Source organism: Lotus japonicus, chromosome 3 (genome assembly GCF_012489685.1).
Source record: "Lotus japonicus ecotype B-129 chromosome 3, LjGifu_v1.2".
Classification (NCBI taxonomy): Eukaryota; Viridiplantae; Streptophyta; class Magnoliopsida; order Fabales; family Fabaceae; genus Lotus; species Lotus japonicus.
Window position 1 is genome coordinate 68,237,171 of NC_080043.1, and position 72,089 is coordinate 68,309,259.

Here is a 72,089-nt window from a genome sequence, read left to right on the forward strand (position 1 = left end):
ACTTGTGGTTAAGTTAGGTTTCTATCCTCTTCCCCTCTCACTATTACTTTTTTATGAAACAGGAACTGCTCATGGATCCAATCACTCTAATCAACAAGATCGTGAGTTCATCAAGTTTTCATCAAGGTCCAGATTTGATTAGTTCTCTTCCCGAAGGCATTTTGATCTCTATATTGTCTCGACTTCCAATTAAAGATGCAGTTCAAACTAGTTTGTTATCTACAAAATGGATTGATCTATGGACATCGGTCACAAGAGTGGATGTAGATGACTTTGAATTCTACAACAAAGCGAGAAAAAATAAGGAAAATATGGCCAAGTTTGTGAACTTTGTTAATGGAGTACTTATTCACCTAAAGAGTTCAACAATTGAGGAATTCTCTCTCAAGTTATCCAACCAATGACTTTGAATTCTACAACAAAGCGAGAAAAAATAAGGAAAATATGGCCAAGTTTGTGAACTTTGTTAATGGAGTACTTATTCACCTAAAGAGTTCAACAATTGAGGAATTCTCTCTCAAGTTATCCAACCAACACTATGATCCATATGTGACTACTGCATGGATATCATGTGTGTTGAAAAAGAAAGTCCGAAGTCTTCATATCCACAATATAGGTCATGCGTTCATCTCATCACGCTCTCTGTCCAATTGCAGCTCTCTTTTGGAATTGGTGCTCGACATGATCTGCACTATCAGAATCCCCTCCTTTTTCTGTCTTCAATATTTACAAGTGCTCAAGCTTCATAAGGTCAGAATGTTTAAGTCTTCTCCTAATGACTCCAATGAGATAGTTCTGAATTTCCCATCACTCAAAGTGTTTGAAGGGCGACATTGTGTATGGTCCAACATCATTCTACAAGCTCCGATATTGGAAAACTTTTCGTTTATGATATTGGACCGTTCACTATCTCCTAGTGAAATAACGGACATCCAAGGTTCTTTTTTTAAGATTTATGCTTCTCCTTTGACATTTTCTTATCATGGACATCTGTTGCATGATTTCATTCTATTAGACTCTCCATCTGCTTTCAAAGCTTCGGTCGTGGAGATCTCTATTTATGAATGTAATGAGGAGACGATTCAAAAAACAAGAATCGGGTTGCATATGCTTCTCAGACATTTTCATGAAGCTGAATCTATAAAACTAAATCTTAGCAAGTTAAGATTCCTTCTCCTTTAATTTCATAACTTCACAAATTTGGAGCTAAATTGTATGGAAATTGGTGATTAGTTCAAGTTTTAATTTTTTCTACATACATAATTTATTATGAGAGTCACAATGGCTTAATTACCATAAGTGGAAGTAGTTAATTCTTTAGACTAGCCGTTGTGATTCTCATAATTCATACCTTGCAAGTAAAGGACTTGTTCCATCAAATTTCTGCAATGCGAATTAAGTTTTATCTTCAATAGCTATAATTATGTGTAATAGTGGATGTTGTTTATTTAATTGATCTTCAATGATAGTTCAAGACTATAGCCCCAAGTTGAAATCAGTTTCTCCCACAACTTTTGTTTGAGACTTAATTAATAAAAACACATGCAAAAATAAACACAAAAACTAATTACATAATATAATGAAATGCGCTTCTCTCTCTATATATGATTTTTTCATGATATGTTATGCTTTCATCCAGTTTCTTCAACGGCCAAATGATCACTATTTCACAAACCTGCCTATATATGGAAGGTTAGTTCATTTAGAAGTGGAGAGAGTTGGAGCTGAAACATTATATTATATACTCAAGAATTCAAAACTCTCAAGACTTTAGTGATAAAAAATGTAAGTTAATTTGAACTTCAAGTTATGTCAAATTATTCTTATTCTTTGCTTTTAAATTAGCTATGTAATAACCTTTTTTTTTTCTTTTCTTTTTCAGTCAAATTCTTATTTGTATAAAAGTATCTTGATCTCTGTAGCAGCACCTGAATGTTTTCAGCATAGTCTCAAGTATGTACAATTCAAAGAATTTATAGGGATTTCTTCTGAACTTATGCTGGCAAAGTTTGTGTTGGAAAATGCAACAGTCTTGGAGAAGATGACTATTTTCCCACATTGGCTACTACAAGGCTCAGGTGTAGGAATGTTTGAAGCAGCTAAATGCGAGATACTGGCATATCCAAGGAAATCTAGCAGGGTTTCAATTGAATTTTCTTTTCAATCTTGAGAGTACAAGTAGTAACTTGATTATAATATCCTTTACGGAACTATAATAGTTTTATTTTTCTATGTTGTTTTTCTAGCTACTCTATCTACTTGCTGGTGAAAACTTTTTTATGAATATTTATTGCTAATTTATAAACGTTCAAAATTTATATTTGCTTTGATTCTCAAATAGATCTCCTGGTAATTACTATCCTATATTTCATCACAGTGAAAACAAATCATGAAAAATATGACTCGTAGATGTTATACAACGAGTCATTGGAATTTAAACGAAATTTCTAGTCACCCTTAATGATATGGAAGCTAGTCAATGTAATTTTTTTCAACTGATTTTTTTATCCTCAATAATCTTCAGAGTAGCCTACAGACTCATATTGGAACTTGTCTGTGCCTACCCGTCATACTCAATGCATTTGAGACATCAATGAACTCAATAACATGATATTCATGATTAATTTAGTTTCCGATGCATATAGAATCTTACATTTGTATTTTCTCTTATCTCGCACCTAGCGTAAGCTAAACTCAACTATAATAATGAGACATACCTAAAAATTCATTCATGGACTAATCAAACCTCTTCAATAACTTGTTTATATATGTACTCTTTACTGAGATCAAGTAATTCTCTTTATCTATCTCTGTAGATTTTGATAACTAATGCATAGGTTTTTCCACACACGTTCTTCGTAGAAAAACAATTTTCTAGCAAAGTTTTAATACATTGAAAGGTATGGATATTAGGGAATTGTTATTCAGACCCCCCACTCCTATTTAGACCGGAGGAAATTTTTGAAACCCGAAATTACCCCTTTCGAACGCACTTTTAACTTGCGTGATGGTCGTAGTTTGAACCTTATTTTCCGAGTGCGAAACAGACGCACACTGAGGGTGCGATTGTGACGCACTTTGAGAGTGCGTTTAAAACGCCCCGGCCATTGACCATGAGTCAACAACCGGTAAAACTCATTAAATGAGTCATTAAGTGCGTCGTTAAACCCTAGGTCATCGCAGCTCTATAAAAAGGGCTTCCCAATTCTTCATTTTTCACACAACACCTCTCTTCTTCCTCTCCTCCTCTTCTATGCTTTTCTTATGTCTTCTTTTTAATGTTATTCTTTTGGTTTAGGGGGTTTTGAGTGGTTGGGGTTATGTGGATGTTATCCCCAACATTAGCAACTTTGAGTACTTTGAAAGTGAAATTTCAAATTCAGAGTGCCAAAGTTGCTAATGTAGGGGTGACCATCCTTGCTCATGTGCTTGTTCAAAGTACTCAAAGTTGCTAAATAGAATAGGTCCACGCTCCCGTAGAAAAGGTCCTCCTCCGGTGTGGTATTGTGATGGAAACATCAAGGCTCACCCAGGCTCAGGTGGCTGCACTGGATCCATCCGGGATGCTGAGGAGGAGAAGACAAGGAAAAGGAGCTCAGAAGCCAAGGAAGAAGACCTGAAGAAGAGGAAGTCTCCCTCCTGATTGTATCTCATATGTGGGGGGGTCATTGTACTTGTATATGTCAAGTACTAGGGTTAGGACTTAGGGTCTAGGAGTCATTGTACTTGTATTTTCGAAAATTTTGTAATTTATCATCAAAAAATTATGAATAAAGTACTTATTTGTCTCACCATGTTTCTGTTTCTGTTTCATATCTGGTTCTGGTTTTGAGTTGCAAATCGCACTCTCAGGGTGCGTCTTCGACGCTGCTCCAAGGAGCGTCTGCGTCGCACCATGTAGAAGCGTCTAACACGCACCCTGGGAGTGCAATTAATTCAGAACTTGTGTCGTGTACAGGGACCCTGGCATGGAACATTGTTTGGGTGTTACATGTCGCACTCTCATGGTGCGTCTTAGACGCATCTTAAGGATGCGATTGAGACGCACCCTGAGTGTGGGATGAGAACAGTAAATGTTACATATTACCAAAACAGAACAATTGGAGACTAAATTAAGGGAAAATTAATCACATCAAAACATAACTTGTCTTTAAAACACAACCTACGTGAAAAGTAATTTGTCTTCAATACAGTCATCCTTTAATTAATCCTAAAACACTAGACCTAACTAGTCTTCGATGTAGATGCTTTTGTTTTTCCTTTCTTCTTTCTGTCAGGGCCACCACCACCATGAGGTGCAACTCCATTGCCACTGCCACTTCATCATCATCACCTCCATACTCCAAGTGCTGCATTATGATATCCCGCATACGTTGGTTTGCCTCGAGGATCCGTTGAGGGGTCTCACTGGGGTCAACTGTGATATCACTCAACTCCCGTAATTGTTCGAGAACATCCTACAAGCAACAATGAAACAGAATCATAAATTGTAATAGAAGGCTCTAGCAGCTTTCTTGGTCTTCCCTTCCTTAGCCATGTCCTCAGCCACCTTCAACAACCATGTATAACGAGCATAAGGTCCCAAGGACTTCCGGATCTCCTCTTCAGCATCTGTTTGTGTAACACCAAGTTGTTTACGCAATACAGTGGTTGCTTCCTCACGAGTCAGGGCTGGGAGAGTGAAAAATTTGCCCTTCACAGGAATGTGTAGCAAAGAACTAACATCATCCAGTGTGATGGTCATCTCCCCAAATGACATATGGAAATAGGATGCTTCCGGCTGCCATCTCTCCACAAACGTTGTTAGCATGGTCTTGTCAACAGAGGGAAGGTTGCATGTCAACAAAGGCAATAGACCAGCAGCCACAACCCTTCCCTTTACATAAGTCGAAAAGCATTTTAACACATCATTATGCTTCTTCTTATCATTCCCAAGCATAGCATTCTCATGGTGGTAGGTTTTCAAGACACCCCTATCAAGCACTTCAGCAGGTTTCTTATAATGCTTCCACGCCTCCAGTGATATATGTTGCTTGAAGCTCTTCAGCAAGGTATTGTCATAAGGCCCCCCAGGAAAGAATATATCATCATCATCATCTTCCTCACCTTGATATGCTTGTGTGTGCCCGCCATCCTCTTCATCCTCCTCTTCCTCCTCCTCCTCCTCAGTAGAACCCTCCTCCTCTTCTTCACCATAACTCTCCTCCTCTCCTTGACCAGAACCCTGTTCTGCATCAACCATATCATCATCTTCAGGTTCAGGCTCCTGTACTGCACTGGCAGCAGTCGTTGCACTACTTGCACGCCTTTTACGGGTTGCCTCGTCACGCCTTTTACGTGCTTCTTCTTTCTTTCGTAGGGCAGCGACTTCATGAGCCTTACGTACCGATGTCGTGGGGGGAATTCTCCCTTCGTTGGCCGCTGGCACACTCAGATTCTTTGTTCTTGTCATATCTGAACCAACATTGAAAACATAAGACTCAAAACAGAACAAAAACATAGCATTGAAGCTTTGACAGATAAGGGTCTATGAAACACTCTCAGGGTGCGTCTGTGAAGCGCACCCTTAAGGTGCGTGCATTCTGAACACGCACCTTCAAGATGCGACACAGACGCGTCTACAAGGTGCGATCAAAACCATAACATAATGGGTCGAGTCGCGTAACGAACCTGGGTTCCTGGAAGAATGTTGGGCTGTTGGCAGCAGAAGGTGGTGATGGGGGTGGCGGCGACTCCACACGGTTGCGGTGTAGCTGCCGATGGCGGCGGCCGGGGGTGTTAGTGGGGAAAGTGGGTTTGGGGGGGGGGGGGGGTTCAAAAGTTTGAAAAAGTGGAAGAAGTTGGGGGGGGGGGGGGGGTTAGTGGGGAAAGTGGGAAGTTTTTTTTTAACAGGTGCATTTTAGACAATTCGCCAATTTTGAGGGGTCTGAATAGGGATCGGGGGGTCTGAATAACAATTCTCGGGATATTATTCCAGATTAGTAGTGTTTCATCTACATATATACAAAATTAGGAAGAAATTACTACCCTCGTTATATTCTTCTGATGACACAATGTTCCTTTTTCCTTGATGAAATCAACCTTTCTATTGCATCACCAGATCCAGATTCCAACTTCAAGAAGCTTACATTGAATCAAAAATAGATATATTCAGCTTAAATTTTCAAAATTATATAGTGATAAAATTTCGAAGCAATGTTGTCCATATATGAAATTAGTTTTTGGCATCTATTTTTCAAATATTATAATCAAGCTATGTTTAAATTGTGAGTAAGATCCTAATCTATATAAGCGCGCATGATCAATACGAAAAGATTTCATCACAATCTAGACCATCAATATGTTAAAAAGCTTTTAACTACTACTCACCTCTACATTGATAATACTTATTTTTTCGAAAGTAGAATATAATAATAATAATAATAATAATAATAATAATAATAATAATAATAATAATAATAATAATAATGAGGAAAATGAGAAGATATACAACATCCTCAACAAGAAATCAAAAAACCCACACGATCAAGGTTGACCACCAAAAAAGAGCAAAAACCAACTCAAAACAACGATAAATAGAAACAACGACCTCAAAAACCAAAAGCCGCAAATACAACAGCCTCAAAATCCAAATTTCGCTTGCTTAAAGCACTATCCAAAAGCTCTCAAAGACCTAGAAAACCTGCCTACAACCCAGAGCTCACCCTCAGCGGCGTTGAGAAGCTTTGTGTGCCCTGATCTCATTTGCAATTTGAAAGAATAATACTTAATGAACTAGAGTATGGATTTTTGGCTTGGTTTTCTAATGTAGTCATTAGCAGGGGCGGAGCCAAGCTGGGGCATACAGAGGTTGTGGCACCGGTCACTTTTAAATTTTGGATAGTAATATTATTGTAAAAAATTCTACAGCTCCTGTACTTATTTTTTGTTTCATGCACATTACTTTAATTGATACTCTCATTTACTTTAATTGAAGCATGAAGGGTGAGGGTGGGATAAGTGATTTGGCCAAAGTCAGGTGGTAATCTATGGAACATTCTATTGTGAGAAGTTAGCTTTTAACAGTAATATTAATAGATATCTTCCAAGTATTTATCCCGTGCTATAATTTGATAAGTAGAATTTAGTTACATGTTAAATTTGTTGTATTTTGTGAAAAAATTAACTTTTTTTTTTCAAGTCATATGTTATTAGATTATGGCCCCTGTAGTGTAAAAATTCTGACTCCGCCCCTAGTCATTAAGTTGGCTCAAATTGACAGGAAACATAACATTGTAGGTTTATAGAAGGATTGTATAATTAATGAGGAGTTTGCTTAACTTTGTTACGATGTTTAGCATCACTTAGCTCAATGGTTACTCCTTTAGTTGGTGCACAAAGATACATATGAACTAAAAATTTAATTCTCATTAACACAAGAGGTCTTCATATATTTAGTGAATTTGGGCTATATCTTCTAAGGTTGAGATATACAGTAGTAGTAGTACTTAACTGCGAGACAGGAAAGACTGCACTATGTAGCAGTAGAGACTCTAGATAACAACTAGTATTCTCACACTTTGACTACTTTAATAGGTGCCGATGCACATACAAGTTATCCCAAAACACGAACCACCACTTCCACCCTCCTCATTCCTACACACATTTGCGCAGTCGCTGCTGGAGAAACAAGGTCCTAACCATCTTTCACTTCTCTTTGAACAAACTGCTCCCACAATGTGTATCTCTGCAAAAAAAAGGGAAACCTATAAGTTGTATTGTATGAAAAGTGTTTTCTGAAAATTTTGCACATGAATATTATTTGATAAATACCATTAAATAATGTTCATTTTCAGTTAATAGTTGGGTTTAGCTTTCCTCTTGTAACCAAAAAAAGTTAATAGTTGGGTTGATACTTTGAGGGACTGATTAATTACCGTTGTCGAAGAAAAGCAGAAAAGCAAGGCAGAAGAAAACTGTGAACGTGGACAATTTAGAAACACTAGTAGCCATGTTAATAAGAGAGGCACGTCAAGAAGAAGTATTGTGTGTTATAAAGCAAGGAGGAAAAACAAGCATAAGGGATCATCAGTGGTATATAATTTGGGTGATTAGTTTTTAATTGGAAAAAAATGAATTACCACTCTGTTAATTCTTTTCCCTCTGTTAATTTGGTAAAATACAGGTCAAATAGAGGATAGAAAATTTCTAGTTTTATCCACTGACGTCTTAAGATTACTAGGCACCAAGCAGAGATCTCAAGACCATTTCAAAATCCATGTGATCTGTATTAAGAGTTTTGAAATTCATACAACAACTATTCTTACAACATAACAACAAATAAATATAACCAGTTAGCATAACTAAGTTCAAATTCAGCTATATTGTTTACTTAGCAAATGAACGTATAAGGCAATTAACAATGACCTAATTCTGGCACATACATTACATATCATTTATCATTTACTTAGTATGGTGAGTGGACTGGGCGAGCCCCTAGAGGGGCAACGCCCAGTGTGTAGCCCGCCCCGAGGCGAGGGCTTGGCCTTAAGTTGGGCCTCAGCTTCGGAGGCCCAATCGGCCCAATAGGTAGTGCCCAAACTCTATAAATAGGAGGTAGTTACCAATTGTAGAGGACTTTTGCCCATTTGACAAAATAACACGTGAAATTCAACATTCTCTCTCTCATTCTCATTCTCTTTAGCACAATTTTCTACTCTCTAGGTACTATCCCTATCCTCAATGTTCATTCCCAGAACATTTGGCGCCGTCTGGGGGGACTATAAACTTTCTATTCCCATTCACGTGGATTGATTGTGCAAGAAGCTATCTCTGATTACGATTAGGCAATTCTCGAGTTTTCCGATTCTGATTCTGTGACCGGCGTTTGTTTTTCGATCGAGTTTGCGTCATTCCTGGTTTAGATGGAGACGCGACGCAGGAGGCAGCATCATTCACCAATGCGACAGCGAATTTCGCCGCCTCGGCGGCCTCATCGAGTTGTCCTGGATTCTCCGATACGAACAGCGGGAGTACAGCCGCCTTCTCCTCCTCCATCACCACCACCACCTCCTCCATCGCCTTCGCAGGTCGGATCTCTGGAGCGATCACCAGAGAATTCACCTACTCTGGAGCAACAACCGGCGGTGACACAGGAGCAATGGCGCCATATGATGCGCAACATTGGCAACATTCAGCAGCGGAATGAGCATCTACAAGCTCAGTTGGACTTCTACCGCCGCGAGCAACAAGATGATGGACGCAGAGAGGCGGATTCCGTAGCTGAGTTCCGTCAGTTCTCGGAAGACGTTGAGAGTGTGGCAATTCCAGATAATATGAAAACGTTAGTTCTGGATTCTTACAGCGGAGATTCTGATCCGAAGGATCATCTTCTGTATTTCAACACGAAGATGGTGATAATCGCGGCATCAAATGCGGTGAAGTGTAGGATGTTTCCATCGGCGTTCAAATCGACGGCGATGGCATGGTTCACGACTTTGTCGCGCGGATCGATTTCGAATTTCAGAGAATTCTCATCCAAGTTTCTAGTGCAATTCTCGGCGAATAAGAATCAGCCGGTGACGATCAATGACCTATACAACATTTGCCAACAAGAAGGAGAGTCACTGAAGGAATACATGGCAAGGTACAGCGCTGCATCGGTCAAGGTAGAGGACGAGGAACCTCGAGCCTGTGCTCTAGCATTCAAAAACAGTTTGTTACCGGGAGGGTTGAACAGCAAGTTGACACGCAAGCCAGCACGTTCGATGGAAGAGATGCGTGCTCGCGCCAGCACTTATATCCTTGACGAGGAGGGCGATGCTTTCAAAAGAAAGCGCGCGAAACTGGAAAAAGGCGACACGTCACCCAAGCGCGCGAAAAAAGATAAGAACGGCGAAGACAAGGGGGATGACAAGCAGCAAAGACAAGATAAAGGGAAGGCGGTATTGAGGCCGACCAAGGAGCAGTTGTATCCACGGCGTGATGATTATGAACAGCGCCGGCCATGGCAATCTAAGTCTCATCGCCAGCGGGAGGAAGCTGACATGGTGATGAACACAGATTTAACGGATATACTCCGCGAGGCGAGGGGCGCAAATCTAGTGGATGAGCCAGAGGCCCCGAAATATCAACCACGGGACGGCAATCCCAAGAAGTGGTGTGAATACCATCAGTCCACCGGGCACGACACGGATGACTGCTGGACTTTGCAGCGGGAAATTGATAAGTTGATTCGGGCGGGATATCAAGGAAATCGCCAAGGCCAGTGGCGCAACAACGGCGATCACAACAAAACGCATAAGCGAGAGGAGGAGCGAACGGACACTAAGGGCAAGAAAAAGCAAGAATCAGCGGCTATCGCCACCAAAGGGGCTGATGACACGTTCGCTCAACACTCAGGACCGCCCGTAGGGACCATAAACACCATCGCCGGAGGATTTGGCGGTGGTGGTGACACCCATGCGGCACGGAAACGCCATGTTCGTGCAGTTAATTCAGTTCATGAAGTGGCTTTCGGATTCGTACACCCTGACATAACAATCTCGATGGCAGATTTTGAGGGAATAAAGCCTCACAAGGATGACCCGATAGTAGTGCAATTAAGGTTGAATAGTTTCAATGTTAGAAGGGTACTCCTGGATCAGGGTAGTTCGGCTGATATTATCTATGGTGACGCATTTGACAAGTTGGGCCTGACTGACAATGATCTGACCCCATATGCGGGAACCTTGGTAGGTTTTGCGGGTGAGCAAGTAATGGTGCGAGGATTCATTGATCTAGACACAATATTCGGGGAAGATGAGTGTGCCAGGGTTTTGAAGGTAAGGTATCTGGTTCTCCAGGTGGTGGCATCTTACAATGTCATCATTGGGCGAAATACATTGAATCGCCTCTGTGCTGTGATTTCAACAGCCCACTTGGCGGTCAAGTACCCACTAAGCAATGGAAAGGTTGGCAAGCTGAAGGTGGACCAGAAATTGGCGAGGGAATGTTATAATAATTGCCTCAACCTGTATGGCAAGAAGAGTGCGTTGGTTGGGCACAGATGTTATGAAATTGAAACTTCGGATGAAAATCTTGACCTACGTGGCGAGGGGCGAGTGAACAGGCCCACGCCAATTGAGGAAACAAAGGCGCTAAAGTTTGGCGATCGCACTTTGAAGATTGGGACTAGATTGACGGACGAGCAGGAGACGCGCCTGACAAAGTTGCTAGGCGAAAACTTAGATTTGTTTGCTTGGAGCTGCAAGGACATGCCCTGAATTGATCCAAACTTCATCTGCCATCGATTAGCATTGAATCCAAGTGTCAATCCAGTTTCACAACTCAGGCGGCGCTTGGGTGGAGACAAGGGAAAAGCGGTTCAACAAGAAGTTGACAAGTTGCTGGCGGCAGAGTTCATCAGAGAGGTGAAGTATCCGACGTGGTTGGCGAACGTCGTGATGGTGAAAAAGGCGAATGGAAAATGGCGAATGTGCGTGGATTACACAGACTTAAACAAGGCATGCCCAAAGGATTCGTATCCCCTTCCCAGCATTGATGGTCTCGTTGATGGTGCCTCGGGCAACGAACTGCTTAGCTTGATGGATGCTTATTCTGGTTATCATCAAATCCGCATGCACCCGGCAGACGAGGACAAAACGGCTTTCATGACCGCCAGAGTCAACTATTGCTATCGCACCATGCCGTTTGGATTGAAGAATGCTGGGGCGACCTACCAAAGGTTGATGGATAGGGTTTTTGCTGGGCAGGTGGGAAGAAACATGGAAGTCTATGTTGATGATATGATCGTTAAATCAGTACATGGTTTGGACCATCATCAGGATCTGGAAGAAGCATTTGGCGAGATAAGGAAGCACAATATGCGCCTCAACCCGGAGAAATGCTCTTTTGGTGTTCAGGGCGGCAAGTTTTTAGGATTCATGATCACATCCAGAGGAATAGAGATAAACCCAGACAAATGCAAGGCGATTCAGCAGATGAAAAGCCCCTCTAATGTGAAAGAAGTCCAACGTTTAACAGGGCGAATAACAGCTTTATCTCGATTTCTTCCCAAGTATGGCGATAGATCTTTCCCTTTTTTCAAGTGTCTTCGAAAAAATGTTGCATTTGAGTGGACGGCGGAGTGTGAAGAAGCTTTTGTTCGCCTCAAGGAACTCCTGTCGTCACCGCCAATCTTGTCAAAACCAATACAGGGACACCCACTTCACTTGTATTTTGCTGTAAGTGATAGTGCTCTGAGTTCGGTGATACTGCAGGAAATAGATGGCGAGCATTGAATTGTTTATTTTGTAAGCCACACACTCCAGGGTGCAGAGGTCAGATACCAGAAAATTGAGAAGGCGGCGCTGGCGGTCCTTGTCACCGCCCGGCGGTTGAGACCTTATTTTCAGAGTTTTCCGGTGAAGGTGCGGACGGATTTGCCTCTGAGACAAGTGTTACAAAAACCGGATTTGTCAGGCAGATTGGTCGCCTGGTCGGTTGAATTATCTGAATATGGGTTACAATATGATAAGCGAGGCACAGTTGGCGCACAGTCACTGGCTGATTTTGTGGTGGAGTTGACCCCAGATCGGTTTGAAAAAGTGGACACTCAGTGGACTCTCTTTGTGGATGGATCCTCCAATAACAGTGGCAGTGGCGCGGGAGTAACGTTAGAAGGACCAGGAGATCTAGTATTGGAGCAATCGCTGAAATTCGAGTTCAAGGCAACGAACAACCAAGCAGAATATGAAGCTCTCATCGCCGGATTGAAGTTGGCACGTGAAGTAAAGATCGGGAGTTTGTTGATAAGAATGGACTCGCAGTTGGTGAAGAATCAAGTGAAGGGAACTTTCCAGGTCAAGGATCCCAATCTGATCAAGTTCCTGGAGCGAGTGCGATATTTGATGACATTTTTTCAAGAAGTTGTAGTAGAGTATGTTCCTCGGCCTGAAAACCAGCGGGCCGACGCGTTGACCAAATTGGCGAGTACACGAAAGCCCGGCAACAACAAAAGTGTGATTCAGGAAACACTGGCGTACCCCAGCATGTGTGAACAGAGGGGCGACGTGGATGGGACCCATATTATCTATCTTGGCGGGGGACCCGGCGGAAGTGGAGCAATGCACGAAGGAACAACGGCGAGAGGCGAGCCACTATACTCTCATTGACGGACACTTGTATCGCCGTGGTTTTTCGACGCCATTGTTAAAATGCGTACCGCCAGAGAAATGCGAAGCGATAATGTCTGAGGTGCATGAAGGAGTGTGTGCAAGCCACATTGGGGGGAGATCTTTGGCCTGCAAGGTGTTAAGGGCGGGATTCTACTGGCCCACCCTCAGGAAAGATTGTATGAACTTTGTGAAGCGGTGTAAAAAATGTCAAGTGTTTGCGGATTTGTCTAAGGCACCGCCAAAAGAGCTGGTAACGATGAGCGCCCCATGGCCTTTCGCCATGTGGGGTGTGGACTTGGTAGGACTTTTTCCGACCGCCAGGTCGCAAATGAAGTTTATATTGGTAGCGGTGGACTATTTCACTAAATGGATTGAAGCCGAGCCCCTGGCCAAAATAACCTCTGCAAAGATAGTCAACTTTTACTAGAGGCGTATCGTTTGTAGGTTCGGGATCCCAAGGGCGATCGTATCCGACAACAGGACCCAGTTTTCAAGCAACCAAACAAGGGAATTTTGCAAGGAAATGGGCATACAGATGAGATTCGCCTCTGTGGAGCATCCGCAAACGAACGGGCAAGTAGAATCTGCGAACAGGGTAATTCTGCGTGGACTAAGGCGACGGCTTGAGGAAGCTAAGGGAGCCTGGCTGGATGAACTCCCAGTGGTACTATGGTCGTACAACACCACTGAGCAATCTACTACAAGAGAGACCCCCTTTAGGATGACCTATGGGGTAGATGCCATGTTGCCGGTGGAGATTGACAATTTCACATGGCGGACTCAGCCGGATTTTGAAGGGGAGAATCAAGCCAATATGGCGATGGAGTTGGATCTTTTGTCCGAAACGCGTGACGAGGCGCACATTCGAGAAACGGCGATGAAGCAGCGCGTGGCCGCCAAGTACAATAGTAGGGTTCGCGTTCGAGATATGCAAGTTGGCGATCTGGTCCTAAAGTGGCGGTCAGGAGCCCCGGGTAACAAGCTGACTCCGAACTGGGAAGGGCCTTACCGCATTATCAAAGTTCTTGGTACAGGGGCCTATCACCTGGAGGAGCTTGACGGAAAGCGACTACCCAGGTCGTTCAACGGTTTGAGTCTGCGCTATTATTACAGTTGATCGTGAGCGAGAAAGCTAGAAAGGCGAGAAGTTCCAAGGAAGAACTTCTGATGGGCAAAGTGAATTCGCCAAAGATAGATATTTTCAATTTCTCTAAAAGTACCTCAAAACTCTCCATTGTAACAAAAGCGTGCTCTTTTTCTCCGAAAGGAGTTTTTTAACGAGACGCTCCATCAATAAAACGAAAGTTCATGAAATTCACATCCAAAATTCCAGGGATTCCCTGACGATCGGAATTGCCGGTCGATATAAAGAATTACGGCGATCACTAGGTGGGACAAGCTTGATCCTCAAAGGGGCTTGCTGGAACCCTGAAGGTGGCGGCGATTCCACAAAGGGCCTTTGACGCCTGGGAATCTCCCCCCGGAAAGTCTGATGTGATCACCGGTCCCGTAAACGACGTGCTGGGTAAGTCTCGCCAGAATACGACGAGCACCATAAACTAGGCAAAAGACTTGGGACCCCCAAATGGCCATTGGGACCCAAGCATTGTAAGCCCCGAGCGGGCAAAGCCCCGGGCGAAGCCCTCAAGAATGGAGGTCGTTTATTCCTTTGTGGAAAACGTCTAAAGTCTTGGCGGTGGAATACCAAGCAACAAGTCCTAGTTAAAATTAATGCACGAAGTCGTTAGGCATAATTCAATCACATGACGCGTGAAAAAATAGCGCAAGATATAAGGTCGGCGAATGAATAAGGTGGAAGGCGGGTGCTTGGACACTCAGGATGTTGAGTATTTTATTACTCCGGCGTGTTGGGACGTTAAACTACGAAATTCATTCTTAAATTTTTTAAACAATAAGAATGCAGCGACCAAAAAAAAAAATGTACGGCGAAAGCAATCCAACAAAATTTACAAAGTATTCAAAGGCGATATAAAAACTATGGCGAAAGGTTGCTTATATATAGGAATGACGGAAAAGTGCATTACAGAGGGCGGTAAAGGCTAAGTAAAATTAAAATTACACTATTCATTATTTCTTTCTTCTTCTCATGTTTCTTCTTCTTCTTCTTCAGTTGCCGTCCAGAGGTGTTGGTCAATCAGAGGAGGATCATCAGGACCAACCAGTCCTTCAGCGGTGATCTCTTTCATTACTCCCATAGCGCTAAAATCAAGGTTCGGGAACAAATGCTGGGCCTGGTCTTTGGCGAGGTAGAAGCCGCGCTCGCGATTGTCATAGGCAATGTCAGCAGCTTGTTCCCTCGCCTCAGCGGCTTTGGATTTCTCCATCGCCAGCTCGTCCTCTAGCCCTTTGATCTTCGCAAGATTGGAAGTAATCTCGGCATCTTTAGTGGCGAGGGCTTCCCCATGAGCTTCGTTCGCCTTCTTGATCTCTTCGGACGTGGCTCGCATCACCGCCTCCATGTCAGACTTCGCCGAAGCCAAGGACTCAGCGGACTTTTTCTCTTGCTCCGCCTGCGCCTTTTTCACTGATTCCAGCTCAGCGAGAAATGCTTCGAGTTCTGACTCCTTAGCAACCAGCGCCTCGTCCCTGGTGATCAAGTCCTTCTCAGCTTGGTCTTTTTCCTTTTTGCAAGCTTGGAGACTTGCATCGAGATCATCTGCTTCTTCCTTCATCAGCGCCAGTTGATCCTCCAGTTCGCCGATTTTAATTCCCGCCGTGCCAATCAACTTGTCGGCCTGGACTTTTTCTTTGCCCGCTTGATCTAGCAGTTTGTCGAAGCGTCTCTTCCAAGCGACGGCGTCCTCCTGGTGCTTGGTGTTCTCAGTCCTCAACCGTTCAGTTTCAGCAGCGGCGGCGTTGAAATTGTCAAACGCATGGGCAAAAATACACCCAGCGCGTAGAAGACAAGCAAAGGTTTCCTCCTTGGTTTCATTAATACCCCGGCTTAAAACTTCTTTCTCTATGACGTCACGGTTGAGGCCGGTAAGCAAGAACTCTGAAGGTTCAATGGCGTTGGGAAGCATGTTGTAGTAGCTGGAGGAGGAGCCACCCTCATTACCAGGAGCTTGCTCGATCTGGGTCGCGTCAAGGGTAGCAGTGGCATCAGGAGGTCTCTCTTCGCGGCGAGGCGGGGAAGACGCGGAGCGCCCATCATCTGTCGGGGACGGGCTAGGAGGTGCGTCTTGGCGAGGGGGAGACCCGGGGGTTTCATTTTCTTTTTCTTTCCCCCCAGCAGGAGCATCGGAGGACGCGGCAGCTTTTGTGGCATTGATGGCGACAAGTTTCTCAACAGCTGAGGGTTGAGAAATGTTGGTGGTTGTGTCAGCGGCTGGTGACTGGTCGCCAGAGGTTGTTGTGGCACCGGCGGAGGCGGCTGTGGCGCCTACAGTAGTGGACTTGGCGGTGGCTGCGGTGGCCGCGCCCGCGGTAGCGGGATTGGGAGCTGGAATGGTGGTGGACTCGGTGGCCGTGGCGGCGGAGGCCTTAGCAACTTTTTTGCCTTTAGGCGCAGCGGCAGTAGTGGGCTGAGCGCCGGGGTTGGAGGAGCCGGCGGCAGAGGAGACTTTGACCAATTTCCTCCTTTTAGGGGCTTGGGCGCCCTCAGCTTGGTTCTCAGCACCGCCCTGCTTTTTCCCATCGCCCTCGTTGTTGAACTTTGGAGAAAAACGGGCCATTTTCCTCTCACGAGCTTTCAAGAGCTCGGCGTTGGTGAAATTCATATCTTCTGCAACAATAAATAAGGAAAAAGGGGGGGTCAGTAGCGACATAAGAGATAGGAAAGAAAATAGAGATGATAAAAGTAAACTATAAGTGACCTAGATATTTGGGTGTCCTTGAGAGGCGAGCACCCTCAAGGACTGTTGAGCAGTCAAGAATAGGAAGTGGGGCGATGAGATTCAAAAGGGCTTTGTCGTTGGCAGACAAAGATTCTTCCGAAGGGTCGGTAATCCCATTAGGCTTCTCCGTCCAGTAAAGGGGAAAAAGGGCAGTCCCGTCCCTAAGGGTGAAGGCCTCTGGATAGGCGGGGTGAACCGCCACGCGAAAGTATCTTCGGGCAAAAGAGGACTTGGCGTTGCTTTTATGAGGATTCAAGCATTTACGGCCAGCCCGGGCCTTTAAAGAAATCCACCCTTTATTTTTGATGGACTTGGGGTCAACATCGTAGAGGTAAAAGAAGCTGGTGGGAGATGGGGCGGTGCCAACAGCGGCGCACAAGATCTCAAAGCACCGGATGAAGGCCCAGGCATTGGGGTGAAGTTGGCAAGGAGCCGCGTTGATATCGCGGAGAACGGTCTGAATGAAGGGCGAAAAAGGAAGTCTGACTCCAAGTTCGCCGAACATATACTCATAGGTAAAAAAAAAATGAGATCCCTTTACATCGCCGTCGGCCCTGTGAAGCCAGGGGCGGTCTTCAGCACCGCAGGGCCAAATCCGGAGTTTGGCGTTTATTTCGTCATCATCAGACAAACCACCGAGACTACTTACGAATTCCACGATAGTCTCCCTATCCTGGAAAACGGAAGGTTGGTCAATGGCCTCGTGTGAGGGCGCTATTTGGACTGGAAGGGGCAGGGTTGTGAAAGTTTTTAATCGGTATTGAGGGACCTCCGGGACCTCTAAACGGAGGCCGCCGGCTGCGGTAGAGTCAGGATCACTCCCAGAGGAAGAGGAGGTGTGATTAGGGGAGTTAGGGTTTGAAGCCATCTTCTATAATCAAATGAGGAAAAGGGGAAAAAGATGAGTAGAGATATGATGCAGAGATAAGAGAAGGAGGACTCACCGGAGAAGGATGTGAAGAGTAGGTAGCGGAAAGGGTGATAGGCAACGACGCCGGAGCGGAAGTTGGAAGAAGGAGCTTGGTAGGCAATAAGGGAGGTAAAAAGCGGTCTCGGAAAAGGATGATTGTAGGGAAAAAGGGTTTTTATAGGCAGGGGGAGAAGTTGGAAAGGTGACGCGTGTTGGACACGTGTGGAAGATTGGAAGTCATGATGGTTCTTGGGGAAGTGGAACGCGTGTGATGGGGGTTACTGCGCACGATGGGACAGTTATGAAAAGTGAAGTGACGGTTCCAGAGAAAGAGGAAAACAGATGTAACTGACGCGTCACGTGGAGCAGGTAGGGATTTGAAAGGTTTTTAAAATAAGAGGAAGCGCGAAAGGCCTCGCCACCATAGAAACCAAACGCCATTGCCTGACAAGTAATACCAGCATCAAAGTTTAGTCACTCGCCAGGGACATTACCAGCCAACATTTGGGTGATCAGTGCATGATCAATGCCTGCCACCTTTCTCGCCGGCGAACGATCACTCACCTACTCCAACCAATCGCCAGTACGGAGCGGTCGTTCTCGCCGCTTGTGGACCTGTGGACTTGTGGACTGGCCGGTTTGGGTTCTTCGCCAAGATCAAAAATGCTTGTTTCTTTTTGCTTACGTCATGTTGGCAACGTAGTTTACTTATTTTTTCTCAAGCCATGTTGGCAGCTTGGATCCCAGTGTACTATAGGATACATGTAAAGGCATTTAAAAGACACACTTAGCTCTCATACTTCGAGCTCGGTGTCTTGTGGACTAGTGGACTGGGCGAGCCCCTAGAGGGGCAACGCCCAGTGTGTAGCCCGCCCCGAGGCGAGGGCTTGGCCTTAAGTTGGGCCTCAGCTTCGGAGGCCCAATCGGCCCAATAGGTAGTGCCCAAACTCTATAAATAGGAGGTAGTTACCAATTGTAGAGGACTTTTGCCCATTTGACAAAATAACACGTGAAATTCAGCATTCTCTCTCTCATTCTCATTCTCTTTAGCACAATTTTCCACTCTCTAGGTACTATCCCTATCCTCAATGTTCATTCCCAGAACAGTGAGAACCTAGGTTAAATTCATAATATAGTGCAGAGTAAAGAATGAAGTGCTTGTCTATAATCCCCAGCTGTAAATGCAAAGAAAATGGCGCCAATTTCTCCCCAAAAGGTTCTGGCAGGATTCTCTTGCTGGGCAATTGGATTTTTTGGTAAGTAGAAATTTCAATCTATTCCTATATTATCAGGTAATTTACAAAGTACAACACAACCTGCACCTAGAAAATCAGGTTGATACCATCGGCATAGTATTTATATATTACAAAGAATGAAAGATTTTTCCCTTCTTGGCAACACCGCAAGACCATGAGACCAACTCACTCAACTGTCCTTCGGCAAGACAAGGCGGTCTTGGCCTTCAATAAGCTTCGCAGAACGAATAATATCACCGGTTTTTATCTGGGGGAGAATGTCTCTCCCAGTGGTTATGTATCTGCACATTTTAATAGCATAGAAAACAAAAGAGGAAAAATTAAACTCTAAAGTCGATTAGTTAGCAAGATATACTAATACTAACGAGGCTTACCCAAAAACTGAAAATTGGCCTTCATCAAATGATATCCCTCCCAAGCCAGACTACAAAAGGAAAAGAATAATAAGCTACCTAGGCTGAAAAGATATCTCATCTAAACATGAAAATTCTGCTTCCACATTTCACTATTCTTGATATAAGCGAATAAGTAAAGTAACAGGGACATCTGTAAATTGCACTTACATTTCGTTTATCATAGAGATAGATGAAAAACTGATAAGGTGATGAATACTCCTCAGAGGCTTCGTTATGAGCCATGGCAACTGCCCCATAAACAGACAGAGGAAGGACAGGAAGTTCTCCATCCTTCCACAATACACACATGAGAAAACAAATGAGAACAGTATTCCAAATGTCAATTAAGTCCGCAGCATAATTTGTGATAGAATAAAACAAAAACATACCTGCACACTTAATGTTGTTTTATAAAGGGGCTCAAATTGTCCAGTGGGCTTTATTTCCAAGGGAACACTGTAACCAATGTTCTTATCCTGTCCATTTTCTGAGAGAATAGCTTGATTGATACTGCTAAGCTTTATACCATTATATGCTCCATCCATCACCTGAAAGTTATGTGATTGTGTGAGCGACGTTTCCATTAGATGGTACAATCAAATAATCCACATGTTTAAAACACCATTGCTTAAAACAGGAAGAATATCACAGTTTAAATCTTCATATGCACATTAAACAAATTAAGAACAGAAAAATTCCAATTTCCAACACATCACAAGTTCAGTCAATGATAATTGCAGTGTCATTAGCATTCTTCAACAGATGAAACCCCTACTTCCTCATTGTTCTGTTCCCTTATAGTAGTTTCAGCAGCACTTTAAACCCTCACTGAAAGCTGTCTATTGCCCTAGTTTCCATGTTTATTTTTAAGTCGACTCTTCCTCTCTGTAATCAACTCTGTCTTTGTTACGATATTATATTTTTCAAATTGATAATCCGTGTATGACTGTATTCCAGTTAATATATTCTCCTTAGACAGAACTGTTGATCAAGTGCTGTGTGTATTAGAACCATAACACAAGTTTTAAGTGCATGTTTGGAAACCCTTCTACAATAGATACTGAAGCCATAATCAATTATGGGGAGAAACTTCTGTCAATAGCTTTTAGGTTTCAGAATCGATTCTGATGAAAGATAAGCTTATCCAAACAAGCAACAAGTATGTGGAAGCCACTTTTTCTTGTGTATGTAAACTATGACCCCAAAGGGCCAAATAAGTATTTTTCACAAAAAAATAAAAAATAAAAAAAATAGTGATGCACTATTCACAATGATATATGAAAAGTTCTAGAGAAACAGTTAGTGATGATTGAGATATTAGCCAAAGATCATAAATCATCATGTAAAACTTGAAAAATACTTATTTACTTCACTGAGAATTTGGAAAATCTTAAGAGTGTGGATGAACCATCAGAAGTAATGAAAATCAAAAGTGGTTTACAATAAGGCTATTAGCAAGGAATAGACATACGCAAAATTCATTAGGCTGAAGTACTGTTCCACTACCTTACCAGTTTTGCAAAATTCCCAGCCGTTAATGGAGCTGAGTATCCATCTAAAACAACCTGAAAAAAAAGGTTAACTACCAGTTAATTTTAATATACGATCTACCAACTGTTTATCCATGCCCCATTTGACCCAAGTGTGCATTTCAGTATGTTTTATTCTTTGAAATGGACCTTTTTCTTAATCCTTTAAGGACTTAGGCGACCTGAGGCCCACCAAATGAACAACCAATGGCTGATCATAAAGGGAAACATATGGACTGAATTTTACCTGAAGTGTGCCAATTTTTCTCTCTTCTCCACCAACTCGAGAAAATGTTGAATCATCTCCTTTCTCAATGATGAACTCGACAGTTCCTCTCCCTGAAAGCCTACAAGAAGTTGGGAAATTATTGACTTTTCCCAATGTTTAGATTATTTATTTTTTCCAAAGAATTTCACTATGAACGATTAACTGCATGATCATTTTTATGTCAGTCTCGTGCATGTTTCAAGATTTAAAGTAAAAGGTATGTCTGAAGTATCCATTAGACAGATCTATGTACTACATCAAGGCGGCGTGACTTGTGATAGGAGTCACTAACCGTGGATATTGCAAGTATTGCTCCGGCAACAGAAAAGATATCCCCGGTGCCTGTTGCAACAATATCAAGTTCAAATTCTGGAAATGGTTGTAATAGTGTTGTTGCATAAATTCAGTCATTTTATAGGAAAATGAAAAATAAGCACTATTGATTTCAAGATAACAACATCATATCATCTGGTTTGAAGTACCTGTAATAACTCTAACTCTGCTACAGTATCCAGTGTAGATTGAAGGTTCACAGAAACTCTATCCGCATCTTGTTCCTTTATTGATTGAAGGAGAGATTGTAACCCCCCCTGCAAAATATCAACGTCATTCTGGTAACTATCAATTTCACCTATTGTGCTAATTAAATAACATTGTAGGAGATTTTGTCCTACAAAACACAACATGATGAACTGAAAATGAGTCCCAAATTTCACATTCAAATTTCTTCATCTGACTCTGCCATCCATCCAACAACCTTTTAGGAACAAGCGCATGGTATACTCAAAACACTCACATGTTGCGGAAGGTGTATCTTTCTAAAATACCTTTCCACCTATCAGAGATTCATGTACCAAAGAGCCTTTTTCCTTCAGTTCTGCTGGTATACTTGCCAATATAGCATCCTTTTCATCCACAGCTATCTGAAGCAATGAAACATAATTACAAAAATTTAAGTCCTCATATGACTATGATACAACAAGAGGGTTATGGTCAGACCAAATAGAATACGAAAGCCAAAGGAACATATTCTAATTAGGTGCAACTAATTTTACAAACTCCACATGCAAATCGCATAGTGCTAAACTACTTAAGCTATATACAACAATCTCCTGATCTTTCTATCAACAAAAAACAAGACACCAAGGTTTTATAGATGTAATATAGGAACTAGAAAATCCCCAGGCCTGCGCATATGCGGAGTATATCAAAGCCAAAGAAAATGAACTACTAGTCATTCATTCGACGACATATCTGCAAACTTCTAGTTCTAGAGCGGAAAACACTTCAATTAGTGATTTTATTTCTCAGATGAATAAAACAAAATAAGAGTTTGATTTTGAATACCTTCAAAACTTTCTTGACATTCCCCTCCATTGTCCCGTAAGGTTTTCTTTGCGGAATCCTCAACAAGTACGAAATATCCTCAAGAGAGTCCTGAAACAGCTATAGTTTAACACAGTTTCTATAATGCAACACTCAGTGTCCACAATTTGTAGTTAACCAGTTACATCTAACTACACAGCTGCATTACAATTACATAATGAACCTGTATAGCCTTCATGCTAGCATTTGCAGGAATGGCTTTCCTGAGAGCAACTTCACCTGTTCTTGGAACCTTTGTATCCGGCGAATACAGAACCGCCTTCGCAACCGGAGGCGACGAATCGATCAACGGAGGAAGAAGAATTGTGGAGGCAATTATGACAGGAATCATGACACTCTTCATCAACTGGTTCGTTATCCTCTCAACAACCACACTCGCTGACGTGTCAGATAACAGTTCCTGCAAAATTGGTTGAAGTGAGAATGTGAAGTTAAATGCGACTGTATTGAGGTAAATGCGCGTGAGTGTGACCTTGGTGAGGTGGTGAAGCTTGTTTGAGAAGCAGAAGATTCGAGAAGGGGACGGTGGTGGTGGTGGTGAGGCGCGGTGGAAGTAGGAGGAGGTGGAGAAGAGAGATGGAGAGCGGTGAGAAGTGAAGGGGAGGTTGAAGGAGGAAGAGAGAGGGAGCGCCATTGTTGATGTGCTTGCTCGCGCCTAATCCGTTGCGGTGGTGCTGTTGCTGTTGTGTGTGTGTGTGGAAGTGGAAGAACGAACACGCGTTCTCTCTTCTGGGTTGGACGTGTAATGACATTTGTGTCCTCGGATTAGATAAAGGAAAAGAATGAGAAGCAAAAACTGAAGAAAGGTCCCACCGAGATTTGAACTCGGGTTACTGGATTCAGAGTCCAATGTCCTGACCACTAGACCATGGGACCTTATTGATGTTAAAAATCCTAAAGAATTATTATATAGAGTAAACAGCATCCTATTTTTATTTTTTGCTTCATCTGAAAACTAATAGAGCTACAAAAACTAACGAACAAACAAAGAGTCCATGAGGACTAGCGTTTCAACATCTGGAGGAGAGTCTTCCAAGAAGCAAACGTCCACCAAAGCTGATCGAACTCCTGTCTTGGCGAGGGAATCCGCCGGCGCATTGCATTCTCGACGAGCTACATGAATGCTCAAGCTCCAATCCCTGGTCTTGAAGCTGCGGATGACATTCAGGATGGGCAGAAAACGACAGCTTTCTTCATCCTCCATCGCCTGCAGCAGCTCCCCACAGTCCACCTCCACCATGACATGACGATGACCTCGATCCCACACCAGCTCCAGGCCTATCAACAGCGCAGTAGCTTCTGCAATTAACGCATTCCCCATAAAATTTAATTTATTTTCAAATTATATAAAATTTATTTAATTTATGAATAATCAAAATGATAAATAAATTATAAAAATGTATATATCTAATTTTTAAATTTATGCTAAATAATAGAAAATATAATGATAATTTTATTAATATTGGATTACAATAAAGCAGTTTAAGAATATTTTTGCAAGAGGTGTAGGTAATGTTTAATGAGAGATGATGCAAGAGTGAGAACACTTTTCAAAAGGGCCAGTTTAAAAAAAATGAGACATATAATTAACCCTTTTGTCAGATCGAAAAAATGAATAGGAATGACAATGGGGCGAGGCAGGGGAAAGGACCTGTGCTTCCCCGCTCTCCATCACCACTTCCCTCATTTGTCACCATCCTAGTCATAGGCATGGTGAATTTTTGCCTAATTCTCGTTCCCCACGAGACGGAGACTCCGTAGGATAGAGAGAGTGATCCTCGTCGCCAGATTTGTCTCGGGATATTTTCGCCTCCATCTTCATCCATATAAAGAGAAAAAAAAATCTCCAAGATCAGATCCTAAATGGGGAAATCCCCGCAAGAATTCCCATAAGCAAGCATGTGGAAATTGTCATACACATGAATTTAAAAATCAAATTCATGATCACATACTAGATTGAGTGAGTGACACTTGTCGGAGTTGCCACTTTTTTGTTTCGGAAATAGTATATAATATAGGATAAGATAGGATTACTAACAACTAACATTTGCCTATTAAAAAACAATGACAACCTAAGCAATCCTGAATCCTATCCACTTTGTTGAAAATGTTTTGATAATAAATTAATTAATTAATATCTTGTAAATATTTCAAAGAAACACTTATTTAAAAAATTGAATGATTATTAGAAGATTTATTAAAAGAGGTCAATTGGGATGACATAGAACTATTTATTGTGTATAATTACTCTCCTTACTTTCTCTCTAGATGTTATTTTTCATCTCATATTTGCAATCACTCTGTATGGAAGAAAAGAATTCTTCTATACGAGTCACAATCCTAGATAGATATATCATCAGTTTAGTGTAATTTGCTATTAGGATACTGAAAAGTTGGCTGCTAAAGTGCATACAATAACTTCGTAGAACGAAAAAAAAAATAGGAGGATTAAAAAAGGACACTATCAGCCACTACCAAAATTTTGGCCTCACTGATGTATTTGCAGGAGAAAGAAATCCTCATAAATTTGAGGAGTCCCAGCTAGCATAAACAGCACTGATCAATTTTTCATGCAACGTGACACCAGAGCATGCAATTATGCCCCTGTCAAGACCCTCTAAGTACATTCCCTTCGAAAAGTCCAGAGGGCGACCTCCGGCATCAGTTACCACACCACCAGCCTCTTCAACAATCACAACACCGGCAGCATGATCCCATATCTTCTCCTTGTAACCACATTTTGCAAATTTCATGAATATCTCAGCGTCTCCCCGGGCTATAGCTGCATATTTTACCATGCTGTGGACGCGTAAAGGCTGTTTTCTGTATCAAATTGTGAAAGAGAAGAGCAGTTCAATCCCAATGATTGTGTTTGAAAGAGTGTAAGAGGAAAAGAAACTGTTTCATTAACTTAAATTCAGTTTTGAAAGAAACTGTAAACAAGGAATTTCAGAGGAATAAGAACTTGGGCGAATTTCAATGAAACCATGAATTGATGTGATTAGAACAGGCTATCATTTCCAAGCAAAGTAAGGTGCCTGGTTCATGATTCCTTTTTTCTATATCTTCCTTCCTAGGAGATGCATTCAATAAGTGAACCTAAATCTCCATACATGAACCTATTCCCATCATCAGTTTACAAGTTGAGTTATAATTTTTCCAAAGTTTGTAATTAATAAGACATGTATGAAATAGAAATCAACTCTTTATGATTACTAGATGTTCAAGTTGTCAGAGAAATTCTTTTGCCTCCTTACTGATTTCATGTAAGTGCCAGGAATTAAAAATGTCTGGCTCTTTTTATATTCTCTTCACTAATTCTCATGTCATATATAAAACTGACTAAAATCTACTTGTAGTGACCTTTATGTTAGTCTAATCCTAAAACATTTTAACACCATCCTTGGTTTTCAAATATAATCTGCATTACTATTTAAATGGAAGTACTTACAGCCAATGAGTTGAGTGAAATAGGTCGAAAAGCTCGACATTTGATAGAAAAAAGAAGAAATAACATACCTAAGTCCCACCGTGTGAGCAAGACCAGCTGTGAAGGAATGGTTCGAGTTTGCCCGTTCCACTGGTTCACATAGAGTTGCCAATGCAGGATCATCTGTGGAGGAAACCTGAATAGGTCTAGCAAAATTTGGCCATTCTAGCATCTTATCACCAGGAATTAATGACTGCAACCATGCCTCACCACTGCCTCTCCTTGCATACAAAACACATCCTTTTCCCCATGCATCAGGAGTTGTTGGAGATGATTGTGATGTTGTTTGATGATACTGGTAATGATAGTTTAGCCATTCTGTCTTCACAGGGTAATTGGGGCACCCAAGAACTCCGAGAACAACTTTTCCATCCTCAATAAGAGCTAGAGCAACAGCATACTGATCCCCACGTACAAATCCTAATGTGCCATCAACAGGGTCAAGTACCCAATGTCTTCCACCGGGGCCTCCTGTTGAGTTGCAGCGGCCAATGGCCTCAAGGACTTCCGATGTTCCAAGTGTCCTCTCTGGACTTTGAAGACCATACTTGGATGCAAAGGCTAAAGACTCATTGACAGTATTCACGACAGCTTCCAGTAAGCCTGCTGAATCATCCTTGGAGAAAGTTTCTGTATCTTCTTCAGCAACAATTGACACATTTTGAACCCCAAAAATTTCTGATAGCAGCCAACTAACAGTTGCTTGAACACTCAAGTCTTATCATGCAGAGATATGAAAATAATAAAAAGTAAGCAAAACTTGCATCAAAAACCAAATTTTGAGCACACATAATAATGCAGCTAAAGGAGAAAGTGCAGCATAGTACTAATAGTAGTGTAAAATATCCTCATTAAGAATATTCAGTGCTATAGGAATATAAACATGCTAGTTTGGTCTAAGTACAAAATTGTGAAAACTAATCGTGTATACAGGGAAAGAGAAAGATAAAAGTGGTGTTTGTAGAAACAAAAATAGGTAGTTATCTGGACGTAGCCTTTGAAGTTGAATTGTCACTAAATAACAAAAATAAATAAGTATCCACATTGACCCTTATAAACCCCACAAAACAGGTTTAACAATTTATGGGTAGCACAACCTGAAAATGACAAACTGGCATTCAGACATTCATAAGTCATATGCTCAATCAAAGTAAAATACCAAATAATTCTAAACATTGAGCAATCTAACTTCATGTTAATAAAAAAAACAGCAACCACAATGTAAATAAGATTCCCACCAACTAAAGAGACAGTACATTATATTGACACCATGAAAGGTAGTAATAGATACAGCAAGTCTGAAACATCTCCAAAGAGTACATATGAAATTATGAACCATAGTCATATTAATGGATTTTTCCTTTGTGAAATATTCATACCTCACTCTAATTAGTTCTACATGTCATCAGTGAATTTGAGTGAATCAGTACAACCATAAGCGACAACTTTTGGACCGCTGTATTGAAATGCTTCGAAACAGAAAAAAGTACCTCCGAAATTTCGATTAATTCCAACCATCTTTTTACACCACCAACTACAGGTTACACACCTCAAACAACTATTTGCATTTTAGATTCAATGCTTTGTTTCAACATGGAAAGCATCTAAGACAAGAAGTTTCTTTCGGGTGATATAAGGTTTGATTTTTAGTTTTTTACTGTATTAATTTTGTCTCCATATTTGATTGCAAAAGATATTGAATATTCCAGTCCAGTCCGATGACTATGGCCCAACAATGATATTTCTCTCTTCTCCATTAAAATATACGAGTGAACCATGCAATTAGGGTAAGTGGGGGATGCAGAATCTTTCTACCAGTACAATATAAGAAGCGCATATGTATTTCTTTTGATATATCCGATTATGAATCTAAGATCAGAGCAATTCATCCTGTGTGAAAAAGATCATATAGACTAGATGTACAATAATATCAGATATGTATAAAAACATTAAAAAGATTCCAACCACTGACCTAGATATATAACTTGTATCAGTTGTGTGCATGTGTGCACACGCACTAGATTTATCTCAAACAATCGATGTCACAGCTTAATATTCATCTTATGAAACAGCTTCTTTTGATTTAAAACCATTCACAAGAGCACTGACCTAGTAGTTTATGCTATAAGACATTTAATTCTTGACATAATACAATAGCCTATATGAAGAAGTGGTTAGGAGCTTCATCCTTATCAGCGTCCTTCTTCTAAATAAAAGTTGAATTTGAGCACGTTATATGGGCCCATGCATTGTACATTCTTCAAGCCCAAAGGGAACTCCCATGAAAGGATATGTTAGGTATAAAGCTCTTCACTAGTCTTCACGAAACAACTTAAACTTAGAAATGGTTCTCAATAACTGTAATGGAAACGTTCACACTTTGAGTTAAAAGAAATGAATACTGCAGTTCCAATGAACATTATTTTCATCTAACAAACTGTTTTGCAATTTTATGGTTCCTTAACATGGCCATGATCATCTACATTGTTTAATATTTCATTATGCAAACAAGTGGGTGCCAAAATCGTCTATAAGACACACACAATGCGATTATAATGATACTATTGACAAAGGACAAGGATATAGGGAGAAATCCTATCATGATGCAGAGATTAAATTAATGTATCAAACTATGGCAAACAAATAAACACAGTAACACACCAGACTGCTTTTGATTTAACCTTGTGCATTAATGTCCAATAAGAGCTCAAATAAATCTAAATAAAGGGGCAATAGAAGAAGAGGATGAAAATCTGCAAGGTAGACTACACAAATACTTTCGGAATTAAGATTCAAGCTCAATTAGCCACAAAAGTTGCCGCTTCCACTAAGAACCAGAACACTTCACACTGGATACATTTTGAAACTGGCCCATCACAATATAGTGCCATGAGCCTTTCCAAAAACTTAAGAATCTGGAGAAGCCACATAAATAGTTTTAAATTATATCTCTAAAACACACCACAACCCCTCAAGCAACAGTCGTTTGAACCGTGAAGCGTGGGCAATGTACAGGTCCACCTGTTGTTTTTTTATTAAAAGAATGGGGTGGTAAGAATGGACTTGAAATTCTAGTTATAAAGGTACTAACTCCTAATATCATGTGATGAACTATCTATCCTAAATGTTTAAGCTAATAGATTTTATCTTACATTTCTAAGACATACTTTACTACTTTACTAAGCGAAGAGAAAAAATCGCCAATCCCATATGAATCTTGAAGCTACATTACCTATTGAATGTGGAAGATTTCAATTTCACTAAGAACAGTTCACTGAATTTGATCCAAACTGGGCTATCCTACATTTCACCACAGCTGCAAAATCAAGATTTTGACAACCCCATTTGATTCCAGCAATAAAAATACCAATCTTGCTAGCAACTATTATACTATGATTCGAATGCAGATTTTCTCACACCCAAGAAACCAAAAAAGACAAAAAAATCAAACCCAATATCAATTATGCAATTCACAACAAGCCCAAGAAAACGAGCAAAGAGGATTCCAATTCACATTCAATGCGAAATACCTGCAACGGTAACAGGAGAATCATCATCCTTAGACACAACGTGATCATTGCTGGTCGCAAGGAGCCTCTCTTGCACCCTCCCACAGAGAGCACACGCCACGTGAACAACCCTAACGGCCACCTCCAATTCCCTGGCGTAGTTGTCTTCTTCTCCCATGGCCGAAGAAGCTTCAGAATGAGAGGGTTCCCTACTACCACGTGGCCACCTCGTCAAAGAGAAAAAGGGGAAAACGAATGCGAATTCTACATGATTATGGGGTTAGTTTCTTCTGCAAAGGGACAATTGCATCATTCCCAAAGCATAGAAAGTGAGTGAGAGAAAATGTGGGGCTCTTCTTGCTCGGAAGAGAAAAGGTGAAATGAAAGCAAACTACCCAAAGTGTTTTTGTTTGTGTTGTGGTTTCACTTTCACCAGTTTTGCGTCACACTCTCAAAAAAATATTTCTCTTTTTATATTTGTCTTGCTTGTGCGATTTTGTGAATGACATTAGTTTTAACACCCCTCAATTAATCCCCATCCTTCTTTATGCACCAAAATATCTGAAATACCCTTTAAAATTTAATTGGTTTAATTGCAACTTTGGTCCCTGACGTTTACCAATACCACGATTTTGGTCCCCCACCTAATTTAATTACATGGATGGTCCCCGACGTTGTAGGTCGTGTGCAACATTAGTCCTACCGTTTATTTCTTAATGGAGGAGGCTTACGTGGACGTCCAATTGGAGAGATAAAGGAGGTATGAGGAGAGAGGGAAACACGTGAGTATCACGTGACCCTTATCTGAACTCATTATACCCAAACCCCTGACCTCCCTAGAACGAAGAAGGTAACACGATTTAGATCCCTAGGGTTTCAGATTTGGGTATAATGGGTTCATATAAGGTTCACGTGAGTTCACGTGATACTCACGTGCTTCCCTCTCTCCTCATACCTCATTTTTCTCTCCAACTAGACGTCCACGTAAGTCTCCTCCATTAAGAAATAAACGGTAGGACTAACGTTGCACACGACCTACAACGTTAGGGACCATCCATGTAATTAAATTAGGTGGGGGACCAAAATCGTGGCATTGGTAAACGTCGAGGACCAAAGTTGCAATTAAGCCAATTTAATTTCATTCCAAACATATCCCTTTTCCTATCTTATCACTACCATCATTTTTGTTTATCACACCACCCTTCACTTTTACTCTCATCTCATAGTTTTCTTCGTTGCCACTTTTCACACTTAATATATGTGAAAACATTTCATACATTGTAAGTGTGAACCGATGTATGTTCGTTCTCTCTTCACCTTCTTCCTTTCGTTTTAAGTATTTCACACTCAGTGAGTGGAAAACATTTTCACATTCTTAACCGTTGGTTCCTTCACACTTTTGAGGGTGAAATTTGAAAATAGAAATGAAAATATAAAAAAATCAATTTTTTTTTTAAAATAAAATTATTAACAGTTCAATAACTCACACTCTTGAGTGTGAAATTTGAAAATGTTTTACACATTTGAGTGTGAAATTTAATTATTAAAAACTAAATATTTAAAATTAAAAATAAAATTATTAACACTTGGTTCTTTCACACTCAAGAGTGTGAAATGTGTGAAATGAAAATTATAAAAAAACAAAAAAAAAATTAAAAAATTATTAACAGTTCAATAACTCACACTCTTGAGTGTGAAATTTGAAAATGTTTCACACACTTGAGTGTGAAATCTAATTCTAAATAAACGAAAATTTTAAAATTGAAAATAAAGTCCATTCACACTAATGATCTTGAGTGCGAAACTGAATTGTGTTTCACACCCTTGAATGTGAAACACAATTGTGCGAATTGAGTATGTGTGAAAATGTTTCACACTTAGTATGTGTGAAAATACTATCACACTTTGACTATCTCTTTATAAGAGAGGGTATTAAGGGAATTTAGAAAATAAAAGAGGGTGTGGGATTAATAAGGGGGTGTTAAAACTAATGCCCTTTTGTGAAATGGTTGCATATCTATATACTTTAGAAAAGAGGAAGATTGTGAGACTCACCTTCATGATTTGGCGCTCCAAGCATGACTCTCACCCACCCCCCTCTTTGCATGACAACTGTCACCTTCCGATTGTTTTGGACCAAAATAGTAGAAAACCATTTTAATTTCAGTTTTTTTATGGAGGCCCATTATTCAAAGCCATTTGAATGTTGATTTTTTTTATTGTTTTATAACCCCTAATTAATTGTTAACATAAAAGTTGTATACATATACCATTATACCATTGATTATCATTTTTCAAAAAAATTTGAATTTTTGGTAGGCATGAAAAAGGTAATTTAGTAAGGTGAAAACATTCTCAAATTCAACGTTTAGGCTGCAGAAACTTTTTTGTTTGAATCTGATTCTTCAAATTATTTTTAAAACGGATATATACAGCCTTGAATTTGAGATTCAGCACTTGCACTGAATGAAGAATTAATGGTGTTAATTCCGTTAAGGAAAAGAAGTCAAGAATTAAAAGGGTGTTAATTCTGCTGAGCAAGTCACGGGTTAATTTCTTTCAAGCATTCACACCATGTTAATGCTGCTTTACAAGTCAAACCTTAAAAACTTAATTTTGAGAACCATATTAATGACCCGTTCTTGAAATAAATACGCACTGTTTTTTTTGTACGAAAATAAAGAAATTAATTCTTGAAAGAAATTGATATGGTTTGCAATAAAAGTCAAACCTTAAATACTGTAATAACACCATGTTAATCTTAATTCCTATTTTCCTTTAATTACTAATCAGAATGAGTAATTCACGTGTAACGCATGGTATTTGGTCCATAATAATTAATTTCAATAGTGAAAATTGACCTGGAAAAAAAGTTTTACCTCTTTACAATCAGATATGTATTACCGTCCAACCTTTTTTTTTTCTTTTTTAACATTCATTGACCAGTAACTCTAATTCTCAAATTCCTATATAAATCATCTCATGCTATTAGCTTTGTTCTAATGGCTATCGACGATCTCGCCACCATCGATGCCTCAAAGGAGAACTGATCTATTGTTGCAAAGGTGAACCAGTTGTGGCTTAGTCCGAGCTTATATGGCTCCAAGCTTCCATTTTCCATGGACATGATTCTTATGGATGACAAGTTAAATCACTTTTTCACATAATAACCATGTATTACGTTCTTTTTTTTTAAACTATAATCTCAAATTTCCTCATTTTATTGAATTCCAGGGTTGTAAGATTCATGCTACGGTTAGGAAGACTCTTATATACCGATTCCAATCTTTGCTGAGTGAATGACGTGTATATCAGATTTTGTTTTTTGGTGTTGGTGAAATCGGTCGTGATTTCCGTCCAACCTCGCACTCATTCAAGATCAACTTTGATATTCATACATTTGTGCGCTTGGTTCTTAACAAGGCCATCAACTTAAGTCCTTACAATTTTGTGCCAATATCTGATATAATGTTTAAGGACCTTTATACGTCTTTTCTAATAGGTATATACTCTTTTTTAGTCTTTTGATTTTTAAATTACTGTTCTGGGTTTTGGATTAGTGTTTCTATGATTTTGCAAATGTGATTGGAATTCTCACTGGTGCAAGTGCAAAAACTGAGTTTGAGTAAGATGGAACAAAGCAGAAAAAGATTACTGTTGAACTTGACCAAGATGGGTACACACAATGTTCAATGCTTATTCATATTTTTTCCATCTTTGATTATTATGAGTAAGGTTTTATAATTTCTCAATTTTCTTAATAGGGTTCGGGTTGAATGCGCCTTTTTTGGAAAGTATGTTGCTGAAGTCGTTGGTTATTCTCTTTATTGTTGACAGCATAAAAAAGATAACAAGCAGTTTATTGATCATCTAATTTGAAGGATTATTGACGTTTCTATAAGGTTAGTTTAACACTCTCAAATTATACACAGTTTATATTTGTATTGACACTGAATTTTTTTTTTTTCCTTTATAGGTTCTATAGCTCAAATATGCTTGATTGACAACAAGCTTGGTTATGAAGTCTTTATCATTAATCATGGACTACAATTTCGAAGAAGGGTTCATGTTGCTGTCCTTGTTATGTTTATCTTATTTCAATTTCAATGTAATGCATTACTTAAAAACTTGACTTTTATTACTATTCAAGTGTTGACACTGTGAGGTATCTACAACCTCATCAAATTAATATATTTAATGTGGTCCATTCATCTACATGTTTGTAACATATGTTCGGTTCCATATCTTTTATACTTACTGAAAAGACCCTAAACTAAGTTAAAACACATTACTACTGATTCATCTTTACAATAATTTAATTGTCGTGCAACGCACGAGTAAAGAACACTAGTCTTTTTTGAAAAATAAATGTGTTTGTTAGATTCCAACGAACACTTCCACCCCGGAGTCTAACTTACAATAGCTCACATGATTGGGTTAGGGGTAATTGTAGGTGAAGGGTCTGAGTTCGAACCCTGAAAATTGATAATTTATATTAATTTAATAACAACTAACATTTACCTATAGAAAAAACTTACTTCTAGACTAACATTCTTTTAATTTAACTGTAACTTTGATCCTCGGTTCTACAGTCCCAATCAGATCCACAACAACATTTGATATGTTCTTTTTTATAGACATATGTTAGTCGTTAGTAATGTTAGTAAATTAGTCATACTCAAAGTTCGAATCATAGACTATTTACCATTCATCTTACGCACACTACAAAAAAAACATGATTTAGTGGGGGTTATTTAGCGGGGGTTTTAACAACCCCCGCAGATTACATTAATTTTCATTACTTAGGGGAGGTTTTAATAACCCCCGCAAAAAATTACGTTATTAAACTCTCCCAATTTTCACTCTCTGAACTCTCATCTCACTCTCACTCTGAACTCGTTTCTCATTCTCACTCTCACGATTGCAACCTGATTCGTTAACCATGGAAGCTCCTGAATCCTTTCCACCGATTTGATCTCTCGATTTCCACCGATTGCAACCTGATTTGATCTCTCAATTTCCACCGATTTCAACCTGATTCACTCTCGATTTCTTCTGATTCGACTCTCAATTTCACTCTCCTGATTCCACTCTCGATTAAACCCTAAAAATCTACTCTCGATTCTCTTCATGATTCCTCAATCTCCAGTGTTTCACGAGAAAACGCTCAATCTCTGCTTCACTTGCATTTTCCTGGTAAGAACTCAACTCCACTTCCGTATGAGTTTCAATTTTGCTTATGATTTTGAGTTTTGTTTCTCTTTGGAATCACAAATTAGGCAGAAATTCTCTGGAGCTGGAACCTAGACATTGTTAGGAGCTTAGGAGCTGGAAGGTAAGTCGATTTCGTTTGCTTAACTTGAATATCTATGGCTGGATTGGTATGATATGATCGAGTAAAACTGTGGAAGTGAATACAGGTTTTCCAGTTTCAATTGGCTTCTGGGAGTGTTGACTTGTTTCATACGATTGATAACTTGGATCAATCCCAATTTTTCAATGAAATACTCAAGTTGAATCTGAATGGGGAACCCCTTTTAGCTACTAAAATTCCTATATTAGAAACAAAGCGAATAGTATAAAATCATTTATTCTGTTTAATATCAGCATCTAGCATTGACATCAGCTGCATATTCTGTTATAGAAGAACGTTGCACACTAGTATTTATATTTACTTTTCCAAGTCTTGTGTTGGTGATGTTTGTAGCCAGTATAAATGGGATTATCCCTTATAGCTGCATATCTCTATTTTATATTTCTATAAACAGTGATGGTATTATGTTTTGCTTGCTCCCCATAAGAGCTTGTTCTTGTTGATGTTTAATGGCTTGTTTTCTCCTTTTAACTGTGTTTTAGGCAGGAATAAGTTTCAAGGCAATCTCTATTGCACTACAAGAACACATTTTCCTTATCATTTCAATATTTTATGAAGCAGAATTTTTTTATACTGTTATTGGGAACTGATTGGTACTGTCATTTTGAGCTATTAATCATTTTGTTGCTTGATAGGTTTTTGCTTTGTTTATGCAGTCATGCCAAGGTTCAAGCGTTTCCACAACCCACAAAAATCAGCGTCTGGATCATCAATTGAAGCTTCTTCACAATCAGCTCCTGAAGTCTCTCAAAAAGCCCCACCATCGAAGAACCCCGTGAGTACACCATCTTGGAATGTTGAAGCAATAGGTATGTGTCATATTTTCTTAACAATCTTGGAATGAATTATTATCTATTCTCTTTTTCTTATCTGAAATTATTATCTCTCTTGCCCTCTCCCCCCTCTCTCTCTAACTTACATACACACAAGATATTAATGAGCTTTTAATGGTTAGCCTGCAAAACTTGAGCTTAACTCATTTATATAAACTGACTGTTTGGTGAAATTTAATTTCGCCATTTGAACACTTTCTTCTTAAACCATGTATCGTTTTCAAATCTTCCTTGGGAGAAATAAATACTGCTGAGTAGAATATGTATATGCTTTTAGTGGTGCGTTATGAGTTTATGACTAATTAGCATCTTAGCCTGTGTGCACTACACAGTAAAAATAATATAGACCAGATTCCTATGATCCTTGTTCTGGAGTGCATCTACTTCAATGACATCAGTTTTCTTTCTTCTTCAATCTTCAATGGTTGTTTGTATCAATTCGTTTTGTTTTTATCCAGATTCACATGTAAATTGCATTTCAAAGGGACAGTGTAACAGTGAAGGTTGAAGTATTGATAGATCATGCGAGAAAGTTGAGGATAGCCATAGGTTGTATTTTTTTATCCTAGACATGTTTGGTTGTCTAAAGTGTACGAACTATATAGGTTAGAGAATGAAACATCTATTTGGAGTTCGTTTAAACTAGTGAAGTAGGATGAAGTTCTGAAACATTGGTGAGGGTTGTTACTTCTAGGAAGATAAGAGCAGGCAAGAATGAGAGTTGTTATGGGGGGTGGCAATGAGTGAGGGGTGTGGAAATATATTTATACTAGTTAGAATGGGAAAAGAGAATATTAAAAAACAAATGAATGGATTGGTTTTGATATTTGAACGAGTGAAAATAGTAACTGACAAAGTTGAAACTGAAATAAAGAAAGAAGGCCTAGGATGCTGCAGAGAAAACTGTGTGTCCATAATCATAGCATAATTTATAAATAAATAAATAAGATCATGACACTTTAGAAGATGGACTTTTGAAGTGGTTTTAGTGTAATTTCTCTAGAAAAATGAGATAGATGCTTTGAGAAGTTTAGATTTTTGGTGTGTTGTTCATCTTATGTCCATCTTAGGAAACAGTCACTTGCCCCTTCTGCTATAGTCTCTGCTAATTTTAGCTCAATTTGTAGGATTTGTCAGTTACTAGAGTGGTTCTCCAACTAAATTTACATTTTAAGCTTACTTTCTTTTCCTTCCTTTTTTACCTGTTATAGAAGATGTGTACCGACCTATGCTGTAAGCAATAGCATATACCTTGAGAATGAAAGAAATTAAGACCAGTAGTGCATCCAATAAACACATGCTTCTTATCCAGGAGTTAAGGTTCTTTACTTAACTCTGTTTTATCTTTCAGAGACTCAAACAGGGAAATTGATGGATGTAAATTTTCTCTCTTTGTTTCTACTTTCTACTGTTGTTACTTATCTGAAAGGTTTCTAGAAAGTTTCTTGCTATAATCTCAGTTTCTCAAGTTTTCATTTTCAGGTTGTATGCAGTACTCTCCAAAATATATCATTGATTTCTTTCCTAATTGGTATTACTCTATTTGGATGGGCAACCAAGCAAGTTATAAATGTTATTCAGGTTGGTTCATGATACATTTATGCTTGATATTTAGATGATGATTGATGAGGTGTTGTATAATGTATCTATCTAGTTTTTTTACCAACCCCTACCCCATAATGAAATGAGGAAGAAGAAGAGAAGCAAAGCATGTAAGGGAAGAAAAGAAAATCCAAACTCCAAAGAAAACCGAGCGGAACTTAATAGTCTATATTTTTCAGTTTGGAATATTCATCTTGACAGAGTAATAGGAAATTTGTAACCTTTGAGTTCCTGTAATCTGAACTTTCTTTTAGCATGACTCAGGAACTTCATATTGTGACCTGATAATTGGCTTCAAAGATTGTTTTTTACATTCTAGCTATAGGCTTTCTTGGATTGAAAGTTGTGTATGGGTTATTTTGGATTGTAAGTTGTCTATGGGTTTGTTTCTTTAATTGAAGTGTTTTGTTATTTTGGATTATGAGGTTAAAAATGTTCCTAGAATATATTATAGGCTGTAAATAATCTCTTGCATTTAAGGGAGGTTTAAAACTCCCGTTAAAAAAGCTTGCGGATAAGGGAGGTTTAAAACCCCCACTAAAAACCGCCGCTAAATTCATATACAGGTACCAGGGTTTGCTGAAAAATGCCGCTAATGATTTGTGGGGAGTGTAACTTCGGGATTTTTCAAAACCCCCGCTAAGTAACTCGCGGGTGTTGAAAACCCCCACTAAATGCAAAAAAAAACCCCACTAAATAACATTTTTTTTGTAGTGGCAACTTTTATATCTCTAATTCTTAACTCTTACCACTTAAGTTATCCTTCAGGAACATTAGAATTTGGTATGTGATCTCACGTAACCAACCAAGCCATATTCTAAATTAATGGACAGTTTTATATTTTCCATTAATAGTAATCATTATTTTTTTATTGCGCTGGCCTAACTAAGATCCATGGCCCCAGGAATATCCGAAGTTTGTTTTCTATCTTTTAATAAAAGAAATAAATCAAGTTGTTATATTCATTAGGTATGTACTTACATTAAAAAAAGGTATGTGCTTGTTATATTATTAGAGTAGGCGTTTCTAAAATTGGTTCACCATTGAATCTTGGAATTTAAGTATATTTTTTAGATGATTGGTTGATATTGAATTAGTGATCAAATGATATAAATATAATATTTTATCTTTCTTAAGCTAATTAAGATATTTTGTTATATTTTATCAACATTGCAAGAGCTCTATCCCCTATATAATTAAGGGGAAAATGCATGAAACTACCTTTAATTAACTTTACAACTTTTGAAATAAACACTATTAACTATAGTTTCATCCTAATTGATCTTTAAATTTTAATAATCATTATAATAGGTCTTTTTGTTAACTAGAGTTAACTTACCCATATTTAATAATCCTAATTATTAATCATTTTTAAGATTCAAAATCATATAGTAATGTTTTCTAATTAAAACTCATATAATCTTTTCAAATGTTTAAATGAAAAGAAAAAAATCAGGAAATGAGAAGAAGAAAACTCGCCATGAAAATGCTATCATTTAATATGTTTGTTTGATATCACTCCATCCGTTCCAAAACTATTGTAGTTTAAGGTTTTTGCAAAAAGTTTAAGAGTTCATTAATTGATGTTATAATTTGACTGAAACATTATTATTTAATATGAGTTATATGAAAGAGAGAGAATGAAAATCATTTGTCAACTAATTGGTGAGAATTGTGATTTGTTGGAAATAAAATGTGGTACTTGAGAGATATAATATTAAATGAGGGCATGAATGGATATAAAGCGCTTTGGATATGTAAAACAACAATGGTTTTGGAACAAAAAAAAAATTAAAAACTACAATAGCTTTGGAACGGAGGGAGTATCACTTACAGAGTTTTTTTTTTAGATAAACCAAAATTTATATTGAAAAGAAGTACAAGAGGTTGAAGTACCCCTTATACTTCATTCAATATATTCATCTGACTTATAAAAAAAAAGTACAAGAGTTACTTCAACCCAATACAACCCAATACAGAAGATACAGATACAAGAAGCTAAAAAAACACAAAACAAGAAACAAACCCCATGAAAGTGTGAGATCACTTACAAAGTGTTTTGAGATCATGAGATCATGGTGTGCCCGTGAGTTGTGAGACTTCCAACACATTTACCACCAGCTTCTTATTATTGCATTTGTTTCTCCTTCAACGGGCATCTAATTTGAAAATCAACTTAGTCCCACCAAATATACGGCATTTTGGATGCATTTGCCACCTTGAAAACATATAGTTGCCCTAAACTTTCATTTCCATTCCACTCCCTTCCGATCATAACCCAATACTAATGTCCTGCTCAGTATTTAAATTAAGTTCAATATGTTCAATGATTTATGGGTTAAAGGTTTTATTAGTCCCTGTATTTGTAAAAGTATTTGAATTTGGTCCCTTAGTCAAAAAATGACGTTTAGTGACGGTTTTCTTTACAGTTACTGGCGGTTTATAATACAGTTACTGACGGTTTTTTGGACTGAGGGACCAAAATCAAACGCTTTTACAAACAAAGGGACTAATATGACCTTTAACCCATGATTTATTACATAAAGGACGATACTACTCATAATTTCAAATTGGTGTGTTTTCTGAAGTTTTTTTTTTGCTGTTTTTCTATTAGAATATTGTGCGCATTAAAAAATTAATTCTAGACCACTTAATCATAGATTCTCTCATACTATGTCATAAATAAATTATCCAAAAAACTCAATAAATGACTTTGAATATTTTATATTATATTTCAAACGTCCTCGAATGATAGCTCAAATGATAAGAGTTAGGGGACATGTGAATTAGGGGGTTCAGGGGTCAATCCCGCAATTTTTTCTTTCAGATGTAAAAAAAGTTATATTTCAAACATGTATTTTTTGTTTTTTTTAATATATGGTCTTTTAATTACAAAACATTAATAAATGATTTGAAATTTATATAAGATTAATTATAAGAATTATTAACCATCATTGGGTTAACTCTAATTAGATAAAAATACTATAATAATAATTAGAATTTAAGGATGAATTAGGGTGAAATTATAATTAATGGTGTCTATTTGAAAAATCAATAAAATTAAAGGCGAATTCATACATTTTTCCATATAATTAAACAATATCTCATAAATTGATATTGTTCTATCACGTTAAGAAATGTTTTTATATGCCAAGCACATAATATCATTCACGGCTTGTTTGACACACCGTATTAAGCATGATAGTATAAGTTTATACAATACATTATAAACTAATTCATTGTGTGGTGCTGACATTGTATTGTATAAGTTTATACATCAATCACTTCTTATACATTAAAATGATGGATTAAATAAGGCATGATAAGAGTGTGATGTATAACCCACCACCACAACCCTCCACCATTGCTGCTATCACTCTCCACCAGTGCCCTCCACCATCACCACCACCGCGCCTCCGCCACCACCTCCGCTGCCACCAACGTTGTCGTTGTCGTGATCGCTACCGCCGCTGCCACCACCTGCCACTGCCACCAGCACCACCATCATCACCATCACCTTCCACCACCACCGTCGCCACCGCCTCCAACACCTCAACCGTTATTGTCATCACCGCCCACACTACATACTGCCATGACTGTTCCAGCCAAGAACATAGAGATAGGATATACTACCTAGAGTGAAGAGATTGCACTAGAGAGAGAATCTAGTGAGATGAATGTGTAACTGCCTAGAGAGAGAATGTAACCACTTAGAGAGAGAAAATAACTGAATCGAGAGTTTGTTATTAAGCAAATGAGTCAAGAGTCCTTTACATGTGGTAACCGCTCCCTATTTATAGGCTAGGGGTCGGGCCTTGTTAGTCTACCTACCCCTATTGGGCCAGTTGGGCCTCGCGGGGGAGGCCGAACTCTGAAACTGTGTGACCGCCAGTCCACGAGTCCACAAGACACCGAGCTCGAAGCAAGAGAGCTAAGTGTGTCTTTAAGAATGAAGTTACAAATATTAATGGAAGCTAGCCTAGGTGAAGTCTACTCAGGAATATAGTAGGTCGCCAACATGGCGTGGGGTGAATATAAATGTCTTTAAGTCCACAAGTCCACTTGTGACGACGAAGACAAGCTCGCTCGCACTGCAGCATTGGCGAGCGCTCGTGGCACGTGGGGGTCGCATGTGTGCGCGCCTCTTGCTCGACTTCCGCCACAGCATGCGTTGCCTTTACCTCGTGAAGCAAATCTGTCAAGTGTGCGCTCAGGTCCTTGTTTGCTTCCTCTCACCGACGTGATCCTTGCAGCAGCCAAGGGCGATGTCGCTCAAAACTCTCTTTCTTTGGATAAAGCTGCTCCTTAGCGTATTTCTCCGACGACTTACCTTTCTTCTCCCTTTGCCTGCTGCTTTCACCTTTCTCCCGGCCTTGCCCGTCCTTTTTCAATTGTCCACTTGTCCTCCATCTTTTTCCTTCTTCGCACACTTTCTTTTGAACGCATCATCCTCCTCGTCTAAAATGTAGGTGTTCGCTTGCGCGCGAATCTTCGCCATTGGATGAGCTGGCTTCCTGCTCAGCTTGTTGTTCAACATTCCAGGCAATAGTCCATTCTTGAAGGCTCTCGCACAAGCGTGCGGTTCCAATTCCTCGATCTTGACAGACGCAGCGATGTACCTCGCCACATACTGCTTCAGAGTTTCTCCGTCTTACTGGCGAATGTTGTACAGGTCATCAATCGTGATTTGCTTGAGCTTGCTTGCAGAGAAATGAACAAGAAACTTTGAGGAGAAATCACGGAAATTCGTGATGGATCCACGAGGCAGAGTCATAAATAAGCCATCGTTGTGCCTTTGAGCGTCGACGGGAACATTCTGCACTTCACCGCATCCGAAGTCGCGCTTATCACCATCTTCGTGTTGAAATACAGAAGGGGATCCTTCGGATCCGTCTTTCCGCTATAAGATTCCAGGACGAGGTTCTTCATGTTGTCCGGAATTGCGACCTCCCTTACCATCGCTGAGAAAAGCTCGAACTCCACCACCGCTTCCGCCTCTCGCACTCCTTCGTCCTGTTGTTCATGACGGAAATAGTCAAGCTGCTCTTGCAAGTAGTCATTCTGTTGCCGAATGTTGTCGACGTTGCGCATCAAACTCCGCCAATCTCTGTGAGTAATTGGCCTCTAAGGCTGCGGTGATCCGTTTTCTGCAAGGATCGGGGGGTTCTCCGGAGTTCCTTGCTGCGAAGGTGAGTAGGCAACAGAGGCGTTGGAGAAGGAGGAGGAGGAGGCGGTGGAGGTGGAGGTGGAGGAGGAGTCAGTTGCTCAGATTGCTCATGAAGAACCTCCTCACGACGTGGTCTCCCCCTCACACGACGCGGTGGTGAACCACGTCTCTGCTCCTGCGTCGACGACGACGAGTTTCCATCAAAAATCAACAATAAACCAGAAAATCAAATCGAAAACAACTAAAAACCAAGAAATTCCACAGAATTCTGAGCTTCTCTCGATCGTACAAGCAATCCACGTAGTATGGGAATCGAAATTCACCGATCCCCACAGACGGCGCCAAATTATCTAGCCAAGAACATAGAGATATGGTATAGTACCTAGAGTGAAGGGATTGCACTAGAGAGAGAATCTAGTGAGATGAATGTGTAACTTCCTAGAGAGAGAATGCCACCGCTTAGAGAGAGAAAATAACTGAATTGAGAGTTTGTTATTAAGCAAATGAGCCAAGAGTCCTTTACATGTGGTAATCGCTCCCTAGTTATAGGCTAGGGGCCGGGCCTTGTTAGTCTACCTACCCCTATTGGGCTAGTTAGGCCTCGCGGGGGAGGCTCAACTCTGAAACTGTGTGACCGCCACGAGGCGAGCAGCCCTGGGCGAGGCCCCGTGGGGGGCTCGCCCAGTCCAATGACCCACCACAACCACGACTGCCAAAACCACCTCCCTCCACCGCTACCACCACAACCACTGTCACCGCCACCAACACCATCACCATCACTTCCAATGCAACCATCGTCGTCGCCACCACCTAAACACCACAGCCACTACCCCCACCACCTCCCTCCACCGCTGCCACTGCCACCATCATCATCACCATCACTTCCGTCGTCACCACCCTAACCACCACTCAGCATCACCGCTGCCACCTCTACAACCACCACCCTTCATCACTGCCACCACCATTATCGCAGCCACCTCGGCGGCCACCGTCATCTTTACCACTCACTAACATCATTTTCATTTTTATAAAATATATTTCACGAAACATAGGTTTATATTAATTTAAACGAAATAATAAGTTATACAATGTATGACCAAACAATGTATAGTATTAAAATTTTATCAGGTTTAATACTATCAGGATGTATATTATCAGGCCTTATACTATACAAAATACCAAACGGGCCCTGATACTTTTAAGGGAAAAAATATTATATATGAAATAAATTATAATTCTTTTATACTAGATATTCATAATTTCTCATAAATTCATTGATAATATGGTATGAATTAAAGCTAGAATTAAATAACTTACCATATATTTTCTATGACCTTCTAGATAAATACGCAAAGATCATGTGCATTTGTGTTGATAAGAATAAGCATTTATGTGTCGGAAACAAACAATGAACATGAGGGAAAATAGAGGTGCTCGTCCATGCCTCTTATGTAAGCGCCAAAGAAAAACATGCAATAGTTATAGCAAGAAAGTATCAACCAAACCAAACCATTGCATGTTCTTCGTTGACGCTTAGATAAAAGGCATGGACGAGAACCATACTTCCCCTCCTATTCATTACTTATTTCGGACACGAAAATGTTTATTCTTTAAATCCAAGTGCACATGATTTTGCATACTCACATTACATATAAGGCCATAGGAAATATATGGTAGGTGATTAAATTCAAGATTTTTCCCATACCCTTGTTTCTATGAATCATACGAAAATCTGAACAGCTAGTATAAAAAATTATTAATTTATTTCATATATCAGATTACTTTTTTTCTCTAGAAGTGTCAATGATGTTATGTGCCTCACAAATAAAAACATTAATCTAGCATACCTGATTAGTTCTCCACTCCCTAAAGAGATTTGAGAAGACTCCCTAAGATAAGAGTTGTTATAGGTCTTAATGAAAATAAGTTTATAGTCCGAGCCGCAAATTGACATATCTCTTTGTTTTAGAGACTTTTACTACCATGCGTTAGAGCTATGTAATAGCGCCCAAAATGATTTAGTCTATTTGATCGAGACCCCATAAACTATAGTCACACACTCAACCGAATCAAAGCCAAAGTTAAACATCTTCCCCTCGCTCCTTCCTTGGCTCCATTTCCAAAGAAATGCCATGACCTTGGTCGAGAGACTTCCATGCTGATTCATTCAAAGAGAAAGATAGTTTGTATTCTTGATATCAATGCAAAAAAAATTTGGCTCGAAAATTAGAGCAATTCTTGGTCTCACTAAGCCATGCCCATGAACAATCGACTCATAACAATTTATAGGTCTAGTGTTTAATTATATAAGGGATTTTTATCAAATGTAAATTCTTATGTTTGACCATTTTATTATTTTTTATTAGATAATTCTACTGTGGACCAATAATTGGTCAACTTGTTGACCACTTCTATTAATATTATATAATATTAAAATAATTTAATATTATATTAAATCAAAATAATATAATATTATAATATATTAAAATAGCTTTATATTATATTATATTAAAATAGTATTATATATAAAAAAATATTAATCCATTTGATTTGACCAATTTTTATTTATATTATTTTTATATAAGCTTTAATGAAAAGTTAATTATTTTTATATAAGACCTTGAGATAGCCATTCTGATTTTTCTTTGTTTTGCCCTTTTCATCTGTTTCAAAATAAAATTAACCCTCTTGCATCACCCAGGCCATTAAATTCAATCTCCATCTCCCAACACTCGATGTGCTTAACCATTATATTATTAACTTCAAGTCGTACCAAAGTGTTGCCTTTATTTTTGCTTCCCTCTGCTCTAATCTCAATGAGATAATTTGATTGTGGTTGGTTCTTAAGAGTGTAAGGTGGCAAAGTGGAGATATGGGTTTGCAATAGTGGGGTTCTGATGGTGCTTGTAGATCTGGGTTATAGGCAGTGAAGGGTGTTCATAAGCGATTCAACCAAAATAAAATTGAAAAACTGATTAAAAAAGCCAAAATTCAATCAAACAAAAAGTTGACATTTTTTATTGGATCAAAGTTCAGATTTGAACTAGACCAATTCAATCCAATCCGAACATTTATAAATATTTATAAATATTTTATACATATATCATACCATTCATACATATATATTTACTTATATTTTTTTTTATAGAAAGTTAAAATTGTATTATCAAAAAAGTTGAAGGCTTTCAAGTAGAGTAAACAACTGTTGAAAGATTTTTCTACACCGATACTACTTTTAAAATCCTCAAGATTCAATTGCAGTATAGCATAGGGTTTTTGTCGTATCCGCAGGGAATTGCTAACACAAATGTCGTTCTCTAGTAAAATTACTCAAGCAATAGATTTCCAAAAGGTTGATGATTGTTTCGGTAGCCAAAGCACATGCAAATTAAACAAAGCGAGAATAAAAATGATAGATATCAAGATGAGAAAACTGTTGGACTTGGAGTTCACCGTTTAACTACTAGTGTCCTATGATTCTATATGCAAGTTCATTCCTATCTATGATTCATCTACACCAGTTCTACCCTACTTCATTGATTCCTCACATGAGTGGATATATATAACTCACTTTCCTAAACATTGATTCCTCACATGCATAGAAAAACTAAGTTATCTTTAAGTTTAGGTGTTTAAATGACTAACAAGCCTAATTCCATTCCTAGACATTAGGTTTATTAGATGGTTAATCCTAGGTCGGACTCTAGACGCCGTAGCTTTCGCTCTTACGCCGAATCAAGCGATATGTTTTAGGTGCGCAAACTAAAACATAGCATTAAGAACAAGAGACAACCATTGAATCATGTGATAGAAACTATATTACATATAGAAATCAAGAGGAAAACATCATAGTTAAAGGCTACATCCAAATCCAACAAAAGAAACTTAGCAATCCATAGCCATGGATTGCTTACAAAGCTTACAAGAGGAAACTAAGGTGAAAGCGGTGACCCGTGACGTCCTAGAACCGTTCCCAGCTCGTCGAATGATCAAGAACCTGTGCACCTAAGTATCTTCTCTGTTCTGGTCGAGTTCCCTCTCTCTTGAAATCTAAAGAAAATGTAAAAAGCTTCATTTTCTCTGTTCAATTCGAGCTTTTAAATGAAGCAGATCGAGCACTTGGCGCTAAGCGCCACTTTTGGTGTTAAGCGCCACTTTAAAATAATCTGAACCGCCTTAAATGGTGCTAAGCGCCACTTTTTGGCGCTAAGCGTCAGGCTTCCTTCAAAGATAGGTTTCCCCTGTCCAAATGGTGCTAAGCGCCACCATCTTTCTAGATCTTTAACTTTCACTTAATTGCTTGGATCTTCGTCAATATTTCTCCTAAAATCAAAAAGTAAAGTTTTATTATGATTAAGATTATATTTAAGACAAAATACTACTAAAATCTAAATATTTACAACATATGCAAATGAGGGATAGTTTGAGGAATAAATCACATGTTAAGAACAAATAAGTGACGATTCTAATATGGAAAATCACCTAAATTCGGCACTTATCAACAACCAAGCCAACATTGGCGGCAGCGAAAAAATCGCTAATAACCCGCAAACCAACAAAAAGTGCCCCAAACACCCCAACAGTTGACAAAACCCCAGGAAAAAGAACACCCTAAGGACAACACGAGAGAAAGGTAGGAAAAACCCGTAGAAGCCAACAAGGGACCAAGGCAACAACACAAACTCAAAGACAAAACCCTAGATTTTCAAACAGATTAAAACCCCATAAAATAAAGGTGAATTCTGTGGTACGCGCAATTTTTTTTGGGTGTGATACCCACATTAGGTGATTCAGTAGACTAATGATATGTTGTAATTGAATTTATAATTCTCAATGTTATAATTCTAGTCCCAGTAGTACTCTAATTCATTTGGCAACTCAACTGTCCCCCGACGACCTTTGTTGATGTCCACCACGACCTTGCAGAGGTTGCAGTGAATCTCGACCTTAACATTGAGTCTGAGCGACATGATTTTGATCAAGTGAGAGGCTTAACACCTATCTAATCGACGTCATTAATCTTAAGGTACATTATTGAAAAAATACAATTGCTAACTCATGTGATACATAAGTCTTTATTACTATGCTAACTCATTTAGGGTATCATACCTTGACCTGAAGTAAGGTACCACAGCAAGCACCTAAAATAAAACAGTCCAAAAACCCACAAAAAGACAGTCAGAACCAGACGATCCCGCAAAGGATCCCCGGAAAGCATGGGATGGTTAGCGGTGAGATGATCAACAAGGCTTTGGATGACTTCCTCCCCGGACCCAATGGGAACAACTCCAAGTTGTTTGACAATAAGAAAGTCCCTTAGAGCTCGCATCAAGGAACGATCGGAACCCCAAGCTTCAGGGAGGATTAGAGAAGAACTCTTTTTCAGGCGAAACATCAACCCTCGGTATCTCAGCAACCTCGTCAATCACTATTCCAATTTCCTTTTGCTTCCATGGCGCAGAGACCTTCCTAGGCCAATCTCTTCTCCACCGCTCTGTCACCGTAGTCTCCACAGGAACAGCAAGTTGTAACACCCAGACTTTCAGAGGTCACAAATAGTAACCTACACAATAAAATATGCAATGATTCCCAAAAGGATTTACAAATGCGGGTATATATATATATATATATATTTCATATCCTTTCAAAACCTTACATGCATACACCTGCCCAAAACCCATACATCCAGGCTTGACAAGGCAAGCACCCGAAGGTAACAACGAATGTCCAAATCATAATAAATACAATAAAATAAAGATTAGTTCGACAACTAAATCCAAAAGTAACAACTCCATAAGTCCGACGTACTCCCTACGACTTCCACACCGGAGAATCGCAGGAAAGCAATGCATTTGGACTACCCAAGACCAAAAGTCAACATATACAAATAACCCTACAAGCTTTAACCAATGATGGTAAGCTTCACTACCCAAGCCTCTAGCCTTACATCTAACACCACTTTCACAGTCTTCGGTTGATCCACCAATCCAGTCTTCCCATCGATCAGTGCAATCACCTTCTCCCAGTAACAAGCAGCTACTCACAACACCACCTGTTATGGCCTGGCAGTTTGCCGACTTCCCAAGCACAAACAATACAAACAAGGAAAGCAAGGGTCAACTTCCTAGAGTAATATAATATAGATTCTAGAATAGTTCAACATATCTATATTCAACATGTAAATAATTAATTAAAAGTGGCACATGTCCATATCTAACATCTAAACGTCATGCAATCAATTTGTAGCTCGTCGCCTACACATAGATGTATCTTCATATCCTGACAAGGGCAGCATCACGTGCCACTACCGTACTTGCATGATCCAAAGGTCCTTCAAAACTAACGCAATTAAAGTCTATCCCCTTAATCAAACAACAAACAACAAGATTAAGGTCTATCCCCTTAATAAAACAAAACAACACACACGATTGAGGTTCATCCCCTCAATCAAACAACAAATACGGTTAAGGTCCATCCCCTTGGCCGATCAAGAAATACGATTGAGGTTCATCCCATCAACCAATCTCAAACACGATTCAGGTCCATCCCTTTAATCGATAAACAAACACGATTGAGGTTCATCCCCTCAACCGATCAACAAACACAATTAAGGTAAATCTCCTTGATCGATAAACAAACACAATTGAGGTCTATCCCCTCAATCGATCAACAAACACGATTAAGGTTAATCCCCTTAACCGATCACAAACAAGATTAAGGTCCATCCCCTTATTCGATAAACAAACACGATTGTGGTCCATCCCCTTAACCGATCAACAAACACGATTAAGGTCTATCCCATTAACCGATTAAAAACAAGATTAAGGTTTATTCCCTTAATCCATTAACAAACAAGATTAAGTTTCATTCCCTTAATCCTTTAACAAAAAAGATTAAGGTCCATCCCCTTAATCCATTAACAATTAACACGATTGAGGTCCATCCCCTCAACCGACGTGAAGTACGACTTTTCAATCGTTTCAACTTCACCAAGGCCCAATCTTTCGACCATCTCAACCTCAAGATATGCACACATGCAAAATCTAGCAAACAACGATTCGTCCTCACACGGATACATATCTAATTAAAGTTCATTGTCTCTATCATTTCCCTACGATAAACACTAGTCCATTGACCAATTGCTTCACAAGCAAGGAAGTGTCACCTACACTTAGTGACTTCTCTAGTCACAACGACTCATCCTCTTGATGCCCGCAACTCAAGTTCTCATCTTTCCTCGAACCTCAGATCGTCAGCTCTTCCCGTTTTCGAACTCATTTTCATATCCTAAGTTTTCCTAAAAAAATGTTCTATTTATCATTCAAAGTGTTCTATCTTGAGTTAATTCATTATGAAATTTGTTCTCAAAATCGAAGTCTTATGTATTCATTTGTTTCCAAATCAAGTAATTCAAAAGATCCCCATTATTCTCAAATCCTCTTCTGGAGAAAGCCTCGATCCTCGCTAACTCTCATAACACTCCGTGTTCATAATCGATATAAATACAGTAACTTGGCATAATACAACGGTTATGCACACACAAATATTCAAAGAAACAGAAACTGTCTACTCCACTAACAATTCAATAAAACATAAACCGGTCATATCCACTACAAAGCGGTAAAACAAAATATAGTCTATCCACTACAATCGGTAAAACATAACTCTGTCATATCCACTAGAAAGCGTAAAACAAAAACCAGTAAACGACATAAGCCTCAACAGACCCACAAATGGCAAAAACCTCAGAAGTTCAACAAGTGGCATAAGCCTCAAAATCCAAAATCATAAACAATTGTTGATTCTTCGACACTTAAGCATAATAGCTAATAACTAGGAGAGTTGCCTTTACCTTGGGTAATTCTTCATTCTTCGTTATCTTCAAACAATTGTTCCAACTCTTTGGCTTCTCAAGCAAGCACGTTCCAATCCTTAAGCAAAACACGATTACATAGTCACTAAGCAACTACACCGCTCTTAAGCGGTTAACCAAACCGAAAAACTTTCTGAGCTATAGGAAAGCATCACTTAGGCAAAGGTAGGGAAAATACTCTGAATGGTCTAGTTGGCCTGAAACTTAGGTTTCACACAAACATGTAGCAAGTAATCAATTAAAGTTCTGACTCCATATTTAAAGCACAAAGCATGGCAACAACCAAAAGAAATTATCCTAATCATGTTTCTAATGCATTCTGGAATTTTCTCTTTTCTTTCCCTACCTTAATGGCTCACGGCCTCTAGTCCAGTTTTAACATACAATCTCATTTTCATTCCATTTCCTACATACATCATTAATATAAGTTCATATGAGATATTTCCAAGTGTGTGCAGATAGCATGTTATCACCAACTTAAAGAACAAATGAAGCATATCATATTCAACATTTACAAGCGATGACCCTAGTCATGTTCCTAGTGCACACATAGCCATTTAGTTAGCATATGGCGCAAGAAACCACTTATGCATGTTTCGGCAACACTTAGCATAAAATACATATTCATCTTAGACTCAACCCGACATTTACCCGAAATCATCTTATGTTCATACATCACCTCTAGGTTTCAAGAAAACATTTTCTCCCCCAATACCCCAAATCAAGCTCTTGGCCACCCCTAGGAGAAATAAGGTAAACTGAACTTTTCATTCGATCTAATTTAATTCTTAGACATTTTCAAGTGATAACTAGGGTAGGAAAACGTTCGAAATAATTACGAGACTCAAATTGTGAATTACAACTTTTTAAGCCCAATTGAAAGCCTAGAACTTCAAAGTTATGATTTTTCCGAAATTGATTTCACATAGCTCAAATTAAAGCATATACCAACAACTAATAGAAAGACCCTAAGCATGGATATGACTCTAACACAACTAAAGTCCAAGAATTGAGAAAGTGGGTATTTCTACCCCTTTTCCATATAAAATAAAAAATCCTAGCATCTATGCATATAAGTTATCAATTTGAACACAAAGGCATGCATAGAAGCTTATTGATACCAAATTTGAAGCTGAACCAACCACTATCACAAAATCTCAAAAATTGGGGTTGAATGGGGTGAGGAAAATAAGCAAGGAAAGGAGAAGATGAAGATAGCAAAGGGTTCTCCAAGCCAACACCTTCAAAAGTCCTCTAACATTAATTCAATCCTCCAAGAATCAAGCAAGAAAAATAAAAAATCTCTCCTTCCTCCCTCTAGCTTCAAGCCCGCGGTTTCATGTGTGTTGTGGGGTGAATAGTGCCCTTTTTTTCCTTTAAATAGGAAAGAATGAAAAAGAAAGGTAAGTGGGTTCGGGTGTTTTGGTATTTTTGTCTACTCATTTAAGCTGAGTACTCTTCAATAAAAGGTCGATACTAGCTCCTGATTCACTCAAGTGATGAAACAAAATTACAAACAGCCTGCTCCAAAATCTGGCGCCAAACTGATTGAGGAAAGTTCCTTCACGGAAAATATTCCTTTGGGGAAAAAGATATAGACACCGCAAACGGAAACACCGAAAAGAGCCCCGAACACTTTTATCTTTGACCGGAGGTCTACTTAAGTCTCTACGGAGGTTTATTAAAACCTCCTCGGGTATCAGGAAGATGAACCCTATCGATATTACAATCAAAATTTTCGGAATCAAACACACATCCACAAAAAAATACTCTAAGGGTCTAATTTTCGCGCCGATTTAGAATCGGGCTTAAACAATGTTTGGGGAATCACTTTTTGAATAATCTGAATTGCAATCGGTTAAGAATATGACTCGAATTAGCATTCGAATGACTATGATTCCACAAATATATTTATATAAAAAATATTACATTGTTTCACTTGTAATTTTTAACATACAATTTCCACAGTTCCCCTCACGCCAGCACTGACCATATGCATAAGTCAGAATTTAACTAATAATATTAATTTTTAAAATACGGGTCTTAGAGCAACTCCAACGCTGGGCTCTTAGCCCAGCTGGAGATTTTAAGAGCCGGCTCTTATTTTTTCTGTGCGTTGGAGAGAGCCTTCAAGCTCTTAGCTACAGTGCAGAGGCTCTTGTGCAAGAGCCCCTGCTTTATGGGCTCTTACATTAAAAAATTATTATTTTCTCTCACATCCATCAACAAGAAAACGAGGGAACAATAACAGAATGGGAAAAGAAGAAAGATTAAATTTTTACAATGAAAAAAAAACAATATAGCTCCGATCTGAGGTCTGTTCTTGCATGTCACCGATCTGCTACTGGAACTACCGATCTAGAGCTTGAAACATTGATCTGGACTGCTATTGCTTTGCATGTGCGAAAAATTGGTGGCGGTGAGGGTTGTTTTGTGGTGGGTCAGTGGCGGTGAGGTGGGTTTTGGTTGCGGTGGTGGGTGTTTGGTGGCGGTTAGGTTGCAGTGGTGGGTGTTTGGTGGTGGTCACTCGATTTTGTGGGTTTTGGTGGCGGTGAAGAAGAGGGGAGAAGAAAGGAGGAAGAAAAGGAGATGTTTAGAGGAAGAGAGAAGAAGAAATGAAGAGAGGAGGAAGAAGACGTGTTTTCAGAGAGAAGGAGAGAGTAGGAGCGGCTAGGGTTTTGGGTGAGGAAGAGAGGAAAAAATCATTATATAGGGGGTGACCTGCTGAGCAGGTCATCCAGCCGTTGTGGACCGGTTCCAGACCGGTTTTGACCGGCTGGAGCCGATTTTTTGCCCGTTTGGGCTGGTTTGACCGGCTGGCCGGTTTTTTATATTTGGACTATTTTTTTTAAATCATCTTTGGACTCCTTGATCAGCCAAATATTTTTTTTTACTTTCAACCCAAACATTAATATTTAATTATAGTATTAAGGAAATAATTAAATTTAATTATAGTATTGATTTAGTATTAAATTTTAAATCTAAATTGAGTGAAAATAGATATTATAATTTAATGTTGTATGGTGGGACACGGATGAGACCCTTGTAATAGTAATTTAAGACCATTTACAATGGTTGTTGAAAATTAGTGTTGAAGATTGTTGAAGATTGTTGAGAGGTTGTAATGGTTGTTGAAGATTGTTGAGGGTGATGTGGAGGGGAGAAATGTTGAAGATTTTCAACATTGTTGGGAGACCTGCGGTGTGCCACGTGGCGCGAGGCCAGTGGCCACTGACAGGCGCGTGACGCGCCTTGTCTATGGAGAGAGAGTGCTTTTTTTTAGGCAGCGACACGTGTCACAATCTGATTGGCTCGCCGGATTTCTTTTACCCTTATCTTTTGAACTCAATTATTTCATCGAAAAAAATATTTTCTGAAAAAAAAATTATACCAAAATTCATTATTTTTTTTTCTCTATAAATAGAGACTTGGTTCGTTTGATTTGGACACAGAAAAAAAAAACCAAGTTTTTCACCATCTTATTATCTCTCTCACCATCTTATTATCTTTCTATTAGCCTTTGTTTTGAAATGGATCCCAACAATAACCCTTACAACACCCAGAATTCTTCTAACTACCCAAATAACTACCAAAATCCCAACAATTATCCAGATCCAAATCATTTTCCCAACCAACGTCATCAAAATCCCAACGATTATCAAGATTCAAATCAATATTTCAACCAACGTTCTCAACATCCCAACAATTATGAAGATCCAAATCAATTTTCCTACCCACGTCCTCAAAATCGCAACATATATGAAGATCGAAATCAATTTTCCAACCCACGTCCTCAAAATCCCAACAGTTATTAAGATTCAAGTCAATTTTCCTACCCACGTCCTCAAAATCCCAACAATTTTGCACCAAATTCCAACCAGTCATCCTTTCATCCCTCTATGAGATATCCATCTCAAACACCCCCGTCTAGTGGTTATATGGCAATGGTGAATGAAAATTTTCCAAGTGTTGATGCACCTGAATTTCCCGAATTTTCAACACAAATGGCTCTTGGTGGCATGACAGCTACTAATCAATTCACTCCAAATCAAGAGGATACAACTCCTAAGAGCAAGAAAACCCACTCACCAGCATGTAGCACTGCACAAAATTTGGTGCTAATTAGTGGGTGGATTAACTGTGGAACAAGCAGTGTTGTGGGGAAAAACCAGAAAGGAGAAACATTTTGGAGAGATATTGCTGAGTATTGTAAAGAGCATTGCACATTCGATCCTCCGCGTGATGGAATTCAATGCCGAAACCGCTGGAATTATATGAACAAAATACTGGGTAAATGGATTGGCGCATATGATGCCGCTAAGCATCAGGAAGCAAGCGGTTGGTCGGATAATGATGTTTTGGCAAAAGCGCGGGAATTATTCGCCTGTGGGAAGAATGTTCAATTTACTTTGATGGAAGAATGGATACAACTCCGTGATCTGCCACGTTTTTGTAGTCAAGTAGGAGGAAATAGTGGCTCAGCAAGTAGTGGATCTAAGAGATCTCACGACAGTGATGCATGCGGCTCAACCTCTATAGGATCAATTCCTCGTCCAATCGGTAAGGAGGCAGCTAAAAGAAAGAATAAAAAGAAACGTAGAGAAGCTCCCTTGGAGGAGGACAAAGGTTGGGGTTGGGGTGAATACCAAAATTTCAAGGAGAGAGAGCTTGTACGATTGGAGAAGATAGCATCGGTGCAAGAAGAGACTAACCAATTGATGAAAACCAATTTGTATCTAAGGCTAACTTCCGAAGAGAACCTCGATGACCATAAGAAAGGGCTGTTGAAGAAGTTGTCCCAAGAGCTATTTGGGAATTAATTTCAATAGAGTATTTGTCTGTATTCGGTCAATTTGTCAGTGGTGTCAAGTCTGTAGTGTTTGCTTTAATAACTTGTCAGTGGTGTCAAGTCTCTAGTGTTTGCTTTAATAATTTGTTAGTGGTGTCAAGTCTGTAGTGTTTGGCTTTAATGTATGGGTTATTGTGTTTGAATATGTTCCACTCAATTCGAATCTTGTCCTTTTCCGATTATTAACTCTAGTTGATAACTTATTTCGAATCCGCTAGTGGTGTCAAGTCTGTAGTGTTTGCTTTAATAATTTGTCAGTGGTGTCAAGTATGTAGTGTTTGGCTTTAATGTATGGGTTATTGTGTTTGAATATGTTCCACTCAATTCGAATCTTGTCCTTTTTCGATTATAAACTCTAGTTGATAACTTATTTCGAATCCGCCGGTGGTGTCAAGTCTGTAGTGTTTGCTTTAATAATTTATCAGTGGTGTCAAGTCTGTAGTGTTTGGCTTTAATGTATGGGTTATTGTGTTTGAATATGTTCCACTCAATTCGAATCTTGTCCTTTTCCGATTATTAACTCTAGTTGATAACTTATTTCGAATCCGCCAGTGTCCACCATTCAATGTACATATATATATGGATTCATAGATCCATTGATGTACCAATATCCCAAATGTCTACCAATCTACTTCGAATTCTTGTGAAAATCACAACAACCAATATCCCAAATCTCTTCCAATTTCCAAACAAATGGATCCTTTTGAAAATCCATTTCAAAATCCTTTTGATATGGCAACATAACTTCAAAATTCTGAACTTGAAGAAGCTTATATACTCAACCGAGTTAGGGAGCGTCGAAACAAAATATTGGAGGAGGACAAAGGTTGGGGTTGGGGTGAATATCAAAATTTCAAGGAGAAAGAGCTTGTACGATTGGAGAAGATAGCATCGGTGCAAGAAGAGACTAATCAATTGATGAAAACCAATTTGTATCTAAGGCTTACTTCCGAAGAGAACCTCGATGACCATAAGAAAGAGCTTTTGAAGAAGTTGTCCCAAGAGCTATTTGGGAATTAATTTCAATCGAGTATTTGTCTGTATTCGGTCAAATTTGTCAGTGGTGTCAAGTCTGTAGAGTTTGCTTTAATAATTTGTCAGTGGTGACAAGTCTGTAGTGTTTGCTTTAATAATTTGTCAGTGGTGTCATGTCTGTAGTGTTTAACTTTAATGTATGGGTTATTGTGTTTGAATTTGTGCCACCCAATTCGAATCTTGTCCTTTTTCGATTACTAACTCTAGTTGATAACTTATTTCGAATCCGCTAGTGGTATCAAGTCTGTAGTGTTTGCTTTAATAATTTGTCAGTGGTGTCAAGTATGTAGTGTTTGGCTTTAATGTATGGGTTATTGTGTTTGAATATGTTCCACTCAATTCGAATCTTGTCCTTTTCCGATTATTAACTCTAGTTGATAACTTATTTCGAATCCGCCAGTGGTGTCAAGTCTGTAGTGTTTGCTTTAATAATTAGTCAGTGGTGTCAAGTCTGTAGTGTTTGGCTTTAATGTATGGGTTATTGTGTTTGAATATGTTCCACTCAATTCGAATCTTGTCCTTTTCGATTATTAACTCTAGTTGATAACTTATTTCGAATCCGCTAGTGGTGTCAAGTCTGTAGTGTTTGCTTTAATAATTTGTCAGTGGTGTCAAGTATGTAGTGTTTGGCTTTAATGTATGGGTTATTGTGTTTGAATATGTTCCACTCAATTCGAATCTTGTCCTTTTTCGATTATAAACTCTAGTTGATAACTTATTTCGAATCCGCCGGTGGTGTCAAGTCTGTAGTGTTTGCTTTAATAATTGGTCAGTGGTGTCAAGTATGTAGTGTTTGGCTTTAATGTCTGGGTTATTGTGTTTGAATATGTTCCACTCAATTCGAATCTTGTCCTTTTCCGATTATTAACTCTAGTTGATAACTTATTTCGAATCCGCCAGGGGTATCAAGTCTGTAGTGTTTGCTTTAATAATTTGTCAGTGGTGTCAAGTCTGTAGTGTTTAGCTTTAATGTATGGGTTATTGTATTTGAATATGTTCCACTCAATTCGAATCTTGTCCTTTTCCGATTACTAACTCTAGTTGATAACTTATTTCGAATCCGCTAGTGGTGTCAAGTCTGTAGTGTTTGCTTCAATAATTTGTCAGTGGTGTCAAGTATGTAGTGTTTGGCTTTAATGTATGGGTTATTGTGTTTGAATATGTTCTACTCAATTCGAATCTTGTCCTTTTCGATTATAAACTATAGTTGATAACTTATTTCGAATCCGCCGGTGGTGTCAAGTCTGTAGTGTTTGCTTTAATAATTAGTCAGTGGTGTCAAGTATGTAGTGTTTGGCTTTAATGTCTGGGTTATTGTGTTTGAATATGTTCCACTCAATTCGAATCTTGTCCTTTTCCGATTATAAACTCTAGTTGATAACTTATTTCGAATCCGCCGGTGGTGTCAAGTCTGTAGTGTTTGCTTTAATAATTTGTCAGTGGTGTCAAGTATGTAGTGTTTGGCTATAATGTCTGGGTTATTGTGTTTGAATATGTTCCACTCAAATCGAATCTTGTCCTTTTCCGATTATTAACTCTAGTTGATAACTTATTTGGAATCCGCCAGTGGTGTCAAGTCTGTAGTGTTTGCTTTAATAATTAGTCAGTGGTGTCAAGTCTGTAGTGTTTGGCTTTAATGTATGGGTTATTGTGTTTGAATATGTTCCACTCAATTCGAATCTTGTCCTTTTCCGATTATTAACTCTAGTTGATAACTTATTTTGAATCCGCCGGTGGTGTCAAGTCTGTAGTATTTGCTTTAATAATTTATCAATGGTGTCAAGTCTGTAGTGTTTGGCTTTAATGTATGGGTTATTGTGTTTGAATATGTTCCACTCAATTCGAATCTTGTCCTTTTCCGATTATTAACTCTAGTTGATAACTTATTTCGAATCCGCCAGGGGTATCAAGTCTGTAGTGTTTGCTTTAATAATTTGTCAGTGGTGTCAAGTCTGTAGTGTTTAGCTTTAATGTATGGGTTATTGTATTTGAATATGTTCCACTCAATTCGAATCTTGTCCTTTTCCGATTACTAACTCTAGTTGATAACTTATTTCGAATCCGCTAGTGGTGTCAAGTCTGTAGTGTTTGCTTCAATAATTTGTCAGTGGTGTCAAGTATGTAGTGTTTGGCTTTAATGTATGGGTTATTGTGTTTGAATATGTTCTACTCAATTCGAATCTTGTCCTTTTCCGATTATAAACTCTAGTTGATAACTTATTTGGAATCCGCCAGTGGTGTCAAGTCTGTAGTGTTTGCTTTAATAATTAGTCAGTGGTGTCAAGTCTGTAGTGTTTGGCTTTAATGTATGGGTTATTGTGTTTGAATATGTTCCACTCAATTCGAATCTTGTCCTTTTCCGATTATTAACTCTAGTTGATAACTTATTTTGAATCCGCCGGTGGTGTCAAGTCTGTAGTATTTGCTTTAATAATTTATCAATGGTGTCAAGTCTGTAGTGTTTGGCTTTAATGTATGGGTTATTGTGTTTGAATATGTTCCACTCAATTCGAATCTTGTCCTTTTCCGATTATTAACTCTAGTTGATAACTTATTTCGAATCCGCCAGTGTCCACCATTCAATGTACATATATATATGGATTCATAGATCCATTAATGTACCAATATTCCAAATCTCTTCCAATCTACTTCGAATTCTTGTGAAAATCACAACAACCAATATCCCAAATCTCTTCCAATTTCCAAACAAATGGATCCTTTTGAAAATCCAGTTCAAAATCCTTTTGATATGGCAACATACCTTCAAAGTTCTGAACTTGAAGAAGCTTATATACTCAATCGAGTTAGGGAGCGTCGAAACAAAATATTGGAGGAGGACAAAGGTTGGGGTTGGGGTGAATACCAAGTATTCTAGGAGAAAGAGCTTGTACGATTGGAGAAGATAGCATCGGTGCAAGAAGAGACTAATCAATTGATGAAAACCAATTTGTATCTAAGGCTTACTTACGAAGAGAACCTCGATGACCATAAGAAAGAGCTGTTGAAGAAGTTGTCCCAAGAGCTATTTGGGAATTAACTTCAATCGAGTATTTGTCTGTATTCGGTCAAATTTGTCAGTGGTGTCAAGTCTGTAGTGTTTGCTTTATTAACTTGTCAGTGGTGTCAAGTCTGTAGTGTTGGCTTTAATAATTTGTCAGTGGTGTCAAGTCTGTAGTGTTTAGCTTTAATGTATGGGTTATTGTGTTTGAATATGTTCCACTCAATTCGAATCTTGTCGTTTTCTGATTATTAACTCTAGTTGATAACTTATTTCGAATCCGCCGGTGGTGTCAAGTCTGTAGTGTTTGCTTTAATAATTTGTCAGTGGTGTCAAGTATATAGTGTTTGGCTTTAATGTCTGGGTTATTGTGTTTGAATATGTTCCACTCAATTCGAATCTTGTCATTTTCCGATTATTAACTCTAGTTGATAACTTATTTGGAATCCGCCAGTGGTGTCAAGTCTGTAGTGTTTGCTTTAATAATTAGTCAGTGGTGTCAAGTCTGTAGTGTTTGGCTTTAATGTATGAGTTATTGTGTTTGAATATGTTCCACTCAATTCGTATGTTGTCCTTTTCCGATTATAAACTCTAGTCGATAACTTATTTCGAATCCGCCAGTGGTGTCAAGTCTGTAGTGTTTGATTTAATAATTTTTCAGTGGTGTCAAGTCTGTAGTGTTTGGCTTTAATGTATGGGTTATTGTGTTTGAATATGTTCCACTCAATTCGAATCTTGTCCTTTTCCGATTATTAACTCTAGTTGATAACTTATTTCGAATCCGCCAGTGGTGTCAAGTATGTAGTGCTTGCTTTAATAATTTGTCAGTGGTGTCAAGTCTGTAGTGTTTGGCTTTAATGTATGGGTTATTGTGTTTGAATATGTTCCACTCAATTCGAATCTTGTCTTTTTCCGATTATTAACTCTAGTTGATAACTTATTTCGAATCCGCCAGTGGTGTCAAGCCTGTAGTGTTTGGCTTTAATATATGGGTTATTGTGTTTGAATATGTTCCACTCAATTCGAATCTTGTCCTTTTCCGATTATTAACTCTAGTTGATAACTTATTTTGAATCCGCCGGTGGTGTCAAGTCTATAGTATTTGCTTTCATAATTTATCAGTGGTGTCAAGTCTGTAGTGTTTGGCTTTAATGTATGGGTTATTGTGTTTGAATATGTTCCACTCAATTCGAATCTTGTCCTATTTCGATTATTAACTCTAGTTGATAACTTATTTCGAATCCGCCAGTGTCCACCATTCAATGTACATATATATATGGATTCATAGATCCATTGATGTACCAATATCCCAAATCTCTTCCAATCTACTTCGAATTCTTGTGAAAATCACAACAACCAATATCCCAAGTCTCTTCCAATTTCCAAACAAATGGATCCTTTTGAAAATCCAGTTCAAAATCCTTTTGATATGGCAACATACCTTCAAAATTCTGAACTTGAAGAAGCTTATATACTCAATCGAGTTAGGGAGCGTCGAAAAAAAATATTGGAGGAGGACAAAGGTTGGGGTTGGCGTGAATACCAAAATTTCAAGGAGAAAGAGCTTGTACGATTGGAGAAGATAGCATCGGTGCAAGAAGAGACTAATCAATTGATAAAAACCAAATTGTATCTAAGGTATACTTCCGAAGAGAACCTCGATGACCATAAGAAAGAGCTGTTGAAGAAGTTGTCCCAAGAGCTATTTGGGAATTAATTTCAATCGAGTATTTGTCTGTATTCGGTCAAATTTTTCAGTGGTGTCAAGTCTGTAGTGTTTGCTTTAATAACTTGTCAGTGGTGTCAAGTCTCTAGTGTTTGCTTTAATAATTTGTCAGTGGTGTCAAGTCTGTAGTGTTTAGCTTTAATGTATGGGTTATTGTGCCTGAATATGTTCCACTCAATTCGAATCTTGTCGTTTTCTGATTATTAACTCTAGTTGATAACTTATTTCGAATCCGCCGGTGGTGTCAAGTCTGTAGTGTTTGCTTTAATAATTTGTCAGTGGTGTCTAGTATGTAGTGTTTGGCTTTAATGTCTGGGTTATTGTGTTTGAATATGTTCCACTCAATTCGAATCTTGTCCTTTTCCGATTATTAACTCTAGTTGATAACTTATTTGGAATCCGCCAGTGGTGTCAAGTCTGTAGTGTTTGCTTTAATAATTAGTCAGTGGTGTCAAGTCTGTAGTGTTTGGCTTTAATGTATGGGTTATTGTGTTTGAATATGTTCTACTCAATTCGTATGTTGTCCTTTTCCGATTATTAACTCTAGTTGATAACTTATTTCGAATCCGCCAGTGGTGTCAAGTCTGTAGTGTTTGATTTAATAATTTTTCAGTGGTGTCAAGTCTGTAGTGTTTGGCTTTAATGTATTAGTTATTGTGTTTGAATATGTTCCACTCAATTCGAATCTTGTCCTTTTCCGATTATTAACTCTAGTTGATAACTTATTTCGAATCCGCCAGTGGTGTCAAGTCTGTAGTGTTTGGCTTTAAAGTATGGATTATTGTGTTTGAATATGTTCCACTCAATTCGAATCTTGTCTTTTTCCGATTATTAACTCTAGTTGATAACTTATTTCGAATCCGCCAGTGGTGTCAAGTCTGAAGTGTTTGCTTAATAATTTGTCAGTGGTGTCAAGTCTGTAGTGTTTGGCTTTAATGTATGGGTTATTGTGTTTGAGTATGTTCCACTCAATTCGAATCTTGTCCTTTTCCGATTATTAACTCTAGTTGATAACTTATTTCGAATCCGCCGGTAGTGTCAAGTCTGTACTATTTGCTTTAATAATTTGTCAGTGATGTCAATTCTGTAGTGTGTTTGCTTTAGTGTATGGGTTATTGTGTTTGAATATATTACACTCAATTCGAATCTTGTCCTTTACCAATTATTAACTCTAGTTGATAACTTATTTCGAATCCGCCGGTGGTGTCAAGTCTGTACTATTTGCTTTAATAATTTGTCAGTGGTGTCAATTCTGTAGTGTGTTTGCTTTAGTGTATGGGTTATTGTGTTTGAATATGTTCCACTCAATTCGAATCTTGTCCTTTTCCGATTATTAACTCTAGTTGATAACTTATTTCGAATCCGCCAGTGGTGTCAAGTCTGAAGTGTTTGCTTAATAATTTGTCAGTGGTGTCAAGTCTGTAGTGTTTGGCTTTAATGTATGGGTTATTGTGTTTGAGTATGTTCCACTCAATTCGAATCTTGTCCTTTTCCGATTATTAACTCTAGTTGATAACTTATTTCGAATCCGCCGGTAGTGTCAAGTCTGTACTATTTGCTTTAATAATTTGTCAGTGATGTCAATTCTGTAGTGTGTTTGCTTTAGTGTATGGGTTATTGTGTTTGAATATATTACACTCAATTCGAATCTTGTCCTTTACCAATTATTAACTCTAGTTGATAACTTATTTCGAATCCGCCGGTGGTGTCAAGTCTGTACTATTTGCTTTAATAATTTGTCAGTGGTGTCAATTCTGTAGTGTGTTTGCTTTAGTGTATGGGTTATTGTGTTTGAATATGTTCCACTCAATTCGAATCTTGTCCTTTTCCGATTATTAACTCTAGTTGATAACTTATTTCGAATTCGCCGGTGGCGTCAAGTCTGTAGTGTTTGATTTAATAATTTTTCAGTGGTGTCACGTCTGTAGTTTTTGGCTTTAATGTATGGGTTATTGTGTTTGAATATGTTCCACTCAATTTGAATCTTGTCCTTCTCCGATTATTAACTCTAGTTGATAACTTATTTCGAATCCGCCAGTGGTGTCAAGTCTGTAGTGTTTGCTTGAATAATTTGTCAGTGGTGTCAAGTCTGTAGTGTTTGGCTTTAATGTATGGGTTATTCTGTTTGAATATGTTCCACTCAATTCGAATCTTGTCCTTTTCCGATTATTAACTCTAGTTGATAACTTATTTCGAATTCGCCACTGGTGTCAAGTCTGTTGTGTTTGCTTTAATAATTTGTCAGTGGTGTCAAGTCTGTAGTGTTTGGCTTTAATATATGGGTTATTGTGTTTGAATATGTTCCACTCAATTAGAATCTTGTCCTTTTCCGATTATTAACTCTAGTTGATAACTTATTTCGAATCCGCCAGTGTCCTCCATTCAATGTACTTATATATATGGTTTCATAGATCCATTGATGTACCAATATCCCAAATCTCTTCCAATCTACTTCGAATTCTTGTGAAAATCACAACAACAAATATCCTAAATCTCTTCCAATTTCCAAACAAATTGATCCTTTTTAAAATCCAGTTTAAAATCCTTTTGATATGGATACATACCTTCAAAATTCTGAACTTGAAGAAGCTTGTATACTCAACCGAGTTAGGGAGCGTCGAAACAAAATATTGGAGGAGGACAAAGGTTGGGGTTGGGGTGAATACCAAGTATTCTAGGAGAAAGAGCTTGTACGATTGGAGAAGATAGCATCGGTGCAAGAAGAGACTAACCAATTGTTGAAAACCAATTTGTATCTAAGGCTAACTTCCGAAGAGAACCTCGATGACCATAAGAAATAGCTGTAGAAGAAGTTGTCCCAAAAGCTATTTGGGAATTAATTTCAATCGAGTATTTATCTGTATTCGGTCAAATTTGTCAGTGGTGTCAAGTCTGTAGTGTTTGCCTTAATAACTTGTTAGTGGTGACAAGTCTGTAGTGTTTGCTTTAATAATTTGTCAGTGGTGTCAAGTCTGTAGTGTTTGGCTTTAATGTATGGGTTATTGTGTTTGAATATGTTCCACTCAATTCGAATCTTGTCCTTTTCCGATTATTAACTCTAGTTGATAACTTATTTCGAATCCGCCAGTGGTGTCAAGTCGGTAGTGTTTGCTTTAATAATTTGTCAGTGGTGTCAAGTCTGTAGTGTTTGGCCTTAAGGTATGGGTTATTGTGTTTGAATATGTTCCACTCAATTCGAATCTTGTCCTTTTCCGATTATTAACTCTAATTGATAACTTATTTCGAATTCGCCGGTGGCGTCAAGTCTGTAGTGTTTGATTTAATAATTTTTCAGTGGTGTCAAGTCTGTAGTGTTTGGCTTTAATGTATGGGTTATTGTGTTTGAATATGTTCCACTCAATTCGAATATTGTCCTTTTCCGATTATTAACTCTAGTTGATAACTTATTTCGAATCCGCCAGTGGTTTCAAGACTGTAGTGTTTGCTTTAATAATTTGTCAGTGGTGTCAAGTCTGTAGTGCTTGGCTTTAATGTATGAGTTATTGTGTTTGAATATGTTCCACTCAATTCGAATCTTGTCCTTTTCCGATAATTAACTCTAGTTGATAACTTATTTCGAATCCGCCGGTGGTGTCAAGTCTTTAGTATTTGCTTTAATAATTTGTCAGTGGTTTTCAATTCTGTAGTGTTTTGCTTTAGTGTATGGGTTATTGTGTTTGAATATATTACACTCAATTCGAATCTTGTCCTTTTCCAATTATTAACTCTAGTTGATAACTTATTTCGAATCCGCCAGTGGTGTCAAGTCTGTAGTGTTTGCTTTAATAATTTGTCAGGGGTGTCAAGTCTGTAGTGTTTGGCTTTAATGTATGGGTTATTGTGTTTGAATATGTTCCACTCAATTCGAATCTTGTCCTTTTCCGATTATTAACTCCAGTTGATAACTTATTTCGAATCCGCCAGTGGTGTCAAGTCTGTAGTGTTTTCTTTAATAATTTGTCAGTGGTGTCAAGTCTGTAGTGTTTGGCTTTAATGTATGGGTTATTGTGTTTGAATATGTTCCACTCAATTTGAATCTTGTCCTTTTCCGATTATTAACTCTAGTTGATAACTTATTTCGAATTCGCCGGTGGCGTCAAGTCTGTAGTGTTTGATTTAATAATTTTTCAGTGGTGTCAAGTCTGTAGTGTTTGGCTTTAATGTATGGGTTATTGTGTTTGAATATGTTCCACTCAATTCGAATCTTGTCCTTTTCCGATTATTAACTCTAGTTGATAACTTATTTCGAATCCGCCAGTGGTGTCAAGTCTGTAGTGTTTGATTTAATAATTTGTTAGTGGTGTCAAGTCTGTAGTGTTTGGCTTTAATGTATGGTTTATTGTGTTTGAATATGTTCCACTCAATTCGAATCTTGTCCTTTTCCGATTATTAACTCTAGTTGATAACTTATTTCGAATCCGCCGGTGGTGTCAAGTCTTTAGTATTTGCTTTAATAATTTGTCAGTGGTTTCAATTCTGTAGTGTTTTCCTTTAGTGTAGGGGTTATTGTGTTTGAATATATTACACTCAATTCGAATCTTGTCCTTTTCCAATTATTAACTCTAGTTGATAACTTATTTCGAATCCGCCAGTGGTGTCAAGTCTGCAGTGTTTGCTTTAATAATTTGTTAGTGGTGTCAAGTTTGTAGTGTTTGGCTTTAATGTATGGGTTATTGTGTTTGAATATGTTCCACTCAATTCGAATCTTGTCCTTTTCCGATTATTAACTCTAGTTGATAATTTATTTCGAATCCGCCAGTGGTGTCAAGTCTGTAGTGTTTGCTTTAATAATTTGTCAGTGGCGTCAAGTCTGTAGTGTTTGGCCTTAAGGTATGGGTTATTGTGTTTGAATATGTTCCACTCAATTCGAATCTTGTCCTTTTCCGATTATTAACTCTAGTTGATAACTTATTTCGAATTCGCCGGTGGCGTCAAGTTTGTAGTGTTTGATTTAATAATTTTTCAGTGGTGTCAAGTCTGTAGTGTTTGGCTTTAATGTATGGGTTATTGTGTTTGAATATGTTCCACTCAATTCGAATCTTGTCCTTTTCCGATTATTAACTTTAGTTGATAACTTATTTCGAATCCGCCGGTGGTGTCAAGTCTTTAGTATTTGCTTTAATAATTTGTCAGTGGTTACAATTCTGTAGTGTTTTCCTTTAGTGTATGGGTTATTGTGTTTGAATATATTACACTCAATTCGAATCTTGTCCTTTTCCAATTATTAACTCTAGTTGATAACTTATTTCGAATCCGCCAGTGTTGTCATGTCTGCAGTGTTTGCTTTAATAATTTGTCAGTGGTGTCAAGTTTGTAGTGTTTGGCTTTAATGTATGGGTTATTGTGTTTGAATATGTTCCACTCAATTCGAATCTTGTCCTTTTCCGATTATTAACTCTAGTTGATAATTTATTTCGAATCCGCCAGTGGTGTCAAGTCTGTAGTGTTTGCTTTAATAATTTGTCAGTGATGTCAAGTCTGTAGTGTTTGGCTTTAATATATGGGTTATTGTGTTTGAATATGTTACACTCAATTTGAATCTTGTCCTTTTCTGATTATTAACTCTAGTTGATAACTTATTTCGAATCCGCCAGTGTCCACCATTCAATGTACTTATATATATGGTTTCATAGATCCATTGATGTACCAATATCCCAAATCTCTTCCAATCTACTTCGAATTCTTGTGAAAATCACAACAACAAATATCCTAAATCTCTTCCAATTTCCCAACAAATGGATCCTTTTTTAAATCCAGTTTAAAATCCTTTTGATATGGCTACATACCTTCAAAATTCTGAACTTGAAGAAGCTTGTATACTCAACCGAGTTAGGGAGCCTCGAAACAAAATATTGGAGGAGGACAAAGGTTGGGGTTGGGTTGAATACCAAAATTTCAAGGAGAAAGAGCTTGTATGATTGGAGAAGATAGCATCGGTGCAAGAAGAGACTAACCAATTGATGAAAACCAATTTGTATCTAAGGCTAACTTCCGAAGAGAACCTTGATGACCATAAGAAAGAGTTGTTGAAGAAGTTGTCCCAAAAGCTATTTGGGAATTAATTTCAATCGAGTATTTGTCTGTATTCGGTCACATTTGCCAGTGGTGTCAAGTCTGTAGTGTTTGCTTTAATAACTTGTCAGTGGTGACAAGTCTGTAGTGTTTGCTTTAATAATTTGTCAGGGGTGTCAAGTCTGTAGTGTTTGGCTTTAATGTATGGGTTATTGTGTTTGAATATGTTCCACTCAATTCGAATCTTGTCCTTTTCCGATTATTAACTCTAATTGATAACTTATTTCGAATCCGCCAGTGGTGTCAAGTCTGCAGTGTTTGCTTTAATAATTTGTCAGTGGTGTCAAGTTTGTAGTGTTTGGCTTTAATGTATGGGTTATTGTGTTTGAATATATTCCACTCAATTCGAATCTTGTCCTTTTCCGATTATTAACTCTAGTTGATAATTTATTTCGAATCCGCCAGTGGTGTCAAGTCTGTAGTGTTTGATTTAATAATTTTTCAGTGGTGTCAAGTCTGTAGTGTTTGGCTTTAATGTATGGGTTATTGTGTTTGAATATGTTCCACTCAATTCGAATCTTGTCCTTTTCCGATTATTAACTCTAGTTGATAACTTATTTCGAATCCGCCAGTGGTGTCAAGTCTGTAGTGTTTGATTTAATAATTTGTCAGTGGTGTCAAGTCTGTAGTGTTTGGCTTTAATGTATGGGTTATTGTGTTTGAATATGTTCCACTCAATTCGAATCTTGTCCTTTTCCGATTATTAACTCTAGTTGATAACTTATTTCGAATCCGCCGGTGGTGTCAAGTCTTTAGTATTTGCTTTAATAATTTGTCAGTGGTTTCAATTCTGTAGTGTTTTCCTTTAGTGTATGGGTTATTGTGTTTGAATATATTATACTCAATTCGAATCTTGTCCTTTTCCAATTATTAACTCTAGTTGATAACTTATTTCGAATCCGCCAGTGGTGTCAAGTCTGCAGTGTTTGCTTTAATAATTTGTTAGTGGTGTCAAGTTTGTAGTGTTTGGCTTTAATGTATGGGTTATTGTGTTTGAATATGTTCCACTCAATTCGAATCTTGTCCTTTTCCGATTATTAACTCTAGTTGATAATTTATTTCGAATCCGCCAGTGGTGTCAAGTCTGTAGTGTTTGCTTTAATAATTTGTCAGTGGCGTCAAGTCTGTAGTGTTTGGCCTTAAGGTATGGGTTATTGTGTTTGAATATGTTCCACTCAATTCGAATCTTGTCCTTTTCCGATTATTAACTCTAGTTGATAACTTATTTCGAATTCGCCGGTGGCGTCAAGTTTGTAGTGTTTGATTTAATAATTTTTCAGTGGTGTCAAGTCTGTAGTGTTTGGCTTTAATGTATGGGTTATTGTGTTTGAATATGTTCCACTCAATTCGAATCTTGTCCTTTTCCGATTATTAACTTTAGTTGATAACTTATTTCGAATCCGCCGGTGGTGTCAAGTCTTTAGTATTTGCTTTAATAATTTGTCAGTGGTTACAATTCTGTAGTGTTTTCCTTTAGTGTATGGGTTATTGTGTTTGAATATATTACACTCAATTCGAATCTTGTCCTTTTCCAATTATTAACTCTAGTTGATAACTTATTTCGAATCCGCCAGTGTTGTCAAGTCTGCAGTGTTTGCTTTAATAATTTGTCAGTGGTGTCAAGTTTGTAGTGTTTGGCTTTAATGTATGGGTTATTGTGTTTGAATATGTTCCACTCAATTCGAATCTTGTCCTTTTCCGATTATTAACTCTAGTTGATAATTTATTTCGAATCCGCCAGTGGTGTCAAGTCTGTAGTGTTTGCTTTAATAATTTGTCAGTGATGTCAAGTCTGTAGTGTTTGGCTTTAATATATGGGTTATTGTGTTTGAATATTTTCCACTCAATTCGAATCTTGTCCTTTTCTAATTATTAACTCTAGTTGATAACTTATTTCGAATCCGCCAGTGTCCACCATTCAATGTACTTATATATATGGTTTCATAGATCCATTGATGTACCAATATCCCAAATCTCTTCCAATCTACTTCGAATTCTTGTGAAAATCACAACAACAAATATCCTAAATCTCTTCCAATTTCCAAACAAATGGATCCTTTTTTAAATCCAGTTTAAAATCCTTTTGATATGGCTACATACCTTCAAAATTCTGAACTTGAAGAAGCTTGTATACTCAACCGAGTTAGGGAGCGTCGAAACAAAATATTGGAGGAGGACAAAGGTTGGGGTTGGGGTGAATACCAAAATTTCAAGGAGAAAGAGCTTGTACGATTGGAGAAGATAGCATCGGTGCAAGAAGAGACTAACCAATTGATGAAAACCAATTTGTATCTAAGGCTAACTTCCGAAGAGAACCTCGATGACCATAAGAAAGAGTTGTTGAAGAAGTTGTCCCAAAAGCTATTTGGGAATTAATTTCAATCGAGTATTTGTCTGTATTCGGTCACATTTGTCAGTGGTGTCAAGTCTGTAGTGTTTGCTTTAATAACTTGTTAGTGGTGACAAGTCTGTAGTGTTTGCTTTAATAATTTGTCAGGGGTGTCAAGTCTGTCGTGTTTGGCTTTAATGTATGGGTTATTGTGTTTGAATATGTTCCACTCAATTCGAATCTTGTCCTTTTCCGATTATTAACTCTAGTTGATAACTTATTTCGAATTCGCCGGTGGCGTCAAGTCTGTAGTGTTTGATTTATAATTTTTCAGTGGTGTCAAGTCTGTAGTGTTTGGCTTTAATGTATGCGTTATTGTGTTTGAATATGTTCCACTCAATTCGAATCTTGTCCTTTTCCGATTATTAACTCCAGTTGATAACTTATTTCGAATCCGCCAGTGGTGTCAAGTCTGTAGTGTTTTCTTTAATAATTTGTCAGTGGTGTCAAGTCTGTAGTGTTTGGCTTTAATGTATGGGTTATTGTGTTTGAATATGTTCCACTCAATTCGAATCTTGTCCTTTTCCGATTATTAACTCTAGTTGATAACTTATTTCGAATTCGCCGGTGGCGTCAAGTCTGTAGTGTTTGATTTAATAATTTTTCAGTGGTGTCAAGTCTGTAGTGTTTGGCTTTAATGTATGGGTTATTGTGTTTGAATATGTTCCACTCAATTCGAATCTTGTCCTTTTCCGATTATTAACTCTAGTTGATAACTTATTTCGAATCCGCCAGTGGTGTCAAGTCTGTAGTGTTTGATTTAATAATTTGTTAGTGGTGTCAAGTCTGTAGTGTTTGGCTTTAATGTATGGGTTATTGTGTTTGAATATGTTCCACTCAATTCGAATCTTGTCCTTTTCCGATTATTAACTCTAGTTGATAACTTATTTCGAATCCGCCGGTGGTGTCAAGTCTTTAGTATTTGCTTTAATAATTTGTCAGTGGTTTCAATTCTGTAGTGTTTTCCTTTAGTGTATGGGTTATTGTGTTTGAATATATTACACTCAATTCGAATCTTGTCCTTTTCCAATTATTAACTCTAGTTGATAACTTATTTCGAATCCGCCAGTGGTGTCAAGTCTGCAGTGTTTGCTTTAATAATTTGTTAGTGGTGTCAAGTTTGTAGTGTTTGGCTTTAATGTATGGGTTATTGTGTTTGAATATGTTCCACTCAATTCGAATCTTGTCCTTTTCCGATTATTAACTCTAGTTGATAATTTATTTCGAATCCGCCAGTGGTGTCAAGTCTGTAGTGTTTGCTTTAATAATTTGTCAGTGGCGTCAAGTCTGTAGTGTTTGGCCTTAAGGTATGGGTTATTGTGTTTGAATATGTTCCACTCAATTCGAATCTTGTCCTTTTCCGATTATTAACTCTAGTTGATAACTTATTTCGAATTCGCCGGTGGCGTCAAGTTTGTAGTGTTTGATTTAATAATTTTTCAGTGGTGTCAAGTCTGTAGTGTTTGGCTTTAATGTATGGGTTATTGTGTTTGAATATGTTCCACTCAATTCGAATCTTGTCCCTTTCCGATTATTAACTTTAGTTGATAACTTATTTCGAATCCGCCGGTGGTGTCAAGTCTTTAGTATTTGCTTTAATAATTTGTCAGTGGTTACAATTCTGTAGTGTTTTCCTTTAGTGTATGGGTTATTGTGTTTGAATATATTACACTCAATTCGAATCTTGTCCTTTTCCAATTATTAACTCTAGTTGATAACTTATTTCGAATCCGCCAGTGTTGTCAAGTCTGCAGTGTTTGCTTTAATAATTTGTCAGTGGTGTCAAGTTTGTAGTGTTTGGCTTTAATGTATGGGTTATTGTGTTTGAATATGTTCCACTCAATTCGAATCTTGTCCTTTTCCGATTATTAACTCTAGTTGATAATTTATTTCGAATCCGCCAGTGGTGTCAAGTCTGTAGTGTTTGCTTTAATAATTTGTCAGTGATGTCAAGTCTGTAGTGTTTGGCTTTAATATATGGGTTATTGTGTTTGAATATGTTACACTCAATTTGAATCTTGTCCTTTTCTGATTATTAACTCTAGTTGATAACTTATTTCGAATCCGCCAGTGTCCACCATTCAATGTACTTATATATATGGTTTCATAGATCCATTGATGTACCAATATCCCAAATCTCTTCCAATCTACTTCGAATTCTTGTGAAAATCACAACAACAAATATCCTAAATCTCTTCCAATTTCCCAACAAATGGATCCTTTTTTAAATCCAGTTTAAAATCCTTTTGATATGGCTACATACCTTCAAAATTCTGAACTTGAAGAAGCTTGTATACTCAACCGAGTTAGGGAGCGTCGAAACAAAATATTGGAGGAGGACAAAGGTTGGGGTTGGGTTGAATACCAAAATTTCAAGGAGAAAGAGCTTGTACGATTGGAGAAGATAGCATCGGTGCAAGAAGAGACTAACCAAT

General features: G+C 38.4%; 2 protein-coding genes and 1 non-coding gene across 3 annotated transcripts; all 3 read right to left on the reverse strand.

The window, feature by feature from the left end:
* Nucleotides 1–18,943: 18,943 nt before the first annotated feature.
* LOC130745460 (peptidyl-prolyl cis-trans isomerase CYP37, chloroplastic) lies at nucleotides 18,944–23,475 on the reverse strand. The gene is made up of 12 exons (XM_057597744.1): nucleotides 23,210–23,475; nucleotides 22,901–23,137; nucleotides 22,699–22,788; nucleotides 22,179–22,274; nucleotides 21,834–21,941; nucleotides 21,644–21,693; nucleotides 21,331–21,430; nucleotides 21,066–21,119; nucleotides 19,944–20,102; nucleotides 19,723–19,845; nucleotides 19,534–19,583; nucleotides 18,944–19,440 (listed from the first exon to the last, which is right to left on the reverse strand). The coding sequence occupies exons 1-12, from the start codon at nucleotides 23,369–23,371 to the stop codon at nucleotides 19,329–19,331; spliced, it is 1,341 nt and encodes a 446-aa protein (XP_057453727.1). The 5' UTR covers nucleotides 23,372–23,475; the 3' UTR covers nucleotides 18,944–19,328.
* A 66-nt stretch (nucleotides 23,476–23,541) lies between these two features.
* TRNAQ-CUG (transfer RNA glutamine (anticodon CUG)) lies at nucleotides 23,542–23,613 on the reverse strand. Its single transcript has one exon. It is a non-coding gene; the product is annotated as a tRNA-Gln (tRNA).
* Nucleotides 23,614–25,097: 1,484 nt separating this feature from the next.
* LOC130745461 (PAP-specific phosphatase HAL2-like) lies at nucleotides 25,098–30,167 on the reverse strand. Its single transcript, XM_057597745.1, has 3 exons — nucleotides 29,758–30,167; nucleotides 26,257–26,944; nucleotides 25,098–25,560 (listed from the first exon to the last, which is right to left on the reverse strand). The coding sequence occupies exons 1-3, from the start codon at nucleotides 29,912–29,914 to the stop codon at nucleotides 25,257–25,259; spliced, it is 1,149 nt and encodes a 382-aa protein (XP_057453728.1). The 5' UTR covers nucleotides 29,915–30,167; the 3' UTR covers nucleotides 25,098–25,256.
* Nucleotides 30,168–72,089: the final 41,922 nt, after the last annotated feature.

What these genes read in the sequence shown, in the direction of transcription:
- LOC130745461 (XM_057597745.1), bottom strand. Translation starts at nt 29,914, where the DNA reads ATGGGAGAAGAAGACAACTACGCCAGGGAATTGGAGGTGGCCGTTAGG. An exon ending in TTCTCCTGTTACCGTTGCAG is followed by an intron (nt 26,945 to 29,757) that starts GTATTTCGCATT and finishes CTGCATGATAAG; the next exon opens with ACTTGAGTGTTCAAGCAACT. An exon ending in GCTCACACGGTGGGACTTAG is followed by an intron (nt 25,561 to 26,256) that starts GTATGTTATTTC and finishes AATTTGATACAG; the next exon opens with AAAACAGCCTTTACGCGTCC.
- LOC130745460 (XM_057597744.1), bottom strand. Translation starts at nt 23,371, where the DNA reads ATGGCGCTCCCTCTCTCTTCCTCCTTCAACCTCCCCTTCACTTCTCAC. An exon ending in ATGTCAAGAAAGTTTTGAAG is followed by an intron (nt 22,275 to 22,698) that starts GTATTCAAAATC and finishes TCATTGCTTCAG; the next exon opens with ATAGCTGTGGATGAAAAGGA. An exon ending in AAACAACATTAAGTGTGCAG is followed by an intron (nt 19,846 to 19,943) that starts GTATGTTTTTGT and finishes GTATTGTGGAAG; the next exon opens with GATGGAGAACTTCCTGTCCT.